Genomic DNA, 71802 nt, shown 5'->3' with positions numbered 1-71802 from the left:
CAAAGTACAATGATAAACAGACCTAAAATTCAATTATTGCATATGTTCTTCTACCGACTAATTACATGATACGAGCGACTCAAGTGCCTGCCCTGCGACCTAGTGGTTACAAAATAACTTTTTTTGTTGTCCGAGTATAAAACTATAACATAGGAGGTCAGACATGTCACAAGCTACAAGCAACAAAATAAAAAATATAAGCCAGTTATACGTTAGTTAAGTCAAAGTTCAATATAACAAACAAAAAAAAAGAATAGACAACGGAGTGCACAGTACCATTAGGTGAGTAGCCGGCTGAGGACCACTCGTTAATCTGTGTAATTCAGGAACGAAGGACGTGGTTTTGAACTATGCTCTAGTAGCATACTATGTGTAGATATCATCTCCTGACAAGGTACAATGATAAACAGACCTAAAACTCAATTCTTCCTTATGTTCTTCAACCAACTAATTACATGATATGAGCGAATCAAGTGACTGCCCTGCGACCTAGTAGTTACAAAATAACTTTTTTTTGTTGTCCGAGTATTAAACTATAACATAGGTGGTGAAAAGAAGACGAAGAGTTTAGTATGGGTGATAATAATGCTGGAAAAGCATACTAAGAGCATCTCCAACTCATGATTTCACATTGGAGATGTCAAAAATTTTTTACTTTGAAAGCTTATGTGCCATTTTGGCATCTCTAGTTTGACATCAAAGCCTCCTCCCAAACCCTTATGCCAAATTCAATTTATTTGAAACGTCTAGAATTATTCCCATCAGTCAAAATTTGGAAAGAAATCAAATTTGGCATTTGGTGGATTTTGGCTTCAAAATAGGCAGGAGTTTACTTTCCTCCAAATTCATGTGGATTTGAGTCCATGTACAGGCCTACCCATATGGTACAATCATTTAGGCAATTTATCATACCATGTTCATGTTCCCGTTATCAGAACAACCACTGTTCCAGCTATTAGGGTTACAACAAGAATTTTCCTTAAGCTTCACCCGGTGCCTCCACAAATTGTTCAGCGTCTCATACACTCGACCTAAATGTATAATTCAAATTAGATGACCTAGCCAAAGTAAAGAGTAAGCTTAATGAAAGAAGGTCTAAGATAACTTCCACAAGTTGCAATAACAAGATTTGAAGGAGTGATACATAAAACATAGATTAGATTTGGAAATATAACACCCGTTTAACTACAAAAAATCTGGAGAGAGAGAGAGAGAGAGAGAGAGAGAGAGAGAGAGAAGTAAACAAGGATAGTGCATAGGCACGATTACCATAATGCAAGCTTAATATCTCCATTGTGCTTCTCCTCCTTGGCTATACTCGGATTGAATTGCTTCTTCCTCACGCAAGTGAGTCTACAAAAAAGAAGCATCAAAAAAGGTCAAGCCTGCATGTTTTTGTGAAACGCTTAACCTGAGGTGCTAAAAAAAGGGTGGCTTAATAGTAGCAGTTGTGTCAATCAAACAGGAAACAAGCAATTTTATTAAAGAAAACATGTATCTTACCTGGTCTTCAACCTCATAATAATATGCAACACCAAAGGCCTTGCTTAGACATGTCACAAGCTACAAGCAACAAAAATAAAAAATACAAGCAAGCTATACGATAGTTAAGTAAAAGTTCAATATAACATACAAAAAAAAAAAGAAAAGACACCAGAGTGCATAGTACCACTAGATGCAGTAGCCGGCTGAGGACCACTCGTTAATCAATGTGATTCAGGATCGAAGGGTGTGGATTTGAACTTTGCTCAAACAACTAGCATACTATGTGTAGATATCTTCTGCTGACAAGGTACTATGATAAACATACCTAAAATTCAATGTTTACTTACGTTATTCAACTAACTAATTATATGGTATGAGCAAATCAAGTGCATGGCCTGCAACCTAGTGGTTATAAAATAACTTTTTTAGCTGTCCGAGTATTAAACTATAACATAGGTAGTGAAAAGTAGATGAAAAATTTAGTGTGGGTGGTAATAATGCTAGAAAAGCATAAACAGAGCATCTCCAACCCTTGATTTAAAATTGGGGATGTAATTTTTTTTTTTGAAGGCTTATGTAGCATTTTAGCATCTCTAATTTGACATTAAAGCCTCCCCCCCAACCCTTATGCCAAATTCTCTTTTTCTTTGAGACGTCAAGAATTATTCCCCTCAGTCAAAATTTGGAACAAAAGCAAATTTGGCATTGGGGGGTTTCTTCAAAATTGGCAGGAGCTTTCTTTCCTCCAAATCCACGTGGATTTGAGTCCATGCACAGGCCTATTCATACAGTACCATTATTTAAGCCATTTAGCGTACCACGTTCATGTTTCCGTTATCAGAATAACCACTGTTCCAGCTCTTAGGGTTACAACAAGCATTTTCCTCAAGTTTCACCTGGTGCTTCCACAAATTGTTGAGCGTCTCGTACACTCGACCTAAACGCATAATTCAAATTAGACGACCTGGCCAAAGTAAAGAGTAAAGCTTAATGAAAGGAGGTCTTGAATAACTTCCACAAGTTGCAATAACAAGATTTGAAGAAGTGGTACATAAAACATAGATTAGATTTGGAAATATAACTCCTGTTTAAATACATAAAATCTGGAGAGAAAGAAGTAAACAAGGATAGTGCTTGGGCATGGTTTCCATAAGGCAAGCACAAAATCTCTCTTGTGCTTCTCCTCCTTGGCTATATTCGGATTGATTTGCTTCTTCCTCAAGCAAGTGAGTCAGCAAAAAAAATCATTAAAAAAGGTCAAACTTACTTGTTTTCATGAAACGCTTAACCGGAGGTGCAAAAAAATGGGTGGCTTAATAGTAGCAGTTGTGTCAGTCGAACAAGAAGCAAACAATTTTATTAGATAAAACATGTATCTTACCTGGTGTTCAAATTTACAATAATGTGCAACTCCAAAGGCCTTACTTAGACATGTCACAAGCTACAAGCAACACAAATAAAAATTACAAGTCAGCTATACGTTATTTAAATCAAAGTCCAATATAGCAAACAAAAAAAGAAAAGACAACAGAGTGCATAGTACCATTAGGAGCAGTAGCCGCCTGAGGACAACTCGTTAATCTATGTGATTGGGGATCGAAGGGCGTGGATTTGATCTCCCCTCAAACAACAAGCATACTATGTGTAGACATCTTCTGCTGACACCGTACTATGATAAACAGACCTAAAATTCAATGTTTGCTTACGTTTTTCAACTAACTAATTATATGGTATGAGCAAATCAAGTGCATGGCCTGCAACCTAGTGGTTACAAAATAACTTTTTTTTGTTGTTTGAGTATTAAACTATAACATATGTGGTTAAAAGAAGATTAAGAGTTTAATGTGGGTGGTAATAATGCTGGAAAAGCATAATAAGAGCATCTTGAACCCCTTACTTCAAATTGGAGATGTGATTTTTTTTTTCCCGAAGGCTTATGTGGCATTTTTGCATCACTAATTTGACATCAAAACCTCCTCCTTAACCGTTATGCATAATTCTATTTATTTGAAATATCTAGAATTATTCCTGTCAGTCAAATTTTGGAAAAAAATAAAAATTTTGCATTGGGGGGATTTTGGCTTCATAATTAGCAGGAGCTTGATTTCCTCCAAATCTAAGAGGATTTGAGTCCATGTACAGGCCTACCCATATAGTACGATCATTTAGGCCATTTAGTGTACCATGCTCATGTTCCCATTATCAGAACAACCACTGTTCTAACTCTTAGGGTTACAACAAACATTTTCCTCAAGCTTCATTCGATGCCTCCACAAATTGTTCAGCATCTCATACACTTGACCTAAATGCATAATTCAAATTAGATGACCTAGCCAAAGTAGAGAGTAAAGTTTAATGAAAGGAGGTCTAAGATAACCTCCAGAAGAAGCAACAACAAGATTTGAAGGAGTGATACATAAGACATAGATTAGATTTGGAAATATAACTCTCCCTTTTGCTTCTCCTCCTTGGCTATACTCGGATTGATTTGCTTCTTCCTCATGCAAGTGAGTCAACAAAAAAGAAGCATCAAAAGCGGTCAAGCCTACATGTTTCCACGAAACGATTAAACAGAGGTGTGAAAAAAAAGGGTGGTTTAATAGAAGCAGTTGTGTCAGTCAAACATGTATCTTACCTGCTTTTCAATATGCATCACCAAAGGCCTGGCTTAGACATGTATCTTACCTGGTCTTCAACTTCATAATAATATGAAACACCAAAGGCCTGTCTTAGATATGTCACAACCTACAAGCAACAAAAATAAAAAATACAAGCGAGCAATTCGTTAGATAAGTCAAAGTTCAATATAACAAACAAAAAGAAAGAAAGAAAAGACAACTGAATGTACAGCACTATTAGATGCAGTAGCCGGCTGAGTACCACTCGTTAATCGATTTGATTCAAGATCGAAAGGCGTGGATTTGAACTCCGCTCAAGCAACAAGCATACAATGTGTAGATATCTTCTGCATACAAGGTATTATGATAATCAGACCTAAAATTCTATGTTTGCTTGCCTTCTTCAAAAAACAAATTACATGGTACGAGCGAATCAAGTGCATGGCCTGCAACTTAGTGGTTACAAAATAACTTTTTTTGCTTCAAAATTGGAAGGGACTTGCTTTCCTCCAAATCCATGTACAAGCCTACCCATACAATACCATTATTTAAGTGATTTAGCGTACCATGTTCATTTTTCCGTTATCAGAACAACCACTGTTCCAGCTCTAAGGGTCACAGCAAGCATTTTTCTAAAGTTTTACCCGGTGCCTCCACAAATTGTTGACCGTCTCATAAACTCGACCCAAATGCATAATTAAAATTAGACAACCTGGCCAAAGTGAAGAGTAAAGCTTAATGAAAGGAGGTCGAAGATAACTTCCACCAGTTGCAATAACAAGATTAGAATGAGTGATACATAAAACAAAGATTAGATTTGAAAATATAACTCCCATCTAACTACAAAAAATCTGGAGAGAGAGAAGTAAACAAGGAAAGTATTTGGGCACGGTTACCTTAAAGCAAGGATAAAATCTCTCTTGTACTTCTCCTTGTTGCCTATACTCGGATTGATTTGCTTCTTCCTCATGCGAGTCAGCAAAAAATGTGAAGCTTACATGTTTACATGAAACACTTAACCGGAGATGCTAAAAAAAAGGGTGGCTTAATAGTAGCAGTTGTGTCAGTCAAACAAGAAGCAAGCAATTTTATTAAAGAAAACATGTATTTTACCTAATGTTCAAATCTAGAATAATGTGCAACACCAAAGTTCTTACTCAGACATGTCACAAGCTACAAGCAACAAAAATAAAAATTACAAGCCAACTATACGTTATTTAAGTCAAAATTCAATATAGCATACAAAACAAAACAAAAGACAACGGAGTGCCTTGTACCATTTGGTGCAGTAGCCGGCTGAGGACCACTCATTAATCTACGTGATTTAGGATCGAAGGGCATGGATTTGAACTCCGCTCAAGCAACATACATACTATGTGTAGATATCTTCTGCGGACAAGGTACTACGATAAACAGACCTAAAATTCAATGTTTGCTAATGTTTTTCAAACAACTAACCACATTGTGCAAGAGAAACAAGTGCATGGCTTGCAACCTAGTGGATATAAAATAACTTTTTTTACTGTTTGAGTATTAAACTATAACATAGGTGGTGAAAAGAACATGAAGAGTTTAGTGTGGGTGGTAATAATGCTGGAAAAGCACAATAAGGGCATCTCCAACCCTTGACTTAAAATTGAAGATGTCCATTTTTTTTTTGAAGGCTTATGTGGCATTTTTGCATATCTAATATGACATCAAAGCCTCCTCTACAACCCCTATGCCAACCCTTATGCCAAATTCTATTTATTTAAAATGTCTAGAATTATTTCAATTAATCAAAATTTGGAACAAAAGCAAATTTGGAATTTGGTGAATTTTCGCTTCAAAATTGGCATGGGCTTGCTTTCCTACAAATCCACATGGATTTGAGTCCATGTACAAGTCTACCCAAACAGTATTGTTATTTAAGCCATTTAGCGAACCGCATTCATGTTCCCGTTATCAGAACAACCACTGTTCCAGCTCTTAGGGTAGCTCTTAGGGTTACAATAAAAATTTTCCTCAAACTTCACCCGGTGCCTTCACAAATTGTTGAGCGTCTCATACACTCGACCTAAATGCATAATTCAAATTAGACAACCTGGCCAAAGTAGAGAGTAAAGCTTAATAAAAGCTGCTCTAAGATAACTTCCACAAGTTGGAATAACAAGATTTGAAGGAGTGATACATAAAACACAGATTAGATTTGAAAATATAACTCATGTTTAATTACATAAAATCAGGAGAGAGAGAAGTAAACAAGGATAGTGCTAGGGCACGGTTACTTTAAAACAAGCTTAAAATCTCTCATTGCTTCTCCTCCTCACCTATACTCGAATTGATTTGCTTCTTCTTCATGCAAGTCAGTCAGCAAAAAAGAAGCATAAAAAAAGGTCAATCCAACATGTTTTCATGAAACACTTAAACGAAAGTGCTAAATAAAAGGTGGCCTAATAGTAGTAGTATTGTGAGTCAAACGGGGAAACAAGCAATTTTATTAAAGAAATTAAGTATCTTACTTGGTGTTCAACCTTAGAATAATATGCAACACCAAAGGTCGTGCTTAGACGTGTCACAAGCAACAAGAAAAAAGAATAAAACATACAAGCCAGCTATACGTTAGTTAAGTCAAAGTTCAACATAACATACAAAAATAAAATAAAATAAAAGACAACAGAGTGCACAGTAGTATTAGATGATGTAGCCGGCTGAGTACCACTCGTTAATCTATGTGGTTCGGGATCATAGGGCGTGGATGTGAACTCAACTCAAACAACTAGCATACTATGTGTAGATATCTTCTCCTGACAAGATACTATGATAAACAGACCAAAAATTCAATGCTTGCTTACGTTCTTCAACCGACTAATTACATGGTACAAGCGAATCAAGTGCATGGCTTGCGACTGAGTGGTTACAAAATAACTTTTTTAGTTGTCCGAGTATTAAACTACAACATAGGTGGTGAAAAGAAGATGAAGAATTTAGTGTGGGTGGTAATAATGCTGCAAAAGCATAATAAGATCATTTTCAACCCTTGACTTCAAATTCGAGATGTAAAATATTTTTTTTGAAGGCTTATGTGGCATTTTAGCATCTCGAATTTGACATCAAAGCCTCCTCCCCAACCCTTATGCCAAATTCTATTTATTTGAAACGTCTAGAATTATTCCCATCAGTCAAAATCTGAAAAAAAAGCAAATTTGGCATTGGGGGGATTTTGGCTTCATAATTGGAAGGGGCTTGCTTTCCTCCAAATCCATGTACAATCACACCCATACAATACCATTATTTAAGTAATTTAGCATACCACGTTCATTTTTCCGATATCAGAACAACCACTGTTCTAGCCCTTAGGGTTATAACATGCATTTTCCTAAAGTTTCACCCGGTGCCCCAAAAATTGTTTAGCGTCTTATAAACACGACCTAAATGCATAATTCAAATTAAACAACCTGGCCAAAGTAAAGAGTAGAGCTTAATGAAAGGAGGTCGAAGAAAACTCCCACAAGTTGCAATAACAAGATTTGAAGGAATGATACATAAAACATAAATTAGATTTCGAAATACAACTCTCATTTAACTACAAAAAATCTAGAGAGAGAAGTAAACAAAGAAAGTCCTTGGGCACGGTTACCTTAAATCAAGCATAAAATCTCTCTTGTGCTTCTCCTCGTTGCCTATACTCGGACTGATTTGCTTCTTTCTCATGCAAGTGAGTCATCAAAAAAGGTCAAGCCTACATGTTTTCAAGAAACGCTTAACCGGAGGTGCTAAAAAAAGGGTGGCTTAATTGTAGCAGTTATGTAAGTCAAAAAGAAGCAAGCAATTTTATTAAAGAAAACATATATCTTACTTGATGTTCAAATTTAGAATAGTGTGCAACACCGAAGGCCTTGCTTAGACATGTCACAAGCTACAAGCAACAAAAATAAAAATTACATGGCAGCTATACGTTATTTAAGTCAAAATTCAAAATAGCATACAAAAAAAGAAAAAGAGAAGACAACAGAGTGCACAGTGCAGTAGCCGGCTGAGGACCACTCGTTAATCTATGTAATTCAGGATCGAAGGGTGTGGATTTCAACTCCGCTCAAACAACAAGCATATTATGCGTAGATGTCTTCTGCTGACAAGGTATTATGATAAAAAGACCTAAAATTCAATGCTTGCATACGTTCTCCAAACAACTAATTACATGGTACGAGCGAATCAAGTGCATGGCCTGCAACCTAGTGGTTACAAAATGAAGATGAATAGTTTAGTGTGGGTGGTAATAATGTTGGAAAGGCATAATAAGAGCATCTCCAACACTTGACTTCAAATTGTAGATGTCATTTTTTTTCTGAAGGCTTATGTGGCATTTTTGCATTTTTAATTTGACATCAAAGCCTCCTCCCCAACCCTTCTGCCAAATTATGTATATTTAAAACATCTAGAAATATTCCAATTAATCAAAAATTGGATCAAAAGCAAATTTGGCATTGGGTGGATTTTGGCTTCAAAATTGGCAGGGGCTTGCTTTCCTCCAAATCCACGGGGATTTGAGTCCAATTACAAGCCTACCCATACAGTACCATTATTTAAGCCATTTTGCGTACCACATTCATGTTCCCGTTATCAGAACAACAACTATTCCAACTCTTAGGGTTAGAACAAGTATTTTACTCAAGCTTCACCCTGTGCCCCCAAAAATTGTTGAGCGTCTTATACACTTGACCTAATTGCATAATTCAAATAAGACAACTTGGACAAAGTAGAGAGTAAAGCTTAATAAAAGCAACTCTAAGATAAACTTTCACAAGTTGCAATAACAAGATTTGAAGGAGTGATACATATAACATATATAAGATTTGAAAATATAACTCACATTTAACTACATAAAATAAGGGGGGAGAGAGAGAGAGAGAAGTAAACAAGGATAGTTCTTGGGCACGGTTACCTTAATGCAAGCTTAAAATCTCTCTTGTGCTTCTCCACCTTGCCTATACTCGGATGGATTTTGTCACGTCCTCGATTTTAAACATAATTATAAATGATTTACATAATAAAAATACTCACAAGTATCCGTACGGTACCCAAAAGACCACTGTGTTCTCATTCCCTTAATTACGCTTCCAAGTTCACACGGTTCCAAAATATTACAATATCAGCTCGACGGCCCCAAATTATCATAAGTAGCGAAGTTCGAAAGAGAATTAGTGGTTACAATATTCCGAGTCAAAAGAATTACAATTTAAGTTACAAATACATCTTTCAAAATAAATTTACAAAGATGAATAGATAACTCCTTCGGTTAGCTTTCAAAAATAATGTCCACACTCCAAGCACGCCAAGCAATGCAAGCTATGGTCCCGGGTTAGCACCTGAAAATAATATTAGGCTTGAGCTACACTAGCCCAGTAGAAAAGTCTACGCAAACTCTATATACAAATGAGCGAGACGAATGAACGCATGATGGGAAATCAAATGACAACGAAGGAAACAAAACTATGATAATCAAGTGTTCCAATATCTCCAAACCGTCATCTCGACATACTCTTATATCCTGTTTGATTCATTTGTGTCTCAATAACTCGAATCGTCAATGTGTCTGAGCCGAAGCTCCTGCCGGGCTAATTTTGGGACCCCGATATCCCCTGCCAAGCACCCACCTTGAAGGTTGGGCCTTGAGTGATCATTTTGAGCATTAGCTCCTTCTAGGCTAATTATGGGACCCTGATATCCCCTGCCAAGCACCCACCCGTCGATGGGCCTTGTATGTTCGCGCGTCGTTCACAAGTTCAAGTGTATCGTTCGTACGTACATGAAATTCATGTTTATCCTTCCATATTTCCACTAATTTAAATAATTCCCACATCCATACTTATCACATGGCATATAAAGGCAATCATGGTTGCATGACTCCTTGTTATCAATACACTTGTAATAAAAGAAACAAGGATGGTAAGCCAAGGCGTACTCTGAAAATACGAAATTGCCCTTGTAAGGTTTGCCCTCCAATTGGTTCTTGCATGTGTTGAGCTGATGGTAGTTCAGGCATTCTATGTTTTACTTCCTTCACTCAATAACCTGTGCTTTTTCTACAGTTCTAAGCCATAACTACAGTAACTCAAGGACAAACTCTTTCCCCTTGTTTCCAGGGAAAGGACTAATCAATCCCTTAAAAGAAGGAGAACATGTAAGAACTTTCCTCCAGATTTTCCTCACTTTATTGTCTTGCTTCCCTACCAAGAAAAATCAAAGCCAAGATGATCTCACATACTCTCTCTCTCTCTTTTAGTTCAACCAAATATTGCTCCGACCGTCGACCTCCTCGGTAAGTTTCAAAGATTGTGGTTAGTTCAGATAAGTGTGAAAAAAGTGTTCTGAAAGTGTTTGCAGTGATTTTAACAGTATAGGGATATCCTCAGGCTCAGGCACAAAGAAGATTATGCAAAAGTGTTTCGAGTTTCTAGACTTTGATTTCAAGCCCCTTTTAGCCTTCCAAACTTCGGATTTGGGAAATAGTATTTAAACAAAGTTATAGATAACCGAATTAACTATTCAACACACTTTGAATCGAGTGAAACGGACATCCATAACATATCAAAGGTCCAGATATTAACTAGATTATCATTTTCTTCATTCGGTGAAGGGGATAATTAGGTTACTGGAAACAAGCACACTGGGTGCTTCTTTCACATATTCCATAATGTTGTATATTTTTATCCTAATTACATCATGTCAATTATTATTCATGATTTGCTCTCTTGTGGAATGTATAGGTGACAACAGCTAGATTCTTGGATGTTTTGGCCCTCTGCTTCAGTCAGAATTCAGCATTTGCTGGTTCTCTGGACAAACTTATTTCAGCAAGGCCACCCTCAGCGGGATACCTACTGAGATGAACTGAGATGAGAGCTAGCATCTTTACCAATGAGAATAAGGCTGGCACAGATGCTACTCCCTCAGAAGTCTCAAAGTTCCCTTGTACCCAGAGCAAAAAAGCATTATGCCCGCTGGAAAACGTTCACAAGGAATACGAGCTTCCGCGCATGCCACCTTGGTTTGTTAATGTGGGCAGTCAAAAACTATACCTCGCTCTCGCTGGAATTCTTAGACTCGTAGGTTTATTTCTAATGGCAGGTTGGCTCTTCGATTTATATTTTTTGCTTGAGTTATTAATTATCTCTGCTTAGAATTTGCTGGTTCGTCTGTTTTTGCTTGTGACTAGATTGTAGAAGTGAACGGTCTTTGTCAATTGTCACTGATGTTCCACTGAGCTACATACGGAAATTGGTTTCTGAGGTCAGGTTGAAAGAGAAGTAAAGAAAAATGGCAATCTTGGTACCATAGAACCGGCTCAGGACAGTTACTGCGGCAGGCTTGTACTGCTGTATGTCTTCTAAATGAGATACTTTTTGGTGTATCAGATAAATTAGTTGATTCTTTTGCATTGATGTTTGACGAGTTTGGGTTAAGATGGGAGGACACAGAGGGATGTGGGGGAGGATCTGATAATGTTGAGCCTCCCCATTCAGTGCCTTCTGCATCCATTTGGATGATTTCTGAGGAGAAGCGTGCAAAGAGTCACTTGATTGATCGCATTTGTAGTATTTTACACGAATACCTATCTCCTGAACTTTGGAGTCTCCCTTTAGATCATAAATCTTCTTTTGAGCAGCCTGACGGTGAAGAAGATATAACTTTGCACTTCTTCCATGATGCTGCTCTGCTCTACCAGGAAAGATACATTTTCCTACATCAATACTGCACCTAATGATAAAAATTATGATGTGTCCGTTGGGTTTTAAGTACATTCTTTTGACATTTGTCATGTTTCTTCAAGCAGGTTATCATCGAGGGGATTGGCATATTTAGTATGTGCCTCGGGGAAACTTTAGCTTCTTGTGGATTTCTTCTTTCATCTCTTTATGTGTTGCTTGAGAATCTAATTTGCTCAAACTTCCAAATAAGAAGTTCATCTGATGCTGTCTTACATGTCGTTTCTTCTACATGTGGTTATCCAACGGTGAGTAGAAGACATGGTTTGATATTCTCTCTTTATCTTCCAGCTTTCGTGGTTATGATGTCCTTTTTGCAGGTTGGGCACTTAGTTTTGGCAAATTTAGACTATGTCATTGATTCTTATTGATGTGTGAAATTCATGGAAAATCACAGACCTGAGGCACTTTTCCGGAATTTTGCTGCATTTTTCAGTTACATGGAATGTTGAAATGGATTGCTTTAAAAAATTAAATACCTTTCACTTGGGAGTTTCATATTCATACGGCATATAGCGTAAGAGTGAACTATAGTAGGTAAGCCAAATTGTTTGGGCGAGTGTCGATCAATTCCTGAAACACTTACGTAGCCAGCACATTTGGATTTATGGTAGTAGGATCAATGCCAAGCGAAAGCAAAGCTCTATCCCTCTAAACGAATGAAAGATTTAGGCTACCCTGGATTTTGGGCAGAAACAAACAGCAACAGCAAGGAAATGGCATATGAACACTTTCTGCCGAGCACTTAATCCAACGAGCACGCGGAAACGTGCGAAGCACGCGCATTAGACTAGTATGTATAAACAATGATGTATGCCCATGGAAAAGGTCAAGGCATTAGGATGAAAGAATCTGCACCGACACAGGAGATTTCAACGTTTGACTGGTGACCTACCGGTAGGGATTTGGATTCTACCGGTAGAAACCCAGAACAGAAGGAACAAAATTTTGGTTCATAAGAATTCTACCGGTAGAAAAAGGAATAGTACCGGTAGGTAAGAAAAATTAACAATCCTACCGGTAGGGAATAATTCCTACCGGTACAAACACAAGGTAGTGAGTACACATTTTTAAGGCCACAAAGTTCTACCGGTAGAGGAAAATATCCTACCGGTAGGAATTCGGAATTTTGGCGATTTTTTTATCAGATAACAGATTTTGATCTAGACCAAACAACAACCAATACAAGCTCAAACAAAGCATGGAAATACTCAAATAAGACATAGGAGAACCCAAATAACATATAAAGAGATGTAGAATTTCCTACCTCAAGTATCCAAACCGAAATCAAGGAGATTGTGCAAACCCTAGCTTCCGGAGTCCAAATCAAGCAACAATACACCGAACCAAGCTTTGTCCAACGCGATACAAGCTCGAATATACTAGTAGACGATGGAGTTAAGCTTGATTGTTGTGAGTTTTGAGTGATTAGGTGAGAGAGATCGAGAGAGAGCTGGGAGAGAGATGAAAAGAAAAAGTGAAAAGGGAAAAAAATTTCCCCAGGTAATTCACGGCACACACATGCATCATATTATCCCAACACCCACAACTTTCAAACCTTGCACATAAGACCCCCACATTCATAATTAAACCATTTTCGTCCTTTTCTTTTCTTTTATTTTCTTTTACTACAAATATTAAAATTAAATAGGAAATTTACGGGTCTCTACACCTTTCAAATCCCATCTTCTACAGCTACATGTGTGGTCCACCAAATTCAAATTATACTGCTCTGGTAGAGGGCAATGTATTTGGATATGTCCCTCACCACACCATATTGGGTTACAACCACTGTAATACCCGCCCCGGATATTTCGGTATTTCAATTACTTTTAATTGAACTTTGTGTTTTGGGGGTTTAAATCGTAAACAATAGAATTTGCCATGGTCCTGTGTGTGATTTGTGATTGGAGCATAAGTTAGGACGTGATTTCGCTTGCATGTGATAGATTCCCTTGTGCCCTTATATAGCAAAATATCCTGGAGATATTTATCTTTCTCTATACGTATTTTGTTTCTATGTAAAGAGAGAGAGAGAGAAACAGTTGAGAAGAGGAGAAGAGAAAGAAGAGGATGGTCTGTTCTTCACGAAATTATTCAAGGTATCTAAAAAATTTGTTAATTTCTTGTATTTTTACTAAGGGTTCATTGTATGTCTATTGTATTGTGTTAAATTTTCATAATTTTCCAAGAGGTATAGAAAAAGATAAAAATTATAAACCTAACTGTGGTCATGATCCTATTTTTTACCAGACAGCTTACAGGGCTACATCTTTTATCAATTTTTTTTATAGTTAAGCGATTTTTCTGATTATGGGTTCTTATGAGTCTGAAAGATTGATAAGTTGGTGATGTTTTGGCGTTACAATTACTAAAAAGTTTTAAGTATTATCCGACGAGTTAACGACAGCATAGTCCTTGGTCTTTCTTCCTATAGATGAATGCCCTGCAGAACTTATGGATAGGCATACGGCTCAGGTCCAGCAGCAAGATAAGGCCCTTATGTAACGGAACAAGAAAAGTAGCCAGTTGGTCTTTCTTTCCAAGTGAGACTTATTACTCGCCCCGATAGTTCTTCTCTTTCTTTCCCTACTTTCCTTCCTTGGAGAGCGTAAGAGAATAACAATAGAAATCTGTGATCACTAGACTAACTCCGTGCCAGCAGCCTATTACGTTTTTAAGCATTTTAATGAATTTTTGAACAGCGACTGTTCTGCTGGAAATTGTTCTTCGCTGCACAGAATTTTTGAGTTTGGAGGTAATTTTGACTAGGTTCCTTTATTATGAAAAATCTAGAAAAAAATCAGGGATGGACGTTGGTGTGTGGTAATAATGTGTACCAAATTTAGAATTTATTAGACGCATATTCTAAGTTTGGTGGATTTTACAAATTGGTGTGTCCTTGTTGAGTTTTGTATTTGCTGCACTGACACATTTTGAGAAAATGGTCATATCTTTTAGTTCGGGTATCGGGTTAGCGTACGGGTTGTTGATTCTGAAACTAGACTCATATGTTTTTCAGAATATGTGAAGGTTGTGGCTTAGTTTGTACCAAGTTAAATCAGTTTTTGATTTGAAATTGATAGACGTGCAAAATCTGTGATTTTGGACAGATTTTTTGGTAAATTTGGACAAGCATAACTTTGTCGTTCGGACTCCGTTTTTAACAAATTTTATATCAAAATTTATGTACCAGATGTGTACTTTCTTATGGTGGTGGTTTCATGATCTGGTTTTAACCCTATAAGAAGTTATAGGTAGAATATGACAGGCTGGTCGTAGATTTCAAACCAAATGTAAGGGTTATGTGGTGTTTGAGTGTTACGCTTGTTTAGGGACACTTCTAAACCTTTGAGATGGACATGCTAGTATGTGTTAAGCATCTTTAATCTATTGTTGGTGTTATAGATTGTTGTTAGGAGTTAGTTTTGACGTTTAAGCGTTCAATAAACTGATATGGATAACTTGTGGTTAGGTGTCAAGCTAGTCAATTGGGAGAGGTCGAAACCATAAGTTTGGCGTACCTCGGTCAATACAAAAGTGAGTGTGTTTGATATAGTTTTTCTCCATATAATATTGCTCTGGTGATGAGTGTATATCTTGTTATTCGTGATTAGTTTTCGATATGATTATTTTTAATGAGATGTTGTAGTGAGGGGTGTATATCATGCTATTGTTGTTTAGCTTTTGATATGTTGTGAATGTTTGCGTGTAAGGCACACCATGTCGTAAGCCATATCGTTCAATGGACGATGGTTGGGAGCATGGTGTGTGGGACACGAGATTTGGTTGTGATATGCGTGTTTGATGAAAATACATGCTGATGGGTGTTGATTGAACCGTCGAAAGTTAACGTGTGAGGCATACCATGTCGTATGTCATGTCGGCTAATTGTTGGTGGATGGGAGCATGGTATGTGGGACACCTTATCTTGGGTTCATGGGATATGGCAGACGTGTCACTGCATATGATGTGATTACATTCATATTGTTGTGCAATGATTATTATTGCTCAGTTGGGTGGATATGTTGGTTATAACTGTTGTATACATTCTAGTATTTTCAGTTACATTGGTGATGTGTATTCATGTTGATATTCCTTCGGGTATTGTGGTATTATGTTGAGTATTTCTATGTCTCACACACTCTGGCTTTCCTTTTTGGTCTGCCAGGTAGCAGGTTGCTTAGAGTGGGTCCACTACCGGTCGTCGTGTTGAGGTGTTTTGCTAGCGTCAGGTGGGATTTTGGTTACGTTGTTGTCGAGTGCCTTAACTGGTACAGAATTTAATTTGTAAGAAGTTGTAACTAAGGATAGTTAAAGTTTTTTTAAATTGTATAGGTTGTAATTAAGTTTGGTCGATGGTTGACGTTCTATTTGAGGTTAGCCTTGGCCGTTGTGGATGGTTGAGTTTGTTGTAGGTGGTTGATGATGAAGTTAGTTTATTCAAGTTGTAAGTAAGTCGTTGGTGGATGTGTTGAAGTATAGAATTTTTAAAGTGCTATAATGCAGATGTTTTTTGGTTGTGCGATGTCATGGTTGGTTGGTCAATACGTTGACTCATTTTTATGTTAAGGTGATAAGTCTTCTGCTCGGTGTTTATTTCTGACAGGTTGTGATGTGTGGTTTGGTCTTCTGTGTGGAATGCCACGTGGTCGTGTTGACTCGGGTCCATTTTAGGTGCCGTTTGCGGGGCGGGGCGTGACAACCACCGACTCTTTTCTTATACTTCTCTATTTTTTTTATGACATCGGAGCTTATGCTGTGTTCCCACTTGGTTATTTTGTCTCTCCTTTTGGTCATTCTTTTCATTAAGTAGCACCTGATCCCTTCCAACATAATTATAATTGGTTTATCTCCGGCATTCTTTATGTCTTTGTTGAAACCCTCACATAGGTTGTTAACAAGAATGTCACAATTATTAAAAGTGGAAAAGTGAGACCTGAACCATTGACTGGCTAGTTTTTTTGCTAGCCACTTGTATGCCTCCACATCAGTAGTCCTCATCAAATCCATTGCTTTATGAAATTCTGTGACTGTTGTAGCTCTAGCTGCTGCCCATAATTGTTTCCTTGACTCCATCTCCTTGTGTGAATCTCTGAAATTTGTATACAAGTGCCTGGTGCAGAATCTCATTTCTGCATTTGGCACCACTTCTTGTGTTCAGTTTTAGGGTAATCGTAATAGAAAGAAAACCCATTAGGGTTAATTTCATTCAACGTAAAATATATATGTACAAGCAGTATAATAATTACACTACGGTCCTAGATACTTAAACTAATTACATGATAAGACACATAATTACACTAGATACAAATAGATCCATCATCTAACACTCCCCCTCAAGTTGGTGCGAAGATATCAATCAAGCCCAACTTGAACACAATAGGATGAAAACTCTTGCTACCCAGCCCTTTTATGAATATATCAGCTAACTGATCTCCAGATCTCACAAACGGCATACATATCAAACCCTCATTCAACTTTTCTTTGATGAAGTGTCGATCAATCTCTATGTGCTTCGTTCTGTCATGCTGAACGGGATTATGAGCAATGTTAATGGCAGCTTTATTGTCGCAATAGAGTTTCATTGGAACACTGTCAGCAAACTCCAAATCAAGTAACAAAGTTTAGAGCCACAAGAGCTCGCAAACACCATGAGCCATAGCTCTATATTCAGCTTCTACGACCTAGCGACTACCGATTGCTTCTTACTTTGCCAGGTAATCAGATTACCCCCAAGGAAAGTGCAATAGCCAAAAGTAGAGCGCCTATCATCCACAGAACCAGCCCAGTCAGCATCAGTGAATGCCTCCAATCGCAAATGGCCATGATTAGAGAATAGAATTCCTTTTCCTAGAGCTGATTTCAGATACCTCAAAATACGATAAACTGCATCTAGATGTGATGTACGAGGATCATGCATAAACTGACTAACAACACCTACTGCATAAGTAATATCGGGTCGAGTGTGGGCCAAGTATATTAGTCGACCCACAAGTCGCTGATACCTTTCCTTATCAGTATGCTCCCCCACATCTCTACTAAGATGATGATTCGCCTCAATAGGAGAATCTGCAGGTCTAAAGCCCAACATACCTGTTTCTTCCAAAAAATCAAGTATATACTTGCGTTGGGAAATAAAAATACCTCTATCAGACCTCGCTACTTCCATTCCAAGAAAGTATCTCAATGATCCCAAGTCCTTAATCTCGAACTCCTGAGCTAGACGAGACTTAAGGTTATGAATCTCACTCACATCATTGCCTGTCATTATTATGTCATCAACATAAACAATAAGGACATCAATCTTACCATTACTTCGCCGGATGAACATCGTATGATCTGCATGGCTTTACTTGTAACCAAAACTTAACATAGCCTTAGAAAACCTGCCAAACCAAGCTCTAGGTGACTGTTTCAGCCCATAAAGTGCCTTCTTCAATCTACACACCTTTTCTTCACTTGCAGGAGAAGAGAAACCTGGTGGAATATCCATATAAACTTCCTCCTCTAAATCACCATGGAGGAATGCATTTTTCACATCAAACTGTTGAAGATGCCAATTCAAGTGGGCAACACACGAGAGGAAAGCTCGCACAGAATTCATCTTCGCTACCGGAGCAAACGTCTCCTCATAGTCAATACCATAAGTTTGAGTAAAACCTCTGGCAACCAGCCTTGCCTTGTATCTCTCAACTGTACCGTCAGCCTTTTGTTTAATAGTGAACACCCACTTGTAGCCCACTGATTTCTTCCCTCCTGGAAGTGACACTAGATCCCAGGTGCCATTCTTTTTCAAAGCTGTCATCTCTTCTACCATAGCTCCTTTCCACTTAGGTATCTTGAATGCATCTTGCCAATTCTGTGGAATAGATATAGAGGAAAGAGAAGAGACAAAGGCATGGTACAAAGGAGACAAACGGTCATAAGAAACAAACTGTGAGATAGGATGTTGAGTACAAGATCTAACACCTTTTCGAATAGCAATAGGAACATTGTGAGGATCCATAGGAGGAGGTTCAATAAGAGAAGAATCATTACCAGAAGAGTCAACTGAGGAATCTGGAACTGGAGTGGGTGATTGTGATTGACAAGGTGGTAACGTACATGAAGACTTTATATTTTTCCGTCTAGCATACCTCTGTAAGCCAGCTCCCTGTAGTCATCGTCGTGCAGGTAATTGTTCCTCAATGTCACCACCAATATCATGTGTTTCCCATTCAACAGATACTGGTTCCTCTCCAGTGTTTTCTTTTTCCCCCTCACTATGATCATAGAAAAATTTCTCCCCCTCACTATGATTATAAAAGGTAAACATCTCTTCCTCCTGCTAATGCTCCCCCTGAAGAAATGGTTTGGAGGGAGAATAAAAAATCTTTGTTTCCCAAAAGGTAACATCCATAGAGACAAACATCTTTCTCGAATAAGGATCGTAACACTTATAGCCTTTTTTGGTAGGAGAGTACCCAACAAAAATAGACTTTTGGGCTTTATGTCCTAGCTTGCCCCCAGAAGGTTTTGGGGCATGAACAAAACACACACAACCAAACACCCTAGGTGGAAGAGTCGTAACTCGACAACTGCTTGGCAGGCACTTAATGGGTGTTTTAAAATTAAGGACACTGGATGGCATACGGTTGATAAGATATGTGGCAGTTAAAATAGCTTCTCCCCATAAGTATTTGGGAACATTCATAGTGAACAAAAGGGATCGAGCCACCTCAGCAAGATGACGATTTTTACGCTCAGCGACTCCATTTTGTTATGGAGTGTCAACGCAAGTCGTTTGAAAAATAATACCATTATCATCTAGATATGTCCGAAAAATCTTATCAATATACTCAGTCCCATTATCACTCCGAAGAATTTTTATATTTGTATCAAACTGAGTGCACACCATCTTATGAAAAGATTTGAAACAGAAAAATACTTCATTTTTTGAATGGAGTAAGTACACCCATGTGGCACGAGAATAATAATCAATAAAAGTAACAAACCATCGATAGCCCTTTAAAGAAGTAACAAGAGAAGGACCCCAAACATCAGAGTGGATAACTATAAATGGAGAATCACTTCGTTTATTAATAGGTGCATAAAAAGAGCGTTTATGTTTTCCAAACTCACAGGCTTCACAAAAAAACTGATCCCTAGGACAATGTTTAACTAAAATAGGAAAGAGTTTCTCTAATATCCCAAACGAGGGATGACCCAATCTACGGTGCCACCGATGTAACAAAGAAAGAGTGAAACTCATATCTGCCCGTAGAGCTTGTCCACATGATAAAGATGGCTGAGATGGATGAGGTCCATGCTCCAGATAATAGATACCACCATGTGCTTTACCACTGCCAATCACCTTCCCCGTTTCCAGTTCCTGAAAGATACAGTGAGTACGAAAAAATGTCACGGAACAGTTTGCAGAATGGGTAAAACTACTAACTGAAAGAAGGTTAGTGGCAAAGTTTGGAATATGGAGGACTGAAGAGAGAGAGATAGAGGGAGAATAGCGAACAGAACCTTTCCCTGAAATAGCAAAGAACGATCCATCGGCAATTCGAACCTTATCCTTACCAGAACAAGTAGAATAGGAATCAAAAACAGAGGAACAACCTGTCATATGATCTGAAGCACCAGAATCGATAATCCAAGGAATACCGGAGGAGGCAGTAAATGCACTAGCTGGAATACCTGAATGAGCAAAATAGGATGCAGTAGAAGCTGCTGTGGAAGTAGGAGCTATAGTAGAGGAAGAATCAGCCCGAGCCATAAGACGCCTGAGAGTTTGCATCTCCCCCTGAGAGAAACCGCCAACAAATTCAGAAGGTGACTGAACTCCTGTACTGAACCCAGAATCAGACAAGGTAGTAAACTCTGAAACATGTGCCTGAGCCTGAGAACGCCCGGGACCACGACCTCGACCTCCACGTCCACTGCCTCGCCCACGAGAAGGACGACCACGTAACTTCCAACAGAAATCCTTGGTGTGTCCAGTATTGTGGCAATAATCACATTGGAGTGACATACGGTTTATGGTCCCATTAGTAGTACCATACTGAGACTTTCCACTGCCAGACCCAAACTGTCCCTGCGGAATAGCAACTAATGCAGAACGATCAGAAGTGGGAGCTTGTAACATAGCACCCCTTCCGCTCTCTTCCTATTGAACAATGGCATAGGCCTCTCCTAAAGATGGAAATGGAACACGACCCAACACCTACACTCTAATTGGATCATACTCCACATCAAGACCAGCAAGAAAGTCATACACACGTTCTTTCTCTATTCTTTTTAACCAAGCACCAGCATCAACGAAACAGAATGCCTGAAACCCCTGATAATAATCAAATTCTTGCCAAGCCCCACTGAGATCAGCAAAGTAAACAGCAACAGATCGATTGTGTTGATCCATAGTACGAAGTCGCTTTCGCAACTCAAAACACTGAGCATCATTGCCCTGCTGAGAATAAGTCTGTTTGGCAATAGTCCAAATCTGATATGGAGTGTTAAGAAGCAAGAAAGGACTACGAATATCAGCCTTCATAGAATTAAACAATCAGGTCATGGCAAAGATCGACGAGACTTAAACATCTTGAGTTCAACATCAGTAGTAGGCTCAGTAACAAGGTCTTCAATGAACTCAGACATCCCTTTAGCTTCAATAGCTAATGTAAAAGTACGAGACCAAAGTAAATAATTTGTGCCATCCAGTTTGATGGGACAAATATCCAGTGAAGAGTTATCCAGAGTCCCTACACGACTCAACTCATCCTTGCCACTAGCGGAAGCCTGTTTTTTCTCTTCTGACATCTTCGAATCAGACTGAAACAATGTTGAAACTTCGTGAGAGAAGAAAAAATAGATCCGATCGGCGAGAAAAAAAAACGGCGACAGTAGCAGATCTGATCGAAGCACTATTCACACGAGCACTATTCACGCGAGTATTGTTCACGAACACTGTTCACGCGAGTACTGTTCACGCGAAGTACTGTTCACGCAGCAACAAGAACGTCGTAGGTCGCCCAGGTTCTATCGCTCTGATACCATGTTCAGTTTTAGGGTAATCGTAATAGAGAGAAAACCCATTAGGGTTAATTTCATTCAACGTAAAATATATATGTACAAGCTGTATAATAATTACACTACGGTCCTAGATACTTAAACTAATTACATGATAAGACACATAATTACACTAGATACAAATAGATCCATCATCTAACATCTTGTAATGCTGGAACCAGACCCTACAAAGTGAAGCACAAGAAGATGAAATTAAATATACTCTTGCAGCATTAAATAAACAAAATGAAATGAAAACAAACAAGTGAAGCTTTACCTTTTGTTTGTCTGTCATGAATGTCCATGCACTTGTGTTCTGAATTTCTAAGTCTTCAACCACCAACTCCAAAAATCAGGTCCATGTGTCCTTGGTTTCACTCTCAGCAACAACATATGCAAATGGGAATGACTGATTATTAGCATCTATCCCTACATCAACTAACAACTGACCCCCATGTGCTCCTTTCAAGTGGCATGCATCCATACATACCAACCTTCTGTAACCAGCTAGCATTTCTTGCTTTAATGCCCCCCAAACATACATAAATTCTCTCAAATATTGGCTGACCATCTGGAGTTGGAGAAGGTATAGTTTTCATGATGATTGTGGTGTTAGGGTTTATTCTCCTTATCTCTTCACATTAATCCCTCAACCTGGCAAATTGTTTCAAATTTGTTCCCTCAATGAGGTCAAGTGCTTTCCTCTTAGCCCTATATGCCTGAGCGTGGGAAATGTCAACCATAAGATCCTCCCTCACTCTTTGTTGCAAGTGATCCAAAGGCATGTCAGGATTGGATCTTATGCTGTCCACATACTTCTCAGCAAGGTACTTTGAGGTTACATGCCTTACTTTGAATGATCTGAGACAATCATGTTCACTTTTGTGGGTTTTGACTTGAAATGATTCACCTTTTTGAGAAAGTGAAGCCATAATACTCCAACCACATCCCTCTGTAGCACATTTAGCTTTTACTCTTGTGGTCTCATTCTTTACAAACTTAATGTCTTTTCCTTCTTTTATTGAATACTCTCTCACTGCTTCCCTAAACTCTTTTGCTGAGGGAAACTTCATCCCTTCAGTAAACTGGACCTTTCCCAAATCAGTTTCTCTTCTATACTCATGAAACTTGTCTTTCTTCCTATCATCATCAGAGTTTGAACAAGCACTATGGAGATCATCTGATGAATCATCTCCGTAATCTTTGCCATCATCATCATCTATGTCATCATTCAAGTTTGGTTTTTTCCCTTTACTGTTGTCAAACCCTGCCCATTCAGCCTTTTCATCAACATTAGCCTCATATAACCCATCATCATCAGACTGCTCATAGTCACTATCTACCTCAAATGACACATCAGACTCACTAGTTCTATTACCTAAATCTTGAACATCTACCCCATCATAGGTTGTACCATCACAAAAACCATCTTAAAAAAAAGCATTATCAACAAGAAAATCTTCATAGTTGATTTCATGACATGGCCCTCCCTTATCAGTTGGACCCCCTTATCACTTCTAGAATCCTTATCAGTTTGACTTGGACCCCCCTTATCATTTCTAGACCCTTTATCAGTTTCAGTTGGACAGTCCTTTTCAGTTCTAGACCCCTTATCAGTTTGAGTTTGAGTTGGACAACCCTCATCAGTTCTACACCCATTCTGAGTTTGAGTTGGATTCCCTTTATCAGTTGGAGTTGGACCACCCTCATCAGTTTGACTTTCCATCATTCCAATGGGAATAATTGGTTCTACATACATGTCCACTATCCTACTTGGGGAAGTAGCTTAATCATCTCTATTACATCACTGTCAGTCAATAACATTCTCAACCCATTGTTAATGTTTTTCCTAGTCATCACATAGTAATAATTTATCATACTCGTGTACCCCATTGCCCCGACAATATCACCAACAGTAATTAAAGACATTACACCTGGGTCACATTTTTCACAGGAATCAACACAACCACCTTCATACCTGATTGTGGGCCTATTAAAGAACTTTCCCCCATGATGAATCTGTATAGTGAAATGGCCTCCTACACATGATTAAACAATGTTTATGGGACCACAATCAGAAAAGAGCACTACAACAGACAAAAAAAAAACCCAGCGTTTTTCAAAAAACAAAAGGCAACCGACACATGCAAACAACCTACTCCAGAACCCAATAAAGCATATCTGTTCAGAAAAATATTTTTCTTTACTGAAAAAGACAACGTGTATCAATTTCTTCCCAAATATTATGCTGTTTATTCTACACATAACCGAATGAATAACTCACTTAGGGTTTTTTCTCTGTTCCTTGGCATGCTTCAAGATCGTCTGGGAAATCGACCATGATTCCCCCGTCGTAGTCTCTCTCTTACTCGACCTCAAATCCCCCCTCGTCCCTTCGTCATCTCAGCTTTTTGGGTTAGGAGGAGAAATTTGGTCGTCTGAAGGTAGAGTGAGAAAGAGTGGAAATCGATTAGGGCTAGGGGAGGGGGGAATGGGCAAATATGCCCCTGGGGGGAAGCTCACGTGATGGGCACATGACCCTTTTCCGTCCAATTTAATGACGGGAGGCAACAGAAGGATGACATTCAAATAATTTTGGAAATCGAAGGTTTATTTGGGTGAAATTGAAACTGGAAGGACTAAGTTGAACTTTTCAAATAAGTTGAAGGGATATAAAGGCAAATCACTCTAAATTATTTCTAAAGTTAACAATATTGGTGCAAAAAATGACTCAGAGTGTCCACAATGCTATAATCAAAAATGGATAACCAAAAGTTGCCATGTCAGCTTTTGGTTATCAATTTAAGAGATTGTTAAGTTTAACAATATTGAGGTCCACAATGGTTACTTCTGGTCTACCAAATTAAGGAGCCAAATGCAATTTCACTTTCGCTTTTTCCCTCTCTGCTCTCGCCTTTGGTTTTCCTCCAATTTGAAACTCTCACTATGAAGCCATGGATAAAATTCGAAGCTTTTCACTTCATATACTTAACTATTTCCTTTATTAACGGAAAACCAATCGCTATATAATTATAGTTACTGAAGCCATGGATAGAATGAATGTGTTTATGTTGTTTGTTGCTAGACACTGAATGGCTCCGCCTCTCTTTACCGCCAAGTTTGGATGATGCATTTTCATACCATTCCAACTACAGCTATCACCATCCTTACTACCACATGTAGATTCAGATCGTCCTTTCCGAAGAATATTAATTCTAGTACCAAAACAAGGATCGTTTTCATGTGGCCAAGCATTTGGAAGGACACAGCTGAGTCGGGGATGACTAATTCATGCATTTTTTTGGTTTACGCATTTTATCAAACATATGGTGTTCTTTCTAGTGTTCTCTGTCAAATGGACACTAATTTTTTTTCCCGTATTCCTGGAACCTATCTTACCAAAGTATCACAAATCCACCACTCTCTTAATCTTCCAAGAAAAATCAGATGAGTTCTTGAATTTGGGAAAAAGTGCAACATTCTTCATGTACTCAACCACATGGAGAGGAACGCAAAAAGAATAAAACAGAAATGGAAAAAAAGAGTGAATTACCTTAATCTGGTGACGATGGGTTGAACTGTTGTTGATTGAGAGGTATGAGTTTCATGGTTGGAGGAAAAGAAACAGAGGAAGTAGAAGCTGATTGTGTTAACGTCTGATTGAAGAGAAGAAGATTGAAAAGGTGCATGAGATACAATAAATTGATGTGGCGTGGGATCCACACATTTTGGTTATTGAAAAAATATTTCTAATTTTGATTATTCAAACCTCAAAATTTGATTATTTTTAAGCTAGTTATTAAATTTGATTATAGCATTGTAAGCCTTATTTTGCACAACATTGTTAACTTTAAAAATTTTATACTTTTAATTATAGCATTGTGGACACTCTCACAATGGTATAATTAAACTTAGCAATCTCTTTAGAAATAATTAAATTTTGAGTTTTGGATAACCAAAACTAGAAATGACCAAATTTAGTGGATCCCACATATTTTCAATCAAATACACCCATCATTATACACAAATATTATCTCTACTCCAGTTTTTTCCCCCAAAATTGTTCTTTTTTTGAAAAACTGTTTTATCTTTAAAACTATTCTTTCAAAATATTTTCTTATATAATAATTTTATTTTCAGCAACTATAGTTACAAAAAAACTTCATAAACTATTTTCTATTTCTAATAAATAGTTTTTATTAGTTTCTAATTTTTTTTAAGAAAAACTATTTCTTATGTTCACAGTTTTTAGTTTTTGTAGTTTGAAAATGTGATGTGGCAAACTTTGGCTATTTAATTTTGATTATGTCATTGTGGACCTCTTTATTGCTAACATTAGCAATCTCTTAAATAGATAATCAAAAATTGATTTTACAACTTTTGGTTATCCATTTGTAATTATGTCGTTATGGATGGCCTAATGAGAGATTTGTTAAATAGTTGAAATGAATGGATAAAAGTGAGTGGGTAAGAAACAATGTGAGAGTTTACTTGTTGCCCCCTTGAAACGAGAATACAAAAAAGTTTGAAAAGATTTGAGGGGCACGTTCGTAATAACGTCCAGCCGAACAAGCTTATCTCATTAAAAGTGAGGTGGATTTCTCTATACGCCAGATAAACAGGCAGATGCAAAGGGGGAACCTAACACCGGTTAGCTTATCCCTCCAAGACTCTTATCTTCTTCCCTTCTCCACTTGCCAAACGAGCAGTACACATAGAGATTCGTGATTTTCACTCATTTTTATTTGTATTTCGTCTTCATTTATCTGAAAATTATCGTATCACTCTTTTTATTGAGTTTTTATATTATAAATAGGAAAATGCTACAATAAACACCCTATTTTGGTGTGTACATGCATTAGAATCATGTAAAAAGTAGAGCTACTTGTCAAATTTGGTGGACTGTGAAACCGGTCTGAATCGATCCAATCCGTACGTTTTGGATTGGAACTGTGGATTAATGATCCGGACATGAATTCAAAATTTAAAAAACCGTGACTCGCTATCCGGACACAGATTTTATTTTGAAATCGTGGATTAACTGAACCGGACCGTGAGATATTTATTATATAGGAGTATAAGTTATTATATATATATATATATATATATATATATATATATATATATATATATATATGTTTGGGTGTGCATGCGCATATATAAATAATTTTACCATTATAATATATATTTTTATCTGTTTTAGTATTTTACCTTAATGTGATATATTGGATATATTCATATAAAACGTAGGGGTAAATTGTTATTCTCACCCAGTTACATGTATACTACTATACTGTTGTGTGCTCCTAAATCGTTAAGGCTAAAATTTAAGAGCCCTGCTAATGGTACAGATGAAAAATCTGTACCAGCCATAGCAAATCTATTTTGGATCTCAAAAAATAATCAAAACTGCTCATTTTGTTTAGAATATATATTTCAATGTCTCTGCAAAAATTTAGCTAAATTCGACACCAACAAAGGTGTTTACAAAACATCCTAATTTGCTTCTGTATTCTGGAACATGTTGGATGTTTTGTAAATCTCCTTAACGATGTCGGATTTAGCTAAATTTTTGCAGATGACTTTAAAATATATATTCTAAACAAAATGTGCGATTTCGATCATTTTTTCGAGACCCAAACGAGCCCAAAATGGATCTGTTCCGACTGGTACAGATTTTTCATCTATACCAATATCCTTTTCGAAAATTTAAACCATAATTCCTTACCTGCATCTCTTAGTATTACACTTTAACCTTGAATCGTTCGTTTTGTAGAGCTCATCTAGTAGAACAACTATGCAAAAAAATCAGCTTAATTGGATATCATTAAAAATCAACTTAGTTGACTTAAAAATGGTTATTTCTCAAAATATGGATAGAAGTAAAAAAAAAATTACTTTTCCAATTTTTCTAATTGAGACGAATCAATAACTCATAAAAATTTTGCACAAAACTAACAAATTCAAAAAAATTCAAATAAACGACAAAAATCTGAGATTTGAGTTAAGTTGATAATATAAGAACGCATCTTAATAATGAGATTATTAGATTTACGTCAACGTCCATCGATTTAATACGTGTAAATAAATCCTAAACTCTCCGCGGGCCGTCACCCACCACACCTATTAAGGGGTAACACGTTGTATGTTTTGACTAGCCCAACAGTTTGCTTCACGCGTCAGAAATAGATGCCTTGTTTGAATCAAAATTTGGAAAAAAAAAATTAACTCAAAAAATACTCATTACTCTTGTTTTCAATCATTACTCTTCACTCATTACTCCTATCTTCAATTATCATTCTCATTTTTCTATCTATCTCTCCATTTATTACTTCTACTTTCAATCATTACTTCTACTTCCAATCATTATTCTCATAAAAACTTTTTCAAAAACTCATCAAAACATAGCAGTGTTGGACATCTCCCCCACATGGAATGGCTTTGTCATGTATAGTAATTGTTCTTTTCAAACAAGAATGCTTGGGACACTCCTCTCCACCACTTCGCCCAACCACTCCCTCTCACATACGTATAGTTAGATGTAGGCCCCATACGTATGTGAGAGGGGGTGATTGAGATGTAGGCCCCATACGTATTTGAGAGAGATTGGTAAAAAACATCACACGCTCTTGCTTTCGATTTTCGCAATCGCAGATTTAGGCATAATGAGATGTAATTCAAAAACATTTCATGCTAGTCTCATTCATGCTCCCACTCATGCATGAGCATAAGTAGGTGACTTAGTGTTAAGAAAATTGAGTCCCACATTGCTTGAGAGTAGAATGGGTGATCACTTAATAACATTTGGGACTTCTTTATTCATTGCCAATTGGTTTTGAGATGGACATAAAGTTCTACACTTGGGCCATGTTGAAGTCGCTTTACATATGAATTAGGGGTTGTGATACATACGTGTGCTAAATCGAATTTTGGCAAAATTCGATCAAATGATAAACTAGAAGTTATTGTGCATATTTTGACAAAATTTGACTTGAACACGCAATGCGTGCTAACGTATTTTAACAGATAAACAATAACCATCACACCAACGTGACTCACGCACTTGGAGACGAGCGGGGTAAAAGTATGTCCAATGTGCTGTTGGTTTTACCTCTCAAAGCACAAGCAGTCCGTGGCAAACTTGCTTACTTTTCGTGACGGTGCGAGCCGGAGGAGTTTATAGGCCTCCCCATAAATTATGGGTTAGGATCTCACGTCTTCATGCGCTAAATTACTGATCTAAACAAAAAGTAAAAGTTGATTGATTGGGCACTAGTACTAGTCTAGTTCTAAGCTAATCAATCGTTTAATTTAATTTGACATTTCATTTCTCTTGAGATGAGTGTGATTCGATTAATCAAGTATTCATTAAAATTTGAGTAATTGCATTTAGGGACCTTCTGTGCCCATGAAACGGCAACCAATCCGAGCCATAATACATTCATTAAAATTTGAGGAATTGCATTTAGGGACCTTCTGTGCCCATGAAACGGCAATCAACCCGAGCCATAATACTTGATTCAAATCGTTAACTTTTTAGAACTCTGACACATTATAGGGTTAATGAAAAAACAAGTCAAACAGAGTTTGGTAGCTCAATGATTTGCAAAACACATTTTATGCAGAGTTGTTTATTGATGTCAGAAAAATCAAGCTAAAAAATGTGTTTCATTCATTTGGTTACGACTGGCCAATTTGAGATTTTACGGCATCATTCTACGCATCGATATCTATGAAATAAACGGTTTATATCCTGTTTTGAGAGACTTGGGATGGTCTTCGCTCCGTGGGCACAACAATCCTTAGGTCATAGGTAATTCGACTTGTTCAAAGATTATTTCAACGTTGGACTCGCAAAGTGAAAGTGAACGACTCGGATAAAGATAACGGCAAGTAATTTACTCGTATCTGAGCAATTAGTTTCAAAAACTTCCGAGGGCGTTGAAAATCGACCACGCTGAAAATCACGTTGATCGGACACCCGTTTGACATGTTTTCAAAATGCATTAAGCTTAAGATCATTGTGTCAAATGAGTTGCAATCCAGTATTACAGTCTAGATAATTGTGTTTCAATCCAATGTTCAAAGAAACTTACAACACTGGATTGCAACTTATTTGACACAATCATCTAAAACTTAATACATTTCGAAATCATATCAAATTGTATCCGATCAACGTGATTTCAACATGGTCGATGTTCGAGGAGCTCTAAGTATTAACGATTCCGATTATAGTTATAGGCTCAGGAAGGACTCACAAATGGCTCAAACTGGACCAAACTGGAGCTCAGTCCCCTTTCTCCTTACTATATATAAGAGGTTTCTCACCTGCCTTAACTACCCACAAGAGGAAAGAAGAAACCAAACCCCATGGAAGATCAAAGACATGATTACTCAAGAAACAACAACAATGACAGAAACAAGGAGGCATTATATCCAACACCAGAAGGCCTAGAACTAAAGAGCTTCAAATCATTTCTCACGTGGGTCTGTCTAGACCAGTCCAACAAGTGGAGAGCCGGGCTCTCGGCCTCGATCTTCTTCGTTCTGGCAATCGGGGTTCCGATTGTTTCCCACTTCGTGTTCTCGTGCTCGGGTTGCGATGCAAAACACAGGAGGCCTTACGACGGAATTGTTCAGTTGTCTCTGTCTTTCGTTGCCTCGCTTTCGTTTTATAGTCTGTCGTCCTTTGCTCATACCTATGGGCTTCGGAGGTTCTTGTTTCTTGACAAGTTGGGGGATGCTAGTGAGAAGGTCAGACAAGGGTATACTCAACAGCTCCGTGTAAGTTTCTCCCTCATTTTTACAACTCATGTCCGGGCTAGCATACCACACCTTGACCACCTATTTAGAGTGTCAATTTCACCGTTCACAAATCATCAATGTAAGTTTACTAAAACTGATTTTGAAACTTACAACCAAACATAGATTGGACACTTGAATTTTTGTGTTCAAATTTTGGTACTGTAACCATTAATTGTGTGTGTTGAAATAAATTTGTGTGTCAGCGTGACAGTAACAAAACTCATGTTACGGATGTGTGTGTGTGTGTGTGTGTGTATATATATATATATGGTAGCAAATTCACTGTTGTTAATGGGATTGATTTTTCCTAAATTTTTTTCGAGTTTCATGATTATGTTTCAATAATCGATGGAAACAAGAAAAGAAAAAAACAATTGAAATCAATCTCATTACGGAATTCGTACTAATCTGCTACATTTCTTCGGGAAATTAGTCCCTTAAAAATCAACATTTATCCATGTTTCCAATGGCGGATCCAGAAATTTTCTACAGATGGATAACCTCTAGGACCGACGTTATATGTTTCCCTTTAGATGCATAATAAGAAAAAACAAAGGATTGGAGTTCATACATTTAATTTGTTACTTTATTTTTGATATTGAGCATTGGGCTTTGTCACATGATGTTGTTTTATTTCCCATCACTTGTCACATGATATTGTTTGTGATATGTAAAGCATCTTATTTTAAAGGCTATCTGTATTTTGCAACCACCAAAAATATAGTTGTCTTAAATTAATGCAAGAACAGCTGGCTTCAGAGGAATGTAGAAATACTAAAATGGAACACCAAACAGTTAGGTTCCAGTAACATGGACTAAATGTGAACAAAGTTATTACTAGTACCTAGAAAAATATGTTGGAATTTTTCTAAATTACTAAATTACTATTTTGATTTATTCTTGTCCTTTGTAATCTTTTCTCAAATTTATTCTATATTGCCCTTCTTGTCTCTGAGTTACCGCTTGATGAGTGGTTTATAAGCTATAATATGCTTTGAAGTTTTGAACAACAAATTTGGTTTTTAACACGAAAGGGTAAGAGAGTAACTCTATTTACTACCTCCACTGGGCAATTGCTAACTACGGAATGGTATGAGCCTATGAGGACCCTCTTAAATACACACATACTTAACCAACAACTTAAAACAATAAAGTTTAATTTTTGTTTACAGAACTTTCCCAAACTAAATAAAATGTTCTCTTGTGGTTGCAGTTGTCATTGAAGCTCCTCTCTGCTTTCGTCCTCCCCTGTTTCCTCGCCGATAGCGTCTACAAAATCTGGTGGTTCATCTCCGGAGGAACAAACACGCCCTACTTCGCCAACCTCTACGCGAGCGACGTCGTATCATGCACGTTACAGCTCTTTTCGTGGCTATACCGAACATCAATCTTCATCCTCGTGTGCGTCCTCTTCCGACTTATTTGCTATCTCCAGATTCTCAGACTCGAAGACTTCGCTCAGGTCTTCGAGAAAGAATCCGACGTGGGGTCAATCTTGATCGAGCACCTCGCCATCAGAAGAAATCTAAGGATCATAAGCCATCGGTTTCGGGTTTTCGTTTTGTTGGCTCTGGTTTTGGTTACCATAAGTCAGCTTGCGTTCCTGGTTGTTACGACCAAGTCTGATGATGTTGTTAATATCTACACTGCTGGAGAACTCGCGGTAAGCCCTCGTTTTCTCTCCATCTAATGACTTGACATTATCAATTGTAGTGTAAGTAACAAAAAGGAATAGGAATCAGTTATTTCCTGAGAAATGCGCAAGGATGTTGATTTTAGCGGCTCCACTTTTATACGCAGGCTACTACTTTTAACGTGGAGGTACTAGTAACATCATGTACAAAGTGAAACGTCTACATACAAAAGTAGAGCGTGAAAATCAATTTCCAATGCACATACTTATGATAAAATAACCAATGACATGATATGAGAGTAGGGGCGGACCCACTATAAGGCACGTGGGGTCACGTGCCCCCACGCCCTTTTAAAAAAAAAAAATTTTGCGATTTTATATATATGTATTATTTATGTTGAATGCATGTAAGAGCATCTCCAATCCAATACTCTATTTGAGAGTATCAAAATATTTTATTTTATTCATAAAGTGATTTTAGAGGAAATTACTATTCATATTTACTCCAACCACAAATCCTCTATTTATTCATAAAGTGATTTTAGAGGAGATCCTCCATATTTTCTCTCATTCTCTAAATATGGAGGATCAAAATCTCATCCTCTCAAATAGAGGAGGCTTGAGAGGATGGGTTGGAGGAATTCCATACTCTCAAATGAAGGAATAGAGCATGGGTTGGAGATGCTCTAAGTGGTGCGTTCGAGCCTACCCCCATGCTCTCCTGCAAGTTTTTTTTGCCTTTTTCCCAAAAGGTTACTGAAAATGTGTGTTTTTTTTTTTCCAAAGGCAGTAGAAAGTAGTAGTGCGTACCTTGTTTTTTATATTATTCGTGGATTCGAGTCTACCCCCACATTGCATTTGTATACTTTTTGTCTCCAAAACTGTAATAGTTGAGTTAGTAATAGAAAAATAGATGATGAACATGTGATAATGTTGTTTTAATGCATTTAGTTAAGGTGCGCAAGTTTGCCCAAGTAGCTAATTATTAAAATACATATATACTTTAAAATTGTTAATTTATCATGAATGCTAAAATTATTTTGGAGTAAATGTGCTTAAATGTAACTCGTATATTATGGTTTAAAAAAATCGGTGCCCCCGCTATGTCAAATTTCTGGGTCCGCCACTGAATGAGAGACCAACCAAAATACATAGATAATGTCATGTAACACATCATACTCGAGACCAAAAATTTTAGACCCTAACAGTCCTGTTTTTGGCATTTTTTATGCTCTGTTTGTCTACTTTGGTGTTAAAATGACACTAGGGTTTTTTTTTTTTTTTTCCTGGTGCAGTTGTGCTCCATAACCTTGGTGACGGGGCTCTTCATATGCCTGCGCAGCGCGACGAAGATCACACACAAAGCACAGGCCGTGACGTGCCTTGCTGCCAAGTGGCATGTCTGCGCGACAATCGAGTCCTTCAATGAGTCGGACGGTGATTCTCCGAGTGCCAATGTGGTTTCTTCACCCCGAATGTACCCAGTCAATGGCAATTCAGCATCTGATAATGAAGAAGCAGATGGAGATGATGTCCTTGATAACACCAAAATGGTGCCAATATTTGCGCACACAATCTCCTACCAAAAGAGGCAAGCCCTTGGTAAGTGTTTGTATCATTTAGGAATTTTATCAAAATGCAAGCGATCATTCTTTTTTCTTTTTTTTGTCTAAATTGCATTAAACCAACTTCAATGTTAACTTAGGAGGATAAAAATCAATGTTTCTAGTTTTGTGCAAAATATTGAGGCAATTTTGCAATATTAATTTCCATAACCACCAATTGTGTTTCTTTCAATTTTTTTGCAGTGACATACTTCGCAAACAACAGGGCAGGGATAACAGTGTTTGGATTTATGCTGGATAGGACATGGCTCCATACCGTATTTGCAATTCAGTTGACTCTAACTCTTTGGTTGCTTAATAAGACCGTTGGTATGTAATGATCAGCTTTACACACACAGTTTATTGTTTGTCTATCCAAAATCTTTTACTCCTTTCAGTTGTAGAGTTATTTGTCTATGGGAGATATATGGAAATGGAGAAAGTGATAAAGATGCTTGGTTCTATGAATCCCATAGTTGAACTTGTTGGGGATGGTGGGTCACACATACACAACATAAACACCAAAGATTAACGTGGTTTGGACGAGATACCCGCTTCAGAGAGAAATACACTATATCAGCTTGAAGTACGAATACATTATGAGAGATTTTATTACAAACTTATTACTCTAAATTTGTAACCTTTCATTCATATTCATGGACTTTTATGTACTTATATGTTAGATGTTACTACTTATTTGGCGTATTAACCTCTTTGGCCTATATATAGATATACTAGAAATTGCCCGTGCCTGAAGGCACAACTCAAACATGGAATTGATACGATGAAGGATCTGTGTCCATTAAGGCCTCCAAAGGTCCTACCCGATTTGTGTCCATTAAGGCCTTCAAAAGTTTCTACCCGAAACAACGCATAAACTTCAACAATTAATTCGAAACCCAACCTAAATTAACTGTGGTGCCATAATATTGACCACCCCTCCAACAATTCTAACTCCTCTAAAAATATTCTATTTCTTGTTAATAAACTTCAAAGAGGGCTTTTCTAACAAATTTCAGTAAATGAAATTTAGAAGGAAAAAACTAACAGTTTACAAAATAAGCGTAACAGTCAAAACAACAAAAAAAGGTATAATCAAATGAAATTTCTAATCAAGTCCAATTTTTTTTAGCCTCCAACCTCGCCAGCCGGATCAATGCAGTCGCCCAACGCCACCAGCATCTGAGCCCTAATCCCCTCCAACTCCTTCTTACTCGTCATAAACCTCCAAATCCCTTCCCCGCCCATCCTCCTATAGTAAAACCTCAGCTTCATCAACCTCCCTTCAAGTGCATCCCTTAGTAAAAGGTTTTATCTAATCTACTGAACAAAAGAAACGTGAGTGCACGAATATAAGGTCCAACTCCAACAATGAATGGAAAGCCCTAGCAATAACACGACAATTGAGACTTCTGATGCTAAGATGATTGTGATCAGGTTATTTATACCTATATACAAAGAGCAAAAGACTGTTTGGTATGATCTCGTTTATACACGTTCACAACAAACATGCTCAATCGTGTAAATGAAGAAAGGAAAAATGTATACCTTCGGTTATAGCAAGAACCCCCAAAACTGATGACATAGCTGCAAGAAAAATAAAAAAACATCAGTCTTAGAAGAATCTAGGGCCGTGCGTGGAAGTAGTAGGAAGCTCAGCTTATGAAAGAGATACGTAAAGTGTCCAAAAATTAGGAGGCAACAACATATAGCTCCTGCTTTATAATCTCACAATGAAGTTCAAAACTAAAGAACACAACACCTTTTGAGCGAGCAATACTCTGACTTCCTTCTGCTGACCCAAAATTATTTTTGTCTTCAAACCAGCACCAACTCTCTGTACAATAACACTGACTTTACCCAAGCAGATTAAACTTCTAAGCAAGTATCAATTCTGCATTACTTTTCATTTGCCCAACCCGTCCGATTAAACAGCAAATAGGGTTCAATACTTTTATCCCTAAGGCAGAAATTACATAGTGTTGGTGTGCATACAATACTGTTGTCGATGACGGCCTCATTGACGATTGTCGTGAAATCAGTCTCATTGAAACTATCTCGAATCAGGTCCCCTTCTTGAGTTTGTGAAGGGGGGGAGAAGCTAACCACACTAAGCACATTGGATATAAGTTGGAAAGGAACCCAATCACATTATTTTGCTTAGGGTTTTAAACTAAATAAAAGTAATGACAGAAAACTATGACAGAGAATAAATCAATAAACTCATCCTTTTGGATTTAACACCGTCGTGCCGTCGATCGAAAATCATTAAAAGGTTGAGAAATCGAATAGCAGATGATGGTGGTTTGCGGTGGTGTACAATGGTACTGGTGGCGATGGTTGTGGTAACTTTCGAAAGGTGCTGATTGGAGTTTAGTAGTGATGGCGAGCAAGGAGCGGCATTTGAACTTTGAATGATCTGGTTTGAACCAGAGAGAGATGTGGTGATGAGTATTTGGAAAGGGAAAATCAATTGGAAAAGGTAACAGGGAGAAATGTTTCATTTAGGTAATATTCCTAAATGATGAACGATGAATAGAGGATTTATTGGGACTTGGGAGGAAAACTTGTATTTTCATTTAGGTAATATTCCTGATCGAAAAAGTATTTTATAAATCTTCATGCAATTTTTGGAAAATTTTCTATTTCCAAGTTGGCATGCTAATCGAAAATGCATACTGTAAATTAATTAGCACGTGGTTTGGCTTCACAATTCGGGTTGGCTATTTTTTTTTTCCCTTACTCAATGTATTTTTGCGTTTGTCAGTTTTGTGTTAATTTTTGTGAATTATTATTATTTAGTCTCGAATGAAGGAATCGGAAGAGTAAAATTATGATCCACATTTAGATTTTTTTGAAAAAAGACAGAAAATTTTGAGTTTAGATCATAATTTTTTACTTTTTTGATTTCTCTCATCGAGACTCACCAATAGTCTACAAATTTGACGCAAAACTAATAGATACAAAAAATATATATATATATGATGGATGGCATAATTGATATTATAGAAGGTACATATTTTTTCAACGGCTACGATCTACAGGTAGAAAGGCTAACGACATATTTCGAAAGGATGGTACAAATGCAAAAACATACTTCTAATTACCCGAAATCATAGTTCGGGTAATTGATATAATAGAAGGTGGAAAAAATTTCGGTGATCAAAAAGAATTTGGAAATATTACCTTTAGAGCCTATAATTAAAAGAATGAATGGAAGGTGGGAATTAAAATACAATCAGCCGTAAAAATGCAATAAGGAATTAATAGTAGGTTTCCAAATATAATTTTAGCCCTACTATCCATTAATCCCAGCCGTTGGAAAACTGTGTACCGATCCTAGGGTCAAAAATATAGGAAGGAATTTAGGGGATTCAAAAACTTCCCTGTCATATTATATAGACTAGAGAATGCCCGTGCCTAAAGGCACGGCGTTGCACGTTTGGAAGACAACTAAAGGTACAGGTCAAACAATGAGCAAAGGGAGGACATGTTGAAAAAATTGGGTAGGAACAAAGTAAAGTATGGTATATGCGCATGTCAAATTGAGGTGCAAAAAATATTCAAGCAAGTCAAAAATTTAAGTGTACCACAGTTCAAGCACGGGCATTGATTCGGAGTCGTGCCTGAATGCACGATTTGAACAATCAGCACACAGATACAAATAGTACTAAACTCACGTACAATAAACGGATCAAACAATCAGCACACGCAAATTAATATACTAAACTTGCGTGAAATATACCAACACATGTCCAACAAATTCAACTAACAATAACACAACATATCTATTGATAGAGACAGCTGTATAGCTTAAGAAAAATGGTCACATAAACACCCAGAATAAATGTTTTTGCTTAAATATTATTTGATTAGCTTTTCTTTGAATACCCAACCAAAATATATATGAACACCCAATTCTAGTAGTTTGGAACACCTAGCCCAAAAATGAAATGAATTAATACTCAGCCTATAATCAATTAAACACTCAGTCACAACCTAAGTACAGCTCATCAAACCACATGTTACACTGTAGGTAAATTGTTAGTCTCGATGCAATATATTTTTGTTATTGCAAAACTTTGATATGCTAATTACCTATCCCTGCAACACTCCGCAATAAAAAGTTTTATTTGTTAATCCTCTACCCATGTGTACATCACTACCAATGATAATCACATATACTGAGTTAATTGCATGGATAGGATACACACTAAACTATATTAATCCAAACCATAAAACTCAAAACCAATACCATGTTGCATTCATAGAATCCAATTTTAACATGCATAAAAAATCTAAAAATCTATATAGAGTCAAATCTGATACACAAATGTAGGGGGGAAAAAGGTGTTCAACATAGGTCTTATTTTCTTGAAATGTGTCCCTCCATCTGCCTTCCAAGAGTTTTTGTATCAACGCATTTCTATTTCATCCAAAAAGCACAATTAGGAACATGAATAACAGCCTAAAAAAATAATTAATGAGCAAGAATCATTTCTTGTAAAAGTAAAATGGTGACTAATAATAGTTACCTTAATTTTAGATCTTGTTTATTCATCTCTCAACACCATCATGGTACGATCATGACCTTTGTAGATGTACTTGTGGATATACTTAACACATTTTATTCCAGAGCAAACTTCCACATTGATATGAAAATTATATTTTCTCAAAAGGTATGTATTGTATGGCACCACATCCCTTTTATCAATTTGTTGACCCCTTACAGTACAGCAGGAGTAAAGTAATAATGGTATTGGTAAGCATATCTCATGCATAAAAATACGATTAACATCTTGCTCATCATGAATCACCACAGTTACATTTTTTTCTCGAAAACAAGTAATCTTTGTATTGAAAAAATAAAATAAAGCAAATATGAATCAAATATATAAATTCAGATTAAGCAATGCAATTGAGTAAACAGTTCTTACAATTTCTGCAAGTCACCGTCGAACTGCATAAGAAAATGAAAAATTCACCGAATGCATAGAATACAATTAATTTGATTTTTACGACCAATGTATAAAATGAAACAGTTCAACTCACATAGCCATAGACGCTTAGATTATCCATGGTTAGTTAAAGTCCTAAGAAGTTATCTAAAATTTGAAAGAGAAAACAACAGAAAACATTTTAAAGATATATATAGAAACCCATAATATTAAATGAGTGACAACAACAAAAAAAGAACACAAAACTCCAGTTTGCGGTGTGTTTGGTTAACATCATAATATTTTCATCGATGCATATATGGTAATGTTTAAAAGAGTGTCAATAACTACACATATTCTAATGAGACAAAGTTTTAAAAAATGAAAAAAAAAAGGTTTACAATTACTCCATGCGTTAATTATGCCAAAAAAAATGTTGTTACCACTTTAATCATGCAAAATGGTGACAAAAAGAAATATTTCAGTTTCTGATAAATACTTGGATGCCTCACCTGTTGTTACCAATTACCCATTGTTGCTGTAAAACGTAGAGTCATGTGAAAATTCTCTGACCTACTTAAGCAAGATACCAATGACAAATTAATGAATTTATCCCGACAAAAGTGTGCTAATGAATTACCCGCTTAATGCCAGAATCATATGCTAGAGACATCTCTTGCTTTTGCTAAAATAAAACACATCAAGCTACAACATAAATTGGATTGTGTTAAGAGTAGAAGAGTCAAATATAATTAAATTATTGTGTTAGCAAAATATAATTGCATTGATGTCTTATAAATTTGTTGTGCAAATTTGGTTGGTCTTGGTCCTCAAAAGAATAATTTTATCTAGAATATTGGTTATTACATGTAGTACATGTTAGGGCCCTTGTAAGGAGGTATAAGGAGTAATAGAGATTTATCTTTTGAAATAATACAATAGATTATCAAATGGGTTAATAATATGATTTTTTTTTTTTATGTATTCAATCCAAGACCCACAAATGAAGAAACCCACAAAAAGTTGTCCATTGTAATCCAACAAAAGGGGATAAGGTAGCATCATTCCTTCTACATGACATGATTAAAGTTTAGCAATCGATAAAGCAAAAATAGTAGAAAAGGAATATAAGAAAAACTTATCCGTTCTTAAAGGGGAAAAAAATCAGCTAGATCAAAAACCATCAAAATACACGAAACTCACTAAACCACCAGAGGCATTGATGCTACAATGCAGTATACAAAACCCACCCATCTTCCTTACAAAATCATTTCAGGAAACCTAGAATGAAGCATAAATCATGATAAAAGAAAAAGAAAAACTAAGGGAATAAGCTCGGTAATAAAAAGAACAAATATGTAGTTTTCATATCTTCTTTTTTTTTTTAATTGTTCTTCATACTTTCACACTCTCCATGCATATATAGCATGGGTTATATAAACTCATGATTAAGATTATGTACTCATGATTTTAAACTTTCGATTGCATCGAGCAATGTTAGGATTAATATTCTCGCTATTCATCCTGTAAATGGGACACAATAAAATGAAGATACTTGCTACAAAAAAACAAACAAATGAAGATGAATAGAATCGGAAGCAGTATCATGAATAACCAACTAACTTGGAATGGGTTGAAGTAGTGGCGTCGGTGGAATATCACGTACGTTGATTTATCGGTAAACCCATAAGTTAAATGACCTGCATTAAAGGAAAAAAAATGTTAGAAATTAAAATAATCCATACCCTATGACTTAGTGGACTACAGTTTGTAAGATTTACCTCTGACCCTTTCACGCATCAATCTACAGCCACGAAAATCACCGAATCCTTAATCACAGAATGTTGCCCATGCCATGTCGAGGATTTATGTTTCCTTTTCAGTTTATCGGGGGGGGGGGGGGGGGGTTTTCCTTTTCAGTTTATCGGGGGGTGAGAGAGAGAGAGAGAGAGAGAGAGAGAGAGAGAGAGAGAGGTTTGGAAATCAGATTTCCAAATTAGGCATGGGAATGTGTGATTGGAAATGTTCAAAAAATGTAAGTATTTACAAAATCAAATTTAATGTAATTGAATCTTTCATTTATTTTGCAATTTGAAAAGTTTTCCTTATGAATCTTTCCTTCTTTTTTTTGAATTGAATGTGTTGGCATTTCCTAATGAGTCTTTCCTTTTTTACAATTGGCAATTTCGAAAATCATTACATTTGGCAATCGGCAATTTCGGAAGTCATTACAATCCAAGTTTATTTTTTTACCCTCACAACAAATCTGGATATCAGGATTTGGTAAAAGTTTAATTTATTCCTCAGTTTTCTATCATGTGATCTCAGCCGTAGAAAAAATTTGTACCGATCCTATGGTCCAAAATATAACTTAAGAAGGTATAAGATAGTATGAAGAATAAAATCTAATAATAAACAAACATTTGATCTTTTTACTGATTTAAACAAAAAAACGTTTGAAAACCACCCTAATTTTCGGCTAACTGATTGGACTGATTTCTAAATATGCCATTCAATCCTCCTGTGATTTCGGATAGCTGATTTCGGGTATACTTTCCAAATATACCATTCCAAATACACACAATCTATATACCATTCCAAATATTTGGTAAATGTGGTAACATTAATTCCCCAAATCACAGGGAACCAGTCTCAGTCGAAATTGTGGCCTTTTAGTAGTAATTTTTTTTCCCAAATTTATCCCTCGGTTTTCTACACTGTAATCTCAGCCGACGAAAAAATATGTACCGATCATAGGGTCCAAAATATAGGAGACAATTTAGGAATTCAAAAACTTTCCTGTCATATTATATAGATATAGATAAGATTTTGGAAAAGCATAAAAGGAGTAGAGAGAGTTTTACTACAAAATGTGATGTATTACTTGTAATGTTTTACAAGTTCTTATTGAGATATAATTTTGAATATTTTGAGCATATGGGTGATTCTTGGTTCACGGGAAAAGCTCTACCTGCACGCAAACCTTCCTAGATGACCGTTGTATCTTCGGAGTGGAACGTCGTATAACATGGTGCAAAAGAGGACGTATCTTCTCTAAAGAGAGCCCCTTACGCGTGCCTCGATCCATAAGTTTTCTGCTAAACTCCTACTTTTTATGTTTAGATAATTATCTTAACGGGAAAGACTACAATACACACCCATTATTTGGGTGTGTATCATATGCACCCCCTAAAATGTTATGAATTGTAAAGAAAATGTTACGAATCGTACTTTCGGTTATGAATTCTAGAACAAAAGTTACGAAACACACTAAAATGTTATAAATGAACCTTAAAATAGGTGTATATGGTACACCCTTTTAAGGGATGTGTATTGTAGACTTGTTTTATCTCAATATCTTATCCCCTTATAGGTATGCTATTGTCTCCTATTATTTAAGTTTAGACAAATATTCTATCAAATATTTTGTACACGCTCTAATAAGGATGCGCTCTAAAAGTGACAAATAGGGTGGATTAGACTCATTCGGCCAAACCATATAATATTAGGAAAATAATTATGTCAAAACTGTTTTTCTTGTTATCAAAACTCTAATGTACAAAAGGCTTGTACCATGTGCAATGTACAAGATTTTTATGTACGGTGTCAAAAATAATTTTGGCATTATCACTACCTTAATATTGCTCAATTTGTAGATTTCTTCGAGCAAAGTTGCTAATGTAGGACACTTTTGTGAGCTCATCTCAAATTCACCTTCCATAAATTCATTTAAACAATGTTTCGTGTAAATTTACGTTTGTGTTAGAAAATGGACGGCTAATCTCAAAGTCAAAGTGGCTATCCAAATAAATCTGATGATGATCGAGATCCGACTTGACTTTTTTATGCTTGGGTGAGTTATTTTCTAAGCAGGCTTGATGAGATAAATTACTTGGATCAGCGAACGTAAGATTAAACAGGACCGCAATATTTTGGCCTAATACGTTAAATGATTTTTTATTTAATATTTTATTCATTGTTAATTTTTCGTCAACTTTTTTGTGAATTATTGCCTCGTCATGACTAGAGAAATCTAGAAAATAAAAAATTACGATTGAAACCCAATTTTTTTTGAACAAAAATAAAAATAAGTCAATTTTTTGTTTTTATTCAAAAAAATTAGGGCTTCGATCGTAATTTTTACTTTTTAGATTTCTCTCGTCATGACGAAGCAATAATTCATAAAAAATCGACCAAAAAACTTATAAATACAAAAAAAATTAAATAAGGACAAAAAAATAAACTATTTAACCTATTAAGCCAAAATAGGCACTCTACCTTACAGTAGAAAGAATAGATTGCGAAGATTGTTCTTCCACTCATAACACAAGAATCTTGTTTTCCATCAACAAATACGTGGAGGTTCAGCCATGTCATTGTATACATTGCCATCGGATCAATTGGGCCCACAAATTGTTCTTCTCATTGGATCTGACAGTATTGATTCGGCCACAGTCAGGGCCGGCTCGGAGGGTTGATAGGTCCCGATTAGCATACATTAGTAACATCAAGTGTGTTTGCGATAACTGAGATACAAATCTTAGATCTTAACTTCAGATTATACGGTAGATTTTAGATTCTGAATTTTAGTAAAAGTTGAGAAATCTGTTTGTTGTAGTCGCGGATTTTAGTATAAACTTCAGATTATACTGATTCCGAATTTTAATAAAGTTGAAAAACTTGTTTGTTATAGCTGCGGATTTTAGTATAATTGTTCTCAAACACATAGCCCCGTACGTTTATTATTCCTTACGAGTTAGATTTCTTAATTATAGATTTTTAGATTATTTGCTTAAAAAACTTATATAAGAAGCAAACTTGTTTTGTGTATGTTTTATAAGCTTAAATATACATTCAAACTTTTTGGTGAAATAACTTATAGAATAGATTATTATTGAACAGATGACTAAATTGTACGTCTTTATTGATAACCCACAAATTTGAGCTTAAATAATTTCACTTGTGTTTATTGAACAGTATATATTAATTTCTGTTCAAAAAAATATAGCTGCTGATTTTGCCACTCCCCTGCAAGTGTATTTTTGGTGCAAAAATACACTTACAGGAGAGTGGCGTTAACAAAAAAGGGAGTGGCAAAATCATTTCCCAAAAATATTCATGAAACACAATTGTTGTTATGGTCTCTTTTTCCTTTTGCATGGAACAAGTTTAGCCCTACCCAACTTACTTTGATTTTAACGATACCAAAGTTTTCTTGGCAAAGCTTTTTAGGCACAAAATTAGTGATATTATTAGTTTTTATTTTCTATAATTGGGGTGGGTCCAATGTATCTGAACTACTCCAAACTTTGATCAAATGTCACAAGAAAGATTAAGTTAATATATTATATGATTACGTGTATATATGATAGATAAGCCTGATATAAGCTTAATGAATATATTTATAGCTGGTCATATGTAAAAATTTCAACGCAAAATTAATGTGTTTTTTTTTTTGTTGTTGGATGCTACTGTATGTGTTGAGAAAGAAATGGGATGTTGGGCTAAAAACGGTCCCATTTCCTGACAGGATGAATTTGTGTAAATGGGTGGAGCCAAGGGCAATTTGGACATTCAAACCATATATATAATTGCATGTACCGATCCAAACCCTAATCCCACCTACCATGAATCCCCTAAAATCTACAACCGATCGACCTCATTCAATGCGATTGTGTAATCTGGCATGATTTGTGTATAATGTTTGGCTAGATAGTCAGGACCTATACTTAAAAATTTGCTCTCTCGTAAGGTACCAAATTTAAATTCAAAATTTTTTACTTGCTATCAACTTCTATGGACGCTAAGTCAATCCATACAATACATATATAGTGTGATTGCTATTTTGCTAAACTATATAAAGGTCTCGATCGGTTGAAAAAGTCCGGCTTCCGAAACTGCATGACCGGCCTTTCCACAGTCCTCAATGACGAGGAAGAAGCATATGTCGATAGCAACCAAATGGAAAAATGATAAATCTAATTGACAATATTGTAACAAATGCATCCTTTTACCAGGTCCAATCCTCCATTTTTTTTTTTCTTCTTCTTCTTTTTTGATGTTCAAAACATTGTAACCATCGAATTATTGGCTGTACAATCCTGTTTTCTCAAACTGGTCCGAACCCAGACTAGGATCTCACCTTCTTCATTCTCTCTCTCTCTCTCTCTCTCTCTCTCTCTCTCTCTCTCTCTCTCTCTCTCTCTCTCTCTCTCTCTCTCTCTCTCGGGAATTCAAGGATTCTATCCCATAAATCAGAAACAAAAGCCAGCCACCCCATTGAGCCATATGTCTGTAAGTATTCTTTCTAGTACTCCTATTTCTGCTCAGGGGTTTTGTTTTTTGGAACTAATGAACATTCTTAGACACATGATCCTAGGAGTACATGAATGATCCTAGCACATAAAAAGACTCGTCTAGAAATTAACTGTGTAGATAGTTAGAAATTCAAGTTTATCTTTTCAACATTTAGGCCATGTTTGATAAAGTGTGTTGGATTAGATGAGATTGGTAAGGAGATGAGATTGGTAAGAAGATGAGATTAGTAATCCTGAGTGTAATCCCAAGTAGGTGTTAATTTGATTGTGTAAAGATTAAATCATGGGATTGTAATTACCAATCACAAATCCCTTGTTTGATTGGAATACCAAGGCATAGGATAATAAATTGCATTTTCCAATTATACCCATGGATGAAAACTGGTCTATGCATGGAAGGAGAAATTTTTAAGTGCCGAGCGGGTACCGCGTGGTGCCCGCTTAGTGTATTCAGGCCATCCATTTTCGTTTTGGATGGCTCAGATTTGGAGAGAGAGTAGTGGGGTGAGAGGAGGGAGTGTGTTTTAATCTGGATAGTCCAACACTCTTTTGGACTGCCTAGATGTGGGTGCTCGGCACCACGTCAACCGGGTGATGTGGTACTCACCCGACACCCAAAAAATTTTCGCATGGAAGACCCACTCACGTTTTGCAATTTTGGGACAATTTGATTTTTTTTTCATCCAATCAATTTACAGATTTGGTGGAAAGTTGAGCAAAAAATTAAGGACTCTAATTTTCAATCCAATTGAACCAATACGAAGATTTTATTTTTCTGATCATTTTATCGTAAAGGATCATAATTAATTTTTGACTCTAGGGCTCTCGTTAGTTAGCCTTAAGAAAGTTATAGAACCAAATATCTCTTAGGACTAACTATCGAGAGCCCCAGAGTCAAAAATTAATTATGACCCTTTAGAATAAAATGATTAGAAAAATAAGATCGTCGCACTAGTTCAAACGAATTAAAAATTAGAACAATTAATTTTTTCCTTTGCTTTTCACCAAGGGCCTTGCAGGCTTTTTTTTTACTACCCTTGCACCCCAAAACGACACAGTTTTGGTGCACTACAACCATATGTAATGGAGGGTATTATTGGTATTAAGTTAAAATACCATGAGCAAGGTGGTCATTTTGCAAGAGGGAGCTTGGGAAAGGATTCCTAATACCTAGCATCCCATGGTATTAGTAATCCTACAAAATAGGGGGATTACCAATCCCATCCTCTTGTTAATCCCCTTCATTTTTTGGCAATCAAACAAAGAGTTAGGAGACCCTTAGAATTAGCAATCTTATCCCAAGACCTAACACACTTATCAAACATGGCCTTAGCTGATTATTACTGTTTTTATGAGTTTCTGATTGAAGCCATTTAGTTGCTCTGTATATTTTACATAGTCGTACATAGTCGTAAGATAACGTGAGTGACACTTTCTTATGACCATGTAGATGGACCCCTTGCTAATACTAACAGGTTTTCGGGAGGGGTTAATTGTTGCATATCTATGCTTTGACATACTTGTCGCGAAGTGACTGTTTTCAAGTTCAAGTCCACAGCCTAAGGTTAATGGATTAAATTTTGAGTTGTAACCCCTTTATGTAGTGTTGACTAGTCAGCCATGTGTGTGCGGATCAGACTCTGCCATAAGATGGCAAATTTTGTAGAAGGGTACTTGGGTAACTTTCTACATCATGTAAAATTTTGTAGAAGGGTACTTAGATCGTTGTACTAGTTCAAACGAATTTGCCATCTTATGTAAAATCCGGGGACACTTAAAAAAGGCTTTAAAAAAACACTTCATAGTTTCCGATCGAATTTTGATGATCCGAGCCGCTCATTGTGATCAAAACATGATTTTTAAGGGTGCCCGCAAGAAACTGGCAAAAAAACTAACCGGGAAGGGCTTGATTTAAGCAGTTTTTTATTGGACCGTTCAATAAAGTTCAATAAAAAACTGTTCGGATGAAGCCCTTCCCGGTTTTTTTTTTTGCTGATTTCTCGCGGGCACCCTTAAAATCACGTTCTGATCACATTAAGCGGCTCGGATCATCAAAATTCGATCGGAAACTATGAAGTGTTTTTTTAAGGGTTTTTTTAAGTGTCCCCGAAACTGTCCCGATATATATATATATATATATTGCAGGCTTGCAGCAGTTCTATGTACTCTGGATGAACCATGTAAAATTCAGTGTTCTTGCATGATTGCCTGGTGTTGTTTCACTTTTTAATTTTGTGTTTCTGAGATACGGAGTACTTTGCTAGGATTTCGCAAAATTCGTAACAATCTGTACAATATTATTGTGGGTTATTGGGATGATGGTGCCCCTGCCCATAAAGATACCTGGGGATAGTCTCCTAGAGCTAACTAAATCCAATTAGCAAAAAATAAGAGAACTAAACCCAAGCCCACCTGAGAGGCCTTAGGAAGTGTTTGGATCACTGGATTGAAACTAGAATGGAACATTCATTCTCTTGGAATTTTTCATATGAGCGAAGTACTATATTTGTTACCAAGAGAAATGAATATCCAAACTGTGTGACCGTTCATTTCTTTGCAGACAAATACAACTCGATCAAACCTTTATCGACATCTCATCGACTTAATATTTTGCATGAATGACATACACATTGAGACAAAATGAAGGGCTCGGATTTTCAAATGAGACCGTGGTAGATCCCATGAGGCCATGACTCCCATTTCTCCGCACATGTGAGACCCCACAAGGAATCATCGCATGAGTGGATCATCATTCCTCCATTCCTTCCTTAAAACCTCATTCCAGCAAGCTTACATTTCCCTTGTTATGTGAACTAGTTTTTTGCAAGTTTTGTGACCTCAGTCTTGATCCTAATTGCACCCTTCACTAAAATGCACCTGCGTGAGGATTTACTCTGAGATCGATTATCAGACATGCGTTTGCAAGAGAATACGACTTTCATAGTTCCGATAGAGAGCCAACTTGGACGTTTGACGATATCTGTTTCCACCAAATGAAACCACTTGACTCTCCACAGATTTTGAAACTAAAACATTCTCATATGAATTTTTCAGCAACGACGATCCCATGTTCCAAAGTTTGGCAGTTGGGATGCAGATAATATGCATTTTTCAGGTGACTTTGAGACTGCACGCAAGGATAGGGCCACCGTGGTGGGGATGAATCCGAATGGTCAGCAAGAGAATCCAGAGGCCTTCATGTTTGGAAGAGTGAGACCCGGAAGCGGAGTCCATGTCGACTCTGATATATTAGAGGTAGTGGAGAAACGCCCTACTGAGGGACTTGGGAAGGACAGTTCGAGTCTCAGGAGCATGGTTTCAGCATCAGGAAACGATAAAAGCAGTCCCGACAACTCACTTCAGCAGCGAAACCCCCGGCGATCGAGAAGTGACAGAAATAATAGTCTGACTGAGATTAACAACTTTGCTACATCTTCACCAGGATCCGGTACGCTTCGAAGTGCTAATAATGCATCTGATGATAAGGATACGGTAAGTCAAATTTGCTATTGTTTTCTTCCCGAATTCATGCAGTGGGAGTTTATTGGGTATTGCATTCACACAACATTATAAAGGGTCCGTTTGATCAGAAGGAAATTGGTGGAGAGTCAAGGGAAGAGATGAAATGTTTAACTTTCTTGTCATTCGAAGTATAGAACAGAATTTTACAGAAAACTTTCTTTCAAAATCTTCATTCTCATCAAATGCATGCAAAGAACAAGATTTCCTTTCTTTCACTTCACTTTCTACCGTTTCTGGTTCAATCATCTGTTTCTCGCTAATCAAACTGACACTAACATAAACAGAAGCAAAACAGATTGATCAAATGTTCTGGTTTCTTTGTTCTCTCTATTTTGAATTGCATCTACCCAAATGCTGATCTTTCATCCAGCATTCTAACCATCGGTAACATGGATATGAAGGCGGTCTATTTGGTTTTCCATTTCGTATTCTTCACAATTTAGAAAAATCGTTACCATCTTTCAGCTCTTGTGTTAGATGATACTGTTAAGTAATAAGCTTTGGATCCATACCGAGACAACCAATAGATTTTAATTACACGTGACGATACTTTTTTTCCTAAGAGGCAAATACAAGAGTTGGCTCTCATTAATACCTTATCTTGCAAAGGTGATTGTTATGCCTAATTTGTTAGGATTTGTTTGGATTCCAGTCTAATATTAATAGATCAGCATCAGTGCCCAAATTTGGGGCATGGGATGAAATGGACCCAAACGAAGGTTATACCGTCATTTTCAACAAAGTGAAGGAGGAGAAACAGAATGCAGCTACCAAGTTCACAGCGGCTACCCCAAAACCTAGCAACTCCGTGAAAAACCAGATTAAACCTACTCGATCAAAGGTGCGCATACAAAGATATTTAATTTCACCTCATAATGGTTTGTACTTGCAACGGCTTTCCTGTTTATTATTATGACTTTTATGGCTAAGCATAACCCCAATGTACTTAGCTAGGTCTCGTTTGTTAGTCCAGTCTCCAGACGCCCAATTAAAGCATGAGATTGGAATATAGACTCGAGAGAACCATATATTTCATGTTGGGTTGGGAATTGTTGTGGCTACGATAACTAAAATATTACTCCGAAAGACAACACTTCAATACATTTTTTATATTTTTTAATACATTTTCACACATTTTTATACACGTTTCGGAGGATTTCTGGGCCGGTCCTACGGGGAAGGAGTACATCCTTATGAGTCCCGCGCGCATTTATTTCGTAAGTTCATGTCTGACAAAGTCCACCCACGCGCCCTCCTCCCTCTATAGTCCACCCGTACTCTCCTCTCTCTCTCTCTCTCTGACTCTCTCCTCTGACTTCTCCACAAATCACTGGCGTGGGCCAGTGCACAACTTCTGTCTTTGGGTATAATTTGGGAGAATGATACCCCCACCGCGATTCCCCCACTGCACGCATGTCGGGCCCACTCTGGCCACCGGAAGGCCGATCCGATCCGTCCAAAAATTCTATAAAAAAAAAAAAAGTGGGCTTACGTGAGAATCAATGGCATCTGATGTGTGTAGGTACTCGATCCGAACTTCCAAAAATCAGAGATCCGAGCCGTTAAAAGATGGAAGATTGGTTCGAGCACTTACACATGTCGGATGCCATTGATTCTCGCGCAAACCCACTCGGTTTTTTTTTTAGAATTTTTGAACGGATCGGATCGGCCGTCCGGTGGCCGGAGTAGGCCCAGCGTGCGTGCGGTGGGCGGTTCGGTGGGGAAATAGCGGTGGGGGTATCATTCTCCTATAATTTGTTGCTCTCAACATCAGGTACATTATTACCTTCTCCTCTCTCTCTCTCTCTATTCCGCCTCTCTCCCAACATTTTCACTTGTTGCTTTCATCATCACTTTATAATTTTTTAATGCAGACTCTTCTCTTTTTTATTTTTTGCATTATAAATTTAAAAACACAACTAAATAATAGTTAAACGGTCCTTCTATAGTCCGCCTCTTGGGCGGACGATTGTCTTGAGTTTCATGGCATAATGACAGTCCATTCTGCAGTGTCAGAATAAAAGTTGAAGTGGGCGGTCACTGAAACGTCAAATCCCGCTCTGTGTTTATTATTATGCTTTTCATTTGAGAGAAGTCACTGTCAATTCCTTGTACATCTTTTTTCAAATGGCAGTTTCACCCCTATTCTCTTGGTAGTTAGTAACGGGTTTGACCAAATTCGTGCCCCTATCCCCCTAGATCTCTCTCTCTAAGAGCATCTCCAATCCACTTCTATTTCTCCAAAATAGAGGATGGATGTGACACATTGAGGGGAGATTTTATAATTTATTCTCTTTTTTCTTCACTTTTTGTAATTTTTGGAAGAATTTTTGAGGGACCCGCCGTCCTTTTTAGAGTTTGGTCCTCTAAAAGTAAATTTGGTCCTCTAAAAATGGAGGATCAAAAGTAAATTTGGAGTACAAAATTCCTCCAAAACTCTAAAAAGGACGATGGGTCCCTCAAAGATTCTCCCAAAAAGTACAAAAAGTGAAGAAAAAATGGAATAAATTACAAAATCTCCCCTTAATGTGTTACATCCATCCTCTATTTTGGATGGATTGGAGATGCTCTAATTGAAGGCTGGGAGGAGGAAAAAATTCCAATAAGTCCAGGTACAATCCCATTGATTGTTTCTCTCTCATATATGTGTGGAGTCCACCTCATACTTTAATATATCGGTTTTGCTATTATCAGCTCACTGGGCTGACGATAAACACACTAAAAAACAAAAAAAATACGTATTTCTGTGCATTTTTTATATCTTTTAATACACATTCACACACCTACTATCGTCAGCTCATTGGGCTGATTTTAAAATTTTTCTTAATATATTAGGCTAATACATATGTGAGAAAAGAGTAGTCGATAAGTGATTGATAAAAATGTACGTAACATTGCTTAATTATTACATGTCTAATCACTACATTTTCACATTCAACCTTTTAGTCATTGCTTTATAAAATTTTACGATCCATTTAAAAGTAGATGGGTAAAATAAAATTTTCATTAACGATAGTCTTTTTGGTTTGGAAGTGAGACAATATTTTGGGACACCAAAAGTGCTAACTCAGACTAAAAAATGTGGACGGATGAAATATTTTACTGAGAGAAATGAGAAATAGAGGGAATGGATATTCAAGAGGCTATGAAATTAGCAGAAGACTCTACTAAAGAAAAATGATAAACACCAACATAAATACAAGAGAAATATGGAGGAGTCAATGAATAGGAAAATTTACTGTTAATCTCATAACTTTTTTTACTTTTTTAATTCTTTTGTCGAGAATAGTGAATAATCACATCAGAAATTGATACAAACCTAAAAAAAAGCGAAAAAATGAATAAAAACAGAAAAAATAAACAAATGACGACTTAAGAAATAAAAAAATTGATTTTTTTAAACCTTTTTGTCAAAATTGAAGTGATCTTTTTTATTTTTTGTCAAAATTTTAAGGAGCAATCATTTGTGTCAATGAAAGGAATTAAGAAAGTATAAAAATTGAACCAAGAAAAAAATTAAGATAAGAGAACACTTAAAAACAAAATAGAAAATTGCTTAAAAAAATTGTCTTTCGTGATCTTTTATTTTTTTCATAATATTTTACTTTTTAAACTCCTCCTACCGAGATGACTAACTAATTCTAAAGAGTTGACATATATTTATAAAATAAAAAAGGTAAAAAAAAATAAAAAACTCTCGAAAACTTAGCAATACAAGTTGAAATCTTAGACCTGAATGACTAGAATTGGTCAAAAGACTCAAAATAAGGGGAAACACATGAATAAGGCTAGTTTTGTAATTTAGCTTCACTGCATAAAGCATTGCGTCCAAAGCCTGACAAGCATTGGACGACGGAATGGAGACTCTCTTTTTACAGCGCGTGAGTTCCACTGCTTACCCTTTATAGTCAGCCCTATAGGCTGATTTTAGCTTTTGCCATAGTTAAAATTGAGATTTAGAGTTTGGGTATTGAAAGTATTGCTAATTAACAATTAAAAATTAACATTACTACTAATTAACAATTAAAATTAGGATTTTATGGTTTTGGGATTAAGAATATTGTTAATTAACAATTAAAAGGCAATTACCCATTCGCATTACTACTACTAATGAACAGTTAAAATTAGGATTTTAAGATTTTAGGGATTAAAATACTGTTAATTAACAATTAAAAGACAATTAAAGATTAATATTACTGTTAATTAACAGTTAAAATTAAGATCTTATGGTTTTGGGGATTCAAAATACAGTATAAATTCACAACTAACAATATTAATTTTTCTAAATTAAAAAATTATAGATTATTGAAAAAATAAAAAAAATAAAAGCCTACAAAAAAAAAAACTTTTTTTGATATATAATTTTGCATTTAATATGGAGCTTGTTTTATATATTTAAAGATCAAACATGTAAAGCCAAAATTAGAAACGTGCAAGAGGAAAAAGTAAGGAAGAGAGAGAGGGAGAGCAAATTCAAACATATTATTAGCTGGCAAAAAAGAAAAAGGAAGAGAGAGGTGGACGGAAAAAGATGGAAAGAAAGTGATTGGAGAGAGAGAGAAAGAGGGAGGTGGGACCGCGCATTAAATTCCGCAGGGAATTACAGAAGCGCGTGGGGAGTTTTTTTTGGAGGACTTAGTGGAACATTGCCGTTATGCGCATGGGACTTGTTGAGTTACAATCTTCAAAAGTAGGATCGGCCCGTCATTTTCTCTACACTTCACATATTTGAATACCCATTTTCAACTTTAATGACAGTCCAGTGGTCTGTTTTTAGTATTTTCCTAATTGTATTATTGATCTCACACTATCAATCCGATGGAATTATATATCCGTTCAATTTTTTTCCGGTCAAACAAAATAAGCCTCCAACACTTCCCAATTGTAATTGAAGCCTTTTGTGTGTTGTTTCATTTTCTTTTCTCGATCTGCCATCTAAATGTTTGTTATCACCCCATTTTTGTAGATGTGTTGCTGCCTGTATTAAAGAGGAAGCGATCAATTCACACAGCTTTGGTCCTGACGAAAATTGATTCTGTTTTATATAGAACGTTGTAAAATCTTTGCAACCGAACGCTTATCCCCGAGGGGTTAAGAAGAATGGTGATGAATCAAGTATTTTTGACATAGACCTCAGCTTCTATTCAGTTCTACTAATGGCAAATGATAATGTCAAAAATACTTTTGTTAATGTTAAAAAAATTCCGGTTCAGTGCATAAAAAGACGTGTCATTTGGTACGATTTTAATATGGTGAAAGCATACCTCCATGGATGCTATTATCATGCTATGTCGGGTGGTATTTGCATTGTCTTTTAAAACCCAGCACCAATAAAGTAGGGAAACAGCCTTTTTGATTATTATTCTTGAGCTTCGGTGAAAAGCCAGAGAAATCAGAATAAAATGAAAGTTCATTCTCAACACCTCCCAATCTGATAAAATCAACTGCTAAAACCATCCTCACAACAGTTCAGTCTTTTTTTTTTATTTGATAAAAAACAACTGACATTATCAAAGTACAAATGAATGCATGGATAATATAGAAGACTAAGAACTATATTGTCATCTTATTTACGCAAATAGCAGCTAAAACAAATTCGGTGGTATAATCACAATACAACATTTCCTAGCTTCTCTAAGCGGGGGAACTCATCCTTTGTAAGCCCCTCTTGATCTCCGTTGGAACTACAAAGCAGATAAATCCATGAGGAAACTATCCTCACTATTTGATCTTAAGATTTCAAGTCTGCATCTTCAATGCCGTTTTACATACAGTTGCTTAAAGGCATTGAGCGATGTTTTTGCCATATTAAACCTTCTAATATTTACTCATGGCCAGTAGCAAAAGAGATTTGAAACGAAGTACAATATACATGTCATATCTACACGGGAATCACATCGGTGGCTTCACTTTCATCACACGTCAAAATGAGGCCTTCGATATATGTTGGGAGGAGGCACTGGGCCCACCGACAGCCTGCTGAGACAGGCTCGGGAGAAGGAACAATCATGAGAACATTATCGTGGCGTCTGACAATCCCCATAACACTCACCGTGCTCCCTTCTTTAATATACCTAATGATTTAAGGAGCAATCAGTTGAAATCAGTCATCAGCTCAATCAGAAGAGAAGGGATGAAATACACAGAGATCAATCAGTATCCAGGACCAAGAGACAAGCAAAATACAAGATTATGTCTTAATAAAGAAACTAAATGCAGGAGCATCAGACTAGTAGGCTTTGTATCGCAAGACCTATGTCCACATGTAAACAGTTAGATAAGCAAAACTCACAACTATGTTGTTAACCAAGGTGGATTTTGCTGAAATTTCATCATTCCAGCCTTCAAAAGTGAAAAACTCGTCGTTTTAGGAATCTTATGTTTAGTTAAAGTAGAGAAGATTCTGTTTGACCTAGGGCTTTTAGAGAATTTCTCTCTCTTTCAGTTTTCAACTCCAAGCTCTAGCTCAAAATCTTCCCAATTTTGGTATTTTCTTTAGTATTATAGCTTGCTGAGCAAAAATTCCTAGCTTCTTCAGAACTACTACGGCTGTAAAGTCATAAAGGCTCTTGGCTCTCAGTTTCCATTTGATTGGAAAAAAAAAATCTGAGAGAGTTTCTCCTCTTTCAAGTTGCTTGTGGTTAACTGGTTATTTCTTGTTATTAGCTTCATTCTATTTGCTGCATCAGAAACTCAAACCAGAAACCGACTTACCCTTCTTGGAGACGCATTCTTCGATCATCGCTAGAGAGACTGTGGTCAGCAAGCCAGCGTAGAAAGCTAGGAGATGGCTCTCGGTTTTCCTTTGTTGTATTAACTATTGTAGTTGGTTTGACAAATGCAGCAACCTTAGCTCCATAGCCTGCTTTTACAAGAGCCCTCAACCCAGACTGGAAGTCGGAAATGTAAAAATCGGCTACGTATTTCTGTCCACAAGAGGCAAGAAGTCTAATCACATGACAAAAGGTAAAGCTCAGACAGAAATATGATTACTGGCATGTATCAGTATGACGGTGTATACAAACTTAAAAGAAGACTGCTACTCAATGTTGTGTTTGTCCCTTAAAACACATAGCCTGCTTTTTTGCAACCCACGCAATAAACCCGGGAAAACTTATTGATTTTGTTCAAGTAACCCTTTTCAATAATCCAACTGAAAAAAAATAAATAACTAAAAAGGAGTGCTACTCATAGCCTGCATGCCCCGAAGTTGTTTATAGTGGAATGGTATGGACTATGGAGTAGTATATAGTGGAAATGCTCAAGCAAGCTGCTCACAAGCAATGAGAGCTTGTTTAGTGCATCAAAGCAACACCCTCAGGGCGCCTGCTTATCAAATGGAGTAGGATTTCCCAAGGGGCTCAAGCTGCAACAATAGAGATCGGCAATATCCAAGGGATAATTGATTCAAGGAATTACAAACTGCAAATGGAGAGAATTTTAGCACAAGTAATATTCCTTTATTTCATAAATCGTAATACCTAAGTTTTTTTAAGCAAAAATACCAAAGTTCAGGAGAACATTTACTTCAACGTAAATCGAACCAAAATTTCAACTCTTTCATTAATTAGGGAAGATTTTCTCCCGCACTTCTGGTCCTTTTGAATCTAATTAAGATTCCACAAATAGGGAGAGAAATCAACCTCTGCATGTCTGCATCCCCACGAGAAGAATCGGTGCTTAGGATTTGCTGATTTCCCACCCAATCCTCTATATTCGTACAATTCTGTGGCAATATATACACATCTCGGTACCCTCTGGAAAGATGATTCTAGAGGAATACTGCCACAAGTGACAACCTGCATAGAAAGATATAGGTGGAACTTATTTAGTTGTGCACAAGGGCAGCTGGACAACATATTTAGGCAAGGAAGACAAGAAATTCTAGCCTACGATGATGGTAGGTTTTCCTCTACTTCTCTTTCATTTCAACTTTTTCTATAGATGTTTTCAAAACATGATGCATCATGTTCATGTCACGGAATGCCTATGACACAGATTCCGCAGTACCTGAGTTAGTTTATCATTAGGAAAACACTATAGCAAGTGCTCACAATTTCGTGTAGAATACAATTTTCCCCCCTCCTTTAATCCATCAAAAGACAAACATAAAAGCTAATCACAGCACAACCAAAAGAATGGGAGCAGGAATTATACATAGTTTTATCAACTGATCAGATCACCGCAGAAGTGAACAGATGTTTTTTTGTTCTCTTTTTTTAAACTTCCGATTACCCAAAAAAATTCAGGTCAGAAACAGACGTATTTAAAATTCGCATATTGAGTGAGAGGATTACAAGAATGTGTTCGAAAGGTGATATCAAACTAGCAGGAGAGTGCTTTGCCATGAGAAACTATTCATAGCTTTCTTCTACCACATATAAAACAAATACTCCTCAAGGAGTTCAATGATTTACCAGAGAGTTCAAACTTTTTAAGTAACACGAGAATCATTTAGAATCTTTAGATTCTATCAACAAAAAGAATTTAGTACATCCAACTCAATTTCATAAATGTAATAACAATGGCATTGCTATGAAAATGGAACATCCTATTAAGACATCCCTCAGAATCCTACCACAGAAATCCATTGGCACTACTCAGTAACACAGAACAAGTATTTCTTCCAATTTTAACCAATTAATTGGCATCCACTAGCTCTATTATCAGCTCAAAGGATGGATTGCAGAGTAGAACATCAAAAATCTCCAGGACCATATACAAGCCAAATTCAAAACAAGGCAACGGCATGAAAGCAAAACGATGCCTCCAGACCACCCATTAAACCTCCTCACCATCTAGTGTGAATTCTCACAAGCCAGACCATTAAATAACCTTATGAATCCACTCATGCATATTAATCAATACATCATATTCAATTTAGGGCTGGTGAAACAACCTTTTAGCCACACTACTCATTCTGCGTTCACTCTTTGGACACTTTGACCATCACAGACAGTAAAATAACCAGCCAATGGATTGCCAGAACCCATAAGCCAGAGCTATAAGGGATCTATAATGTCTTCCTAATGTTCCTTTCTGACTGTCATCGATTTATACTCTTCTGAGGGTGAATGATGAACTCTTTCTGCTCACAGTTAAGAACTTTTTTTTTTTGATAGGCAAAAGTAACATTTTATTAAGGGGATAGGGGAGGGGAATCCAACAAAAAGTTGGACAAATACAGCCAAATGGGACAAGCCCAACCTCATAGGGACAAAACCCACTACATCCGAGGGCCTAGAAGCCCAGATAAAACAAATAGAAGAATAAAACCCCAAATGGGCCAAAAAACCCAGATCAAAACAATTAAGCCCAAAGCAAAGAAAACCCTAAACCTAAATCACTAATCTGAGCACATCCATTCACCACCACCCGACGCCGCCCACCGCATCAGACAGCAACCACCAACCAACAGATCCCTGCCACCACGCTCCACCACACCACCACCAGTAAACCCCATGGAAACAAACAGATCCATCACCCCCACACACTACCGCAGAAGCATCACAGCCGTTAAGCAAAAACCAAACCACCCGACAGTGATATGGCGGACGACCACACCATCCATCAACACCACCGCAAGCCCACCCAAGCCGATAGGCACACCTCAGAGAACCCAGCAGAAAACCGAAGAGGAAAGCAAGACAGACAACTTGACGAACAAGAAACAGGGGAAACAAAGGGTAACCAGCAATCGGATGCACACAAACCAGCAACTAGGGGGTCGGAAAAAAGAGAGTGAGAAAGAGAGAGACAAGAAGAAACCAGAGATCCTTACCGATGCTGCCCTCATCGCCAAACGAAAGCCCTCTAAAATGACCGCCGAGTAGCCGTCAATTCGGTACACACAAACAATCAGAAGGAAAGCGGATGTCGAGAACCATAACCCCGGCCAAAACCACCAGTTCCACCGCCTCACGCCATCTCGTTACAGATGCCCATCATTTTGTGAATAAAAGAAAAGAGCCAAGATCGGAAATAAAAGGGTGGAGGAGGAGAAAACGGATAGAAAGAGTTCAGGAAGAGAGAAGGAAAGGGAATCGGAGGAGGGGATGGGCATAGAATAGGATAATGGGAATCGGATAAAATAGTAAGAACAACTATTTTACAACCCAAAAATCTCAACAAGCTTAAGCTAAATAGCATCTTTATTCGGATGAGTTTCGGAAACTACAAATATGCCTATTTTCGAAATATATGAACAGCATAGTATCAAGAAAACTGGTAAGCAATCTTCCAAGGCACATTGCAGCTAAAATGCAACAATGCTAGTAATCACTGCACAGTAAAATAGCTTCAATGCTAGTAAATTAACTTCAATTTCAACCTATAGATGGCTACTTGCTTCAGCCTGTATGACCAAAACATACGGCTTCATAAAATCACATCATGAAATTTCAAGTACTTGTTAATTTGGGAAGTGCAGAATTGATCATATTATAGGACTCTGAAATTAATGGAGGTTGCAATCTTGCAATTCTTCCACTCAACATTACTTGACATGTCATTAACTGCAACTCCAATATTGCAATTCATTGAAACACACTTCCAGAATTTATGTTGTGTTTGGATGAGTTTTTGAAAAAATTTTGGTTTGGTTTTTGGGGTAATGAGTGAAAAGAGAAATTAGGGTAATAATTGGAGATAAGAGTAATGAGTGGAGAGAGAGAGAGAGAGAGAGAGAGAGAGAGAGAGAAATCAGAATAAATGATTGGAGATAGGGGTGATGAGCAAAGAGATAAATGAGAGTAATGATTAGAAGTACGGGTGAGTGTTTTTTGAGTTGGAATTTTTTTTTCCAAAACATGATCCAAACAAGGCATTAAGTATCCAAATGCAAAAGAATATACTTTAAAAAGTCCAAAGAGAAATGGCAGTCTGGGGCGCAATACACCAGCTTGAATCAACCCCAATGGTAAAGCAAATTTCCAGAAACCTTTAAAGGACAAGTCACTAACCTCACTTGCAAGAACGATGCTAGACATGTGGTAGAGTTCTACACTTAAACCCCCACAGAAGCAAATTTAGGTGCCTCATAACCAATCTGGCAAATGCCACTGAGAATTTACACGTATGACTTGCTTGCATAATCACACTACTCATACAGACGTCTCCTAAATTGCAGACAGAAGTAGTTCACCACAAAAATTTCAGTCTGGCCACTGGCATCCAACTTCGGCCGTAAAGATGAGAAGTTTCGACAAATAAGGTCATGGAACAATAAAAATGCTCTAAAACGCCGCCTCGACGGCGACCTGCCGCCGCGAGTACCCCTAGGCAGTTCATTAGGCAGCCAAGGAGATTAGGCGGCAGGCGGCATTAGGCGGCCAAGGAGATTAGGTGGCATTTGGCGGAGCTAGGTAGCTAAGGGCCTTAGTGTTGCGGTAATATAATAAAAGGGCCTCTGGTGTAATTTTAACAAAGTATATACAATTTCTAGTCATAAGTCTTTTGCCCTAACCCAGTTGCAAGCCAAGACAACGACATGGAGAAACCGATCACGTCGATCTCGTCGCCCGTTGTCGTCTCTCTCTCATGGGTCACCACCCGACTAGTGCCGAGCGCCTTTTAGACCACTGAATAATAGTAATAGTATAATACTAAGACAAATAAACCACGATAGCTCTATGCTTAGAAGAACAAATAGACCTAAAAATAGAGCCTACTATCAATAGAAGGTAATAAAAATGCAAATCAACATCAGCATATAGTCGTCATGACTAAATTCAATAAAACGAAGAGCTTTAGATGCAAAATATAATAACTAACCAACCCAAACGTCACTGCAAATAATATGACATAGTTGTACAAAACGCATATAATAAAATCAGAAATTACCCCCGTGACCTTGATGTATTGCCCATCAACAGCACCTCAGAGCTCAGCATCCGGATACTTCTTGAAAAACCCTAACAACCCTTTCCTCCAAACAAAATTCCAAACCACCACAAGCACCAGAACTCCGGCCGCCACCACTAGCACAACCACCTTCTTCACCGCCACCATTAAAAACGCTCCGACCAACAACCCCATCGCCACAACAACCACCCACATTACCAGTTTCGACACGTTAAACCCTGCCTTCACATCGTCGTAGCCGAACCATACACGGCCCTTGAACTCAAACTGTTGGGCTCCAATTGGCCGAGTATATTTACAGTGCAAGCAACTTGTTTCTAACTTTTAGGAAAAGACATCTACTACCAAGATAAAAATAAATGAGACAAAATAGTTTTCTTGCCAAGGCACATAGACAAAACATCAACTCACTTCTCCCTCTTTACATATTGTAAATGACTCAGAATATATTGTAAAAGACTCAATTTCAATTCCTCCGATTCCTTTTCCCGCGCCTCCTAATTCTTTTGCCACGCCTCCAAATCCTCTTGCCACATCTTAAATTTTGTCAAACAAGAGGGTTTGGAGGTGCGGCAAAAGTATTTGGAGGCATGGGAAAAGAAATTGGAAAAATTGAAATTGAGGTTGGAGGAATGGGAGCGCAGGTTGAAGAAATGGGAGCTTAGGTTGAAAGGAGAGGAGGGCAAGGAGGGCTTATGAGTCCATCACAATATGTATTGAGTCCAATACAATATATAAAGAGGGAGAAGTGGGTTGATGTTTTCTCTGTGTCTTGGCAAAAAAAACTATTTGCCTCGTTCGTTTTGATCTTGGGGTAGTTGATGTCTTCTCCTAAAAGTTGGAAACAATTTGTTTGCATAATAATTATGCTCGGAAGGAATCCTTTTTATTCTAGGCAGCTCCTTTGTCTTGTTATTATCTTCTCATGGTGGTCAATTGCATGTTTTAATATACTTGTGTGCAACCTTGTTTTCATCCGGCAAAATACTCCATATAGGGCCAGAGTTGGCCGAGGGTAAGCCCTGCAAGCCTGCGGGCTTGGACAACCCCCACCATGGGGCACCCAACAAAAAAAAAAATTAGTTTTAGATTTAACGAACGAAGTTTCTTGAAACACAACCAACATGGTGTTTTGTGGGGATGAATTATTCCAATAACTTAGACATTCAAAATTTATTGCCAAGAGAAGTAAAAAAATCGATTGACATCCTTGATTTCATAAGATCTTATTGGGAAGATGGTGGTTTCCAAATGGTATGGGTTGCTAATCGAATTTTGCAGACTATACCGATTACAGTTGCTCTGGCAGGGAGGAGTTTTTCTAAGTTGAAGTTCATAAAAATTTACATTCAGACTACCATGTCACAAGAGATCATGAGTGTTTTGGCTATGAGATCTCAATTGATTGGGTAAATTAAAGTACAATGATTTAATTGAAGAATTTGTTTCACAAAATGCAAAGAGAAGTTTTATAAAATTGGATCGTGCTAAACATAAAGCACTATAACCGGGGTTACATTTTGATCTTTCTTATTAATTCAAGGTAAAAGCACAGTGCAATCTTGATTTTGTTTTGATGTGTATGTCTTTTCATTTTTTATAATATAATAGTAAGTGGGCAACCAAACTTGGGATCCGGCTTGGGCAACCCAAATATCGGGGCCAGAACTGTATAAAGCCAAAGAAGATTGGCTGCAACGATTCCAAATTCTCAAAGAAATCCAGAGAATGAGTGATTTACTTGCACAAACAACATCGTTCTCTACAAAAATGATGCGCGTGTTGAGTTCATCAACTCCTCTAGAAAATGGAAGAATGAATATCAAGTACTCTAAAGGCACATTTCCGTGGGCGTGTTTGACAACAATTATTGTTTTGGGGGGATTCGTAATGAGGTGGGATTATTAATGAGAATAAGAATCGTTTATTTATGTTTGTTTTACACAGGATTAGATTGTAGGATTGTAAATAACATGTTTGTTTTGGGGGATTAACAATCCCATGGGTCAACCCTCAACAAATGCCAAACCAAACAAGGTATTAGGGGACCCTCAACTTCACAATCCCAATCCCCCCTAAGGAGGGTTATCAAACACGCTAAATCATTAAGATTAAGCAGCCCATACCATTTGCAAACAACCATATTCCTAATAAGATCCTGTAAAATCAAGGATGTCAATCGATTTCATTGTTTCTCTCTCAGCAATATAGTTTTCAAATGTCTAAGTTCTTGGAATGACTAATAACCATAAATATCACAGCCACGTTGGTTGTGTTCCAATGAACTTCCCACTAATGCTTTTGTGACCATGTCTGAGTACCACATTTTGGATACAATGTGATGTGTCACCATTGTATTAGCAGAACATGCCCCATTTTTCATGTAGAGGAGCACATTCACCAATACTGCGGTTACCCCTCACATAGTATCCAAAATGTGGTCCTCAAACTTGTTCACCATAAAATAAAATAAAAAATTGGTTGCAATTGCCGAAGCCTGGGAGTTTGTGGGGCTTACCCCTGAGCCGGCACTGCCCCCACCACACACACTGCTAGACGCACAACCAATGGGTCAAACATGCAGGGATTAGGAGTTACTATAATTCTACATGGTCACGGAATAATAATAATAATACCACAAATAAACCACGAGTCACAGCACCAAGTAGCTCAAACCAATAGACCTAAAATAGAACCTACTATTAATAGAAGGTTATAAAATTGCAAATCAACATCAGCAAGTAGTCGTCATGTCCAAATTCAATTTACTAAAAAACGAAAATTTCTAGATGCAAAATATATAATAATATCTAATCAATCCACACGTCACTACAAATAATATGTAAAAAAGGCATACAATAAAATACGGAAATTACCCCTGTGACCTTGACGTACTGCCCATCAACAGCACCTCTAAGCTCAGCATCCGGGTACTCCCTGAAAAACCCTAACAACCCTCTCCTCCTCCAAAAAAAATTCCAAACCAACACAACTACCACCGGCGCCAGAACTCCGGCAACCGACACTAGCACGACCGCCTTCTTCACCGCCAACAATAAGAACACTCCGACCAGCAACCCCATCGCCGCCGCCACAACCACCACCCACATTACCGGCTTCGACACGTTAAACCCTAGCTTCGCGTCGTCGCCCAGCTTCGTCACGGCCGAGCCGTACGCGGCCCTTGGAATCGAAACACTGGGGTCTAATTGGCCGGAGCGACGGCCCGCCGAGGAGGTGAGCGGGCCGGAGGTGATGAGTCCGGTGGGGTGGAGGATTGGGCCGGAGTTTGGGCCGGATCGGACGGATCCGCTGTTGTGCTGGGAAGAGGAGGAGAGACGTGAACGAGGGGTTAGGGTGGGGTCGAGGGTGGTGGGGGTGGTGGTGAGGTCGAACATCTTGCCGAGCTCGCCGGAGGTCTTGATGTCGCCGCCGGTGTAGGGGACGGCGCGAGAGGACATTGTGGGTTGGGGGGACTTGGGGAGGTGGTCGGGTCGACCCGAGACGTAGAGACCACTGCTGAGCTGGTGTGACGGGATTCGAGAACCCATTGTTTGAGAGAGAGGAAGTGAAGTGGAAGGAAATTCTTATAGAGAGAGAGAGAGAGAGGAGGGGGGGGAGTGAGTGAGTGAGGGGGAAGGAAATTCTTCAGAGAGAGAGAGAGAGAGAGAGAGAGAGAGGGGGGGGGGGGGGGTTGAGCTGTGGAAGGACAAATATGATGGGGCTTATTTCGTGACAGTGACGTATGTGCCCCTTGTCCCGGAATGGTAGTACAGTGGGTTTTTTTTTTTTTTTTTTAAGTAACAATGTCAAACTGCTTTTTGTTGATATCAAAACTTCAGTGCATAAAAATTTTGTACACTACGCATGATACAAGTCTTTTGTGCCCTCAATCATTCTACCACCGTACTCAATCACACATCCACACTTACAACAAAGGTGGAGCCCGCACACATTACACACTCAATGTGTGTGGGACCCATTATGTAGTGTGTGCGAGTTTCACCCTTTTTGTGAGTGTAGATGTGTGAATGAGTGTGCAAGGCATCCCCAATGGGAATGTATTAGAAGGGAATGGATAGTTATTTTGATGTAAAAAGTGGTTAAAAGTTAGTTGAACGTAAAATAGAACTCATCCTTCTTCAATGGTGAGATGTAAAAGCCGTTGCTGATTAATTTGATCTGTTGATCAAAAGGGCCGTTGGCCAACGGTCGGATAAAGACCCGTTGCTAACCCAAAATCCCAACTTTACTCTTTCTCTCTCTCAATTTTACCTCTGTCTCTCTCTCTGGTTCTACAAACAGAACCAGCCCCTCTCTCCCTCTCTCTCTCTCTGAACCAGTCCCCCCCTTTACAAACCGGAGGTAACTCTGGAGATCTGAAAATCTTGGAAGGGGCTGGAATCGAAGGGAAATCTGGAAATCTTGGATGGAACCGAAGGGAAATCTGCTGGAAATCTTGAGAATCAGTTGGGTGATGTCGTCAAGAATCGAGGTCGGAGATGGTGAGCTTCCGGCGTGTTCTTGCAGATTCCGGCGATTCTTGCAATTTCCGACGACTTTCCGACGAAACCAGATAACCTCCAACTGTCCAAAATTCTGGTAGAATCAATTGGTGATGATCTGTCAATTTATAGCTGCAGCCAAAAGGAGATGTAAATGTACATCTTCCTTTCCATTTGTGCTATTTTCCATCTCCGAAATTGCTATTTTACATTCCCATTGGAGCAATTTTTTTTACATATGAGTTGTATTATAACTATAGCACCTGGTTTTACATCCCTATTGGGGATGTTCTAAATGGGTGTGGTGTTATAATTTTTCTTGTGCATTAGAGTTTTGGCACCAGCAAAATCAGTTTTGGCATTATTATTTCACCTTTTTTCCCCCTAAAATCCTATTCTGGCAGAAAAAAGTTTACATATTGATGCATGGAAGTTTACTCACCTATCTCACACAAATGATCCAAGTCACTTGGACTTCATTCATTTTGGGATTTTGAATTTGAATTTATAGGTAATAAGTGTAGAGAGAAATAAAGTAATGATTGGAAATAGAGGTAATAATTGGAGAGAGATAGAAAGAAAATTGAGAGTAATGATCGAAGAGAAATAGAATAATGATTAGAATCTAAAATCCAAAACCCTTAAACAAACGGGGTCTTGTTTTCCATAGATTTTTTGTGGGTTTTTTGTTTCACGGAGCTTTTTTTTTGAGATTTTTTGTTTCACAAAGCTTTTTTGGGGGGATAAATGGTTTTTGTCATTATCCCAAAAAAAAAATAATTCGCATTTGTTAATTTTGCGTCAAACTTTTGTGAATTATTGGTTCGTTTCGTCGAGAGGAATAGAAAAAATAAAAAATTAGCCAAATATTCTAGGAAATATCCAAGATAATGACCAAAAAATTGGAATTTTTTTTGAAAAAGGACAAAAATAAAAAGATCCCCAAAAAACTATGTGAAACAGGCACAAGATGTACCGGAAATCGGCGCTAAGTTGTACTAGAAAAAATGAGCTAAATCAAATAATCGTAAGGGTTTGATTCAAGCTCCGTTCCGGTTTTAGAAATAAATACTTTTTTTTTGAAAAGTAGCTTATTTTTTGAATTAAATGTAATGTATTATGAGATTATGATCTGTCTTGGGAAGCATGAATAAATACTTATTTTTTAAGAATAAAATATGGAACACCCGCTTCAATCAACGTGAAAATTTATTTCCAAATTAATAAACAGCTTAAATTATTCTTTGTGAAACTCTGAAGTGAGCTCCACTCACCCAGCACCATCGGTGCCCAAAGGGTGCTGATAAATACAACTGCGAATTTGCTACATGTAGTCAATTCATAAGAGGAAATTTTTGGATTCCTCCTTATAAATTGACTACATCTAGTAAATTTGCAGTTGTATTTAGCTGGGCCCTGCCCAAATGATCGGTACACATATCATTACTTCTTCTTTTTTAACAGGAAGACATCATCAGAACAAAATCTTCAAACACAATCCAGAGTCATTCAACATTGTGTTCATAACACTGTTCTTTTTAGTGTTCTCACTAGTGATAAAAGATTTTTATACGAATACAAAAAGCTCATTTCGTAACTTAGCTTATCTATATATAGTTTAAGAGCAAATAATACATTAAATAAATCAAGTTAGAATAATAAATAGGTTTTTGTTTCTCAACTAACGGTTGCGTGTGTTAAATTACTACGAGAGCAAGACTTCATATCCATAGGAGGAAAACCTAAGATCTGTTCATTAAAAAGGTGACTACAAAATCACCAGGTTAGATCACAAGGTTAATAAATAAGATTGTTGATTATAATTTATTTATTTACTTCTTGTTACGGCTATTGTATCTTAATTTACTTTGTCAAACCATCTAATTTGTTACCAAATAAGATAAACCAAATCAAACTAGCAAGCTTAAGTCTCAATAAATTCGGATCGGTTGCACAAAACTATTTTATCCATATATAGGTAGAACTTGGTCATTGAATAAGATGATTTTACAAAAGAAAATATAATGAATAATTAGATGGTTTGGCTTAGAAATTAAGAAGAAGTCCGGAAAAATTGCAATTGATGGTCAATTCTTTTTCAATTGACTTGCCACAAAAAATAAATCTGCAAATTTCTACCTATATCATTGATTTGTCACTGTCAGTTTTTTTTTTTTTTTAACAGCAAAAGAAATTTTATTAATTTTTGAATAAGAATTACAAAGACTAAAGGGAACAAGGATAACCAGCATCACAAACCAAAGCAAACATCTCACCTAGATTGATACATAAGTTCCTAAACAATCATATGCCATCCATGACCCTAAAAGGGTCACTGTCAATTATATTAGACCTTGACACCCAACTAAGAGCAAGTTTACCAACTTAGTTATACATGCTTTTGAATCTATTTTAGCTATGCAAAACAAGGAAACAGCCATGCACCAGATTCGGCAAACCCATAGGTATTATTGCTCTAGCTACAGTACTTAGGTATTTCTAGAGAATAACTATTCACGAGCAATAGAGTTCTTTATTGTTTTTTTGTTAGGTCTCTCCCTTCTCTCTTCATTTGCTCCAATTTTAAAATACGGTTAAGAAATAAAAGTAATGATATTTTGTTTTTTTGTCAGATCTCTCCCCCATGGATTTGGTTATACAATACCACTCCCTACGACCGCTCTAAAAACAAACTAGCGGGTGCGATATCTAATGCCATAAAAATTTAATTGAAACCCTTCCTAATACTAATTGATTTTAAAAGAGATGGTAAAAAAGCGGTCCGACAGAAAGGTATAGAGGAAAAGTTAGATTTGTTTTTGTAAGAAAAAGAAAGCTAACATTTGTGGATAAATGGACAAAAGTGTTGACAGTTTTCCATTTTTCCTTTCTTTACTCAAAGGTGACATACAAGAATGCGTTTCGTTGCTTCTGTTTTCCTTTGAGAGTAGGCCGTTTGTTTTCGGTGCTTGTTTGGTTTTTGTTCTGGCAGTTCTATTAAGACTTGGAGGAGATGCTAATTCAGTGATTGGCTAAATAGGCATTGCTATCCCTCTCTTCGTCTTCAGTTGCTCGGGGAATACCGCTTTGGACTTGAGCTTCTTCCACCACCGGCCTTTCGTCTTTTGATTATATATTGTTGTTATTTATTTCCCTTGTAAACTATTTTCATATATTAATGCATTTCTATAGTTGTTCCAAAAAAAAAAAGGGAAGGGTTAAATTTTGGCATAAATAAATAGCCAGACTACAAAAAAGATCTTATCCAATTCACTTTTAATATTTTCACGATTAGTACTTCCTACGTTTTTTTAACGTCGTCACACTCCATTCAGAACAGCTTTTGAAACTTTAAGCAATTCCCTCTTTGATTCATTTTGTTTTTATGTGGATCTTTGATTCATTCAATGCATTAGAACTTAGTTGCTGCAGATCCAAGCTTCTTTCCGGGAGTAGTAATATACCCAAGATTTTAATCTTAATTATTGAGTCCCGTTCATGCAGTTATATGGTGGGTTATCCAATTTTTTGGAAGCATAGTGATTTCGATCACTTTTTTATGTGGATCTTTGCTAGACAAAATCGCGTTGATTTTTCCACTATAGTTTTTTTATAGATGCACCACAGGACTTGTATTTTAGCGTTTCAAATTTCCACAGATATAACACAATTTTCGAAGCATATTAAAGGAAATTTTTTGAAGTGCACATGTAAAAAAGTGAAGTGCAAAGATCATTTTTCAAAATCAAAGTGGTAGATTAAGTAGCTGATTGTTTCTTTATTCGGACTGACTGGCCCAACTTTTAGCTCATACTTGTTGATACGAATGATTAATTTAAAAAATTAAGCCAAAATACTGAACAAAAAATTACTACGAGAAATAAAAAAAATATCAAAAAAAAATACTAGATAAAGAGTTAGGAAGAATGGAACCTAAAATAGACTTGGCAATTTGGATTTTTGAATTTTTTTTTTTGATAGGTAAAAATTTATTAAAAACGAGGAGAAGGAAAAGAGAAATCCAACAAAAAGTTGGACAATACATCAAATGAGCTGAAGTCCAGCCCCTAAGGTCTAACATGTAAGTCTTAAGATATTACAATCAAGCACACCCGGTACCAAAATAAACAACAAAACCAAGAAAGACCCGCCCGACAATTTGGATTTTTGATGTTCCAGTAAGGTTCACAAAATGGGGGTGTTCGAGAGGCGAGGAACAGTGACCGCAAGGGACGTGTCCAGTACCAGCAGCACACTCCCTTCAAGCACTCTCGAGGGTCTAAATCAACGCCGGAGATCTACACACGCGGGCATCAGTGTTTCTTTCTCGGTGGGAGGGGAAACACCGGAGAAAGTCCCTCCATTACACAAACTCTGATTTACACAGAGAGGTTTAGGGTTACGTAGAGCGCGTGCAATCCCCAGCCCCACACCCCCACGGTATGAACCGTGAGCCCTCGGCTCGGTTATAGAAAAACGGCATTTCTCTTGTGTAGAATCGATGTGGGATAAGGTAAATTACTGCAAAGGTGGAAAGTCCCCAGTGAAACAAATGTGGACAGACTCGATCCTGTGGTATCGATCCCCCCTACATTGTGGTCCACTCGTTTTTTGAACTATTCAGCTACAATAATTGATTATGGAGAGATTATTCGATGCTTTGGGACTCCTAAGCCTTTTCTCGCCATAAATTGTTGTGGAGTCTTCACATTTTGGGACTCACAGAAATGTGTGGTTGAGGAGACACCTGGGGCACCACGTGACACTATACTAGAGGCATTGAATAATTTTTCGTAGATTATGTATTTCATTTTGAGTAGTGATTTTCAAGCTCTTCTTAGTGATCTGAATTTAAAATTTTGTCCTTTTAAGTGTCAAATAGTAAATATAAATATCTTCAGATCCATACTCTATAGATTTCACATGCAGTTACTGTCTTCCAGGGGGGAAAAAAAGAATATATACATTGAACGACCTCGTACACATGCCCGAGTTTTGTGTGCCAATTCTTTTACAATGAAAGTGTTACATTAAAATAAGGCCATATTGAATTTCCGATTGACTCCAAAAAAAAAAAAGAAAAGAGGTCATATTTTCATAACAATTTGGGGAACAAGTTATTACATTTTAGTTTGTTGTTCACACTAAGCCACAAATTTTGTATTCCATTTATAATTTATTGGTTAATGAAAACAACTTGATATTTTTCAACAATTTTCTCTCAACAAAGTTAAAAAATTTCAACAACTTATTAATTAGTATAAACAACTTGACATTTTTCCACAACTTATTTGTTAATAAAAACAAATTGACATTTTTAATAACACCCTAAATAGTTGCAGAACTAGTATCTCTCCCAGCACAATTCACTTAAAATTCTTTTTATCATCAGTAAGGCATTGTTCTGCTAAGGTACTTATTTTTCACTTTATGAGACAAGTCATTTTTCTCATAATCTATTTCTTTACTTCAAAAAATAAGTATTTATTTTTTAAATAAATACTTATTTTTGTCAGTGTATTTGGCTTGTTAGTAATTTATTTTAATTAACGGGTATTTGTAATCTTAACGTAGGGAGATTAATAAGTATTTAATATCATGAAGCTCGAAATATAATTGAGATAAGGACGGAAGTGCAATTACAATTATGTAGTGGGGTGAATTATAATTAGTGAAATAAGAAATAGAATCCATGTGGGATTATGGTTTCTTATTTACATTGAGAGAGTCCAAACTTATTACTCTTTAGAGCTCTATCGTAGCCAGCTATATATATATATACATGTTTTATGCTCTCTAGGTCAGACATATGTTTTCTATTATTCACGAAATAGAGGCAGGTTTAGGGAGAGTAAAGAGATCACAAAAGAGTTCACACTCAGTTCGTGTTCTAGTTGTCCAAGCCCACGGACTTGCAGAGCTTACCCGGGCTGGCCCTGTTTACACATTCCCCCAGTGCGTCTTAACCACAGATGCGACACATTGACACATTCCCCTGTTCCGTCTCAACTATATACGCGACGAGTTGATTTTTGTTCACCCTCAAAGTGAACATTATCTTCATTTCTATTGGTTGAAATGATATGGATTCCAAGACAAAGTGATGTTATACTTACCAAAAAGTGAATTATATCATCTCAATTAATAAAAAAGAGGGTAACGTACGTCTTTTTTAAGGAAGGTGAACAAAATTGCACTCGCATGCTACACATTCTTTTTGTTTTTGTATGATACAGCCAGGTCCCAAACACGGCTGATATCACGGCTCACACTTTCCGATTTCGGCTCACAAATTCCCAATGGCTGCATCACAATTCATTCAAAACACGGCTGGTGGGTTCCAATGGCTGCTGTGCATTTCCAAAGGCAGCTCAACAACAGCTCACAAGTTTCAAGACTACTTTTTCACATGCATCTCGTTGCCCATACCCCTTTTTCCTACACTGCAATTGCCTAGCGTATATTTGTAGACCGATAAAAAAAAATTTAATATTGTCCGATCAGATCTCAAAATATGTCATTTTCCTTACATCGGCTCATACTTTACAATAGTGATGTTGTCGGACTTTGAAATATGCTTTCGTGATGAGTGGTCCGCGGGTCATTGCAATTGAAGTGCAAAAAGGTCCTTTCACTTGCATTTTATCATGCCTCAAAATGCAACCCGTTTAATTATCCAGAGGACGGAGCAAAAATTGGATATCAACACC

The 71802-nt window shown here is 37.2% G+C and overlaps 6 protein-coding genes and 1 long non-coding RNA gene across 7 annotated transcripts; 3 read left to right on the top strand and 4 right to left on the bottom strand.

Moving 5' to 3' along the window:
- Positions 1–9374: 9374 nt before the first annotated feature.
- LOC131315224 (uncharacterized) lies at positions 9375–13282 on the bottom strand. Its single transcript, XR_009196632.1, has 2 exons — positions 13119–13282; positions 9375–9451 (listed from the first exon to the last, which is right to left on the bottom strand). It is a non-coding gene; the product is annotated as an uncharacterized LOC131315224 (long non-coding RNA).
- On the top strand, positions 10717–11806 carry LOC131315223 (uncharacterized). Its single transcript, XM_058344356.1, has 2 exons — positions 10717–11213; positions 11302–11806. Exons 1-2 carry the CDS (start codon positions 10982–10984, stop codon positions 11394–11396), a joined length of 327 nt encoding a protein of 108 aa, XP_058200339.1. The 5' UTR covers positions 10717–10981; the 3' UTR covers positions 11397–11806.
- Positions 13283–19944: 6662 nt separating the features above from the next.
- Positions 19945–20987, bottom strand: LOC131313988 (uncharacterized). The gene is made up of 2 exons (XM_058342483.1): positions 20540–20987; positions 19945–20225 (listed from the first exon to the last, which is right to left on the bottom strand). The coding sequence occupies exons 1-2, from the start codon at positions 20985–20987 to the stop codon at positions 20191–20193; spliced, it is 483 nt and encodes a 160-aa protein (XP_058198466.1). The 3' UTR covers positions 19945–20190.
- Positions 20988–22066: 1079 nt separating this feature from the next.
- Positions 22067–23666, bottom strand: LOC131313987 (uncharacterized). Its single transcript, XM_058342482.1, has 3 exons — positions 23423–23666; positions 22185–23336; positions 22067–22092 (listed from the first exon to the last, which is right to left on the bottom strand). Exons 1-2 carry the CDS (start codon positions 23664–23666, stop codon positions 22549–22551), a joined length of 1032 nt encoding a protein of 343 aa, XP_058198465.1. The 3' UTR covers positions 22067–22092; positions 22185–22548.
- Positions 23667–30207: 6541 nt separating this feature from the next.
- Positions 30208–34411, top strand: LOC131315222 (uncharacterized). Its single transcript, XM_058344355.1, has 4 exons — positions 30208–30691; positions 31926–32375; positions 33641–33947; positions 34154–34411. The coding sequence occupies exons 1-4, from the start codon at positions 30278–30280 to the stop codon at positions 34285–34287; spliced, it is 1305 nt and encodes a 434-aa protein (XP_058200338.1). The 5' UTR covers positions 30208–30277; the 3' UTR covers positions 34288–34411.
- Positions 34412–44972: 10561 nt separating this feature from the next.
- LOC131315221 (RPM1-interacting protein 4-like) lies at positions 44973–53964 on the top strand. Its single transcript, XM_058344354.1, has 4 exons — positions 44973–45180; positions 48258–48695; positions 49378–49566; positions 53692–53964. Exons 1-4 carry the CDS (start codon positions 45175–45177, stop codon positions 53710–53712), a joined length of 654 nt encoding a protein of 217 aa, XP_058200337.1. The 5' UTR covers positions 44973–45174; the 3' UTR covers positions 53713–53964.
- Positions 53965–54264: 300 nt separating this feature from the next.
- LOC131315220 (uncharacterized membrane protein At1g16860) lies at positions 54265–64138 on the bottom strand. The gene is made up of 4 exons (XM_058344353.1): positions 63464–64138; positions 56369–56524; positions 55440–55651; positions 54265–54799 (listed from the first exon to the last, which is right to left on the bottom strand). The coding sequence occupies exons 1-4, from the start codon at positions 64136–64138 to the stop codon at positions 54607–54609; spliced, it is 1236 nt and encodes a 411-aa protein (XP_058200336.1). The 3' UTR covers positions 54265–54606.
- Between the last annotated feature and the right edge of the window lie 7664 nt (positions 64139–71802).

Source organism: Rhododendron vialii, chromosome 13a, assembly GCF_030253575.1.
Source record: "Rhododendron vialii isolate Sample 1 chromosome 13a, ASM3025357v1".
NCBI classification, from domain to species: Eukaryota; Viridiplantae; Streptophyta; class Magnoliopsida; order Ericales; family Ericaceae; genus Rhododendron; species Rhododendron vialii.
This window is presented reverse-complemented; position numbering and strand designations above follow the sequence as displayed.

What these genes read in the sequence shown, in the direction of transcription:
- LOC131315223 (XM_058344356.1), top strand. Translation starts at nt 10,982, where the DNA reads ATGAGAGCTAGCATCTTTACCAATGAGAATAAGGCTGGCACAGATGCT. An exon ending in AGGTTTATTTCTAATGGCAG is followed by an intron (nt 11,214 to 11,301) that starts GTTGGCTCTTCG and finishes GCTTGTGACTAG; the next exon opens with ATTGTAGAAGTGAACGGTCT.
- LOC131313988 (XM_058342483.1), bottom strand. Translation starts at nt 20,987, where the DNA reads ATGTTACAAGCTCCCACTTCTGATCGTTCTGCATTAGTTGCTATTCCG. An exon ending in ATCCTATTTTGCTCATTCAG is followed by an intron (nt 20,226 to 20,539) that starts GTATTCCAGCTA and finishes TGTATCTTTCAG; the next exon opens with GAACTGGAAACGGGGAAGGT.
- LOC131313987 (XM_058342482.1), bottom strand. Translation starts at nt 23,666, where the DNA reads ATGTATGTAGAACCAATTATTCCCATTGGAATGATGGAAAGTCAAACT. An exon ending in AACTGATAAGGATTCTAGAA is followed by an intron (nt 23,337 to 23,422) that starts GTGATAAGGGGG and finishes CTTTTTTTTAAG; the next exon opens with ATGGTTTTTGTGATGGTACA.
- LOC131315222 (XM_058344355.1), top strand. Translation starts at nt 30,278, where the DNA reads ATGGAAGATCAAAGACATGATTACTCAAGAAACAACAACAATGACAGA. An exon ending in GGTATACTCAACAGCTCCGT is followed by an intron (nt 30,692 to 31,925) that starts GTAAGTTTCTCC and finishes TTGTGGTTGCAG; the next exon opens with TTGTCATTGAAGCTCCTCTC. An exon ending in CCAAAAGAGGCAAGCCCTTG is followed by an intron (nt 33,948 to 34,153) that starts GTAAGTGTTTGT and finishes ATTTTTTTGCAG; the next exon opens with TGACATACTTCGCAAACAAC.
- LOC131315221 (XM_058344354.1), top strand. An exon ending in CATCTGATGATAAGGATACG is followed by an intron (nt 48,696 to 49,377) that starts GTAAGTCAAATT and finishes TTTGGATTCCAG; the next exon opens with TCTAATATTAATAGATCAGC. An exon ending in TTAAACCTACTCGATCAAAG is followed by an intron (nt 49,567 to 53,691) that starts GTGCGCATACAA and finishes CCATTTTTGTAG; the next exon opens with ATGTGTTGCTGCCTGTATTA.
- LOC131315220 (XM_058344353.1), bottom strand. Translation starts at nt 64,138, where the DNA reads ATGGGTTCTCGAATCCCGTCACACCAGCTCAGCAGTGGTCTCTACGTC. An exon ending in AGTACGTCAAGGTCACAGGG is followed by an intron (nt 56,525 to 63,463) that starts GTAATTTCCGTA and finishes CTTTCTATGCAG; the next exon opens with GTTGTCACTTGTGGCAGTAT. An exon ending in GGGGATGCAGACATGCAGAG is followed by an intron (nt 55,652 to 56,368) that starts GTTGATTTCTCT and finishes TCTTGTGGACAG; the next exon opens with AAATACGTAGCCGATTTTTA.